At 35.9% G+C, this 72,089-nt stretch overlaps 1 protein-coding gene across 3 annotated transcripts; it reads right to left on the bottom strand.

Annotated features, from left to right (window-relative positions):
* Window positions 1-25,155: 25,155 nt before the first annotated feature.
* On the bottom strand, window positions 25,156-45,155 carry LOC131149896 (seed biotin-containing protein SBP65-like). 3 transcript variants are annotated; one of them, XM_058100687.1, is made up of 2 exons: window positions 44,588-45,155; window positions 25,156-25,672 (listed from the first exon to the last, which is right to left on the bottom strand). In XM_058100687.1, the coding sequence occupies exons 1-2, from the start codon at window positions 45,015-45,017 to the stop codon at window positions 25,545-25,547; spliced, it is 558 nt and encodes a 185-aa protein (XP_057956670.1). In that variant the 5' UTR covers window positions 45,018-45,155; the 3' UTR covers window positions 25,156-25,544. The 3 variants fall into 3 exon arrangements, with proteins under 3 accessions (XP_057956670.1, XP_057956672.1, XP_057956671.1); XM_058100689.1 differs by having other exon boundaries at window positions 25,156-25,699; window positions 44,588-45,119; XM_058100688.1 differs by lacking the exon at window positions 25,156-25,672 and adding an exon at window positions 41,849-42,163 and having other exon boundaries at window positions 44,588-45,117.
* Window positions 45,156-72,089: the final 26,934 nt, after the last annotated feature.

Here is a 72,089-nt window from a genome sequence, read left to right as displayed (position 1 = left end):
GATTCAATGCCAGAATAATGAAAGAAACAAATGATGAGTCGCTCTAATATATGATTTTAGACCCTCATTTACCTAATCTTATCCTCATTTTGTTATGTATTTACCCAGAGTTATCATTGTTCAGAGCTATGCAAGATTTGTTTGTCTTTTTAGGAAAAACAGGACAAAATCATGGAGTTAAGCATTATAAGAAGCCAAGGAGAATTTGGAGGACTCAAAGCTCGAATTCTGACAGTTAGCTAAGCTCCAAAAGCTTCAAAGCCTAAATGGCCAAGAAGATGATGTTCGACCATGTGGTGCGACCAGAAAATCACAGGGGCGACTTGGTCTTCTACTACAAACTCCAAGGTTCAGACTGAGATCGAATTTCTATAAGTGTTGACCGTATTGGTCATGCACGGTTTTGATAATGACAAATACTCATGTATTTAATGAATATCCAGTTCATGTGCAGGTCCATATTAGAAAATACATTGATGGCACGTGAAAGCTTAAAGCTTGAAGACCAATTCAAGTTTTTCAGTTGTAATATATTTTTTCAGTAGAGAAATTGGTCTGTAATAGTAATTAGGGCTTATGGCTTGTAATAATTGCATGCATCACCTACACGGTTTAATAGGTAAGCTCGAAATGAAAATGACCGTAGAATGACCTTAGGGTTTACCTTCAATCGACCGACACCAGACTTTTTTGGTGTCTTAATTTTTGGACATAAATGACCCTAGGACACACACATTTGCACATATGTTTGTTAGGCACTTGAATAGGGTTTGTATGTTTCAAGACGAGATCGAAATGCACACTTGGTGCACTTTCGGTTGACCGGCCAACACAATTCATTTTGGCTTGGTCGACCGAACCGGTCTTGGGGCAATAGTTGACCAAGGTCCTGGTCGACCGAACTAGGTAGTTAAAAAAGCCACAGTCGACCGAAACCTCCCTGGGTCAACATTTTGACCATCTGGTCGACCGAGTCACTTTTGTACTCCAACTACCTGGTCGATCGAGGGTCCTCGGGAAAAATCCCAGCGGTTTGGTCGACCGAACCAGCCAGTTCAAATTTGCCTGGTCAACCGAACCTTGGAGATTTGAAAAATCGCCTTCTCTTGGTTGACCGAGCCTTTAGTTCAAAATCCCCGTGGTCGACCGAACCATATGAGACCTAGTCGACCGAACCTCTCGGGTTGCACCTAATTTTTTACCACAGTTAATATTTTTAAACAGGGTTAAAATGTTTTAAACGTCATTAAACTTTTCTAACAATCCCTAATAGGTGCCCAACGGTAAAAAATTTTGGTATGTCTATATATACTCTTTCATTTGGGAGAATTAAACATCGATTAGCTAAAAAAGAAAATCAAATTCTCTCTCAAGCAAAATATTTCTCATTGCTCATACTTTTCCAAATATACTCTAGCTTACATTCCAAAACTCATTAAATCATCTGTAAGTGTTCTTGAGTGTTTAGATAGGAAGGTTTGCTCTCTCTTTGTTGTGAGACTGATCCATTTTTATTGAGAGCCAAACCAAAAGGATTCTTAGGGGACTTTGCTAACAAGTTCATCCTAAGAAGACTTTACTAGATCTTCTGAGATTGCATATTCGTTGCAACATCTTGAGAAGCTCGTATTTGCTTTTGGTTGCGAAATATTTTCAAAATCATTTACAAATATCTATTTCTCTTTATTTTGAAAACCATTTGAGGAGATATTTGTTTTTGAGGTGAAACATCTTTGCTACAATATTTATTCACTCACATATTTTTTTCTGAAAACAAAGATCATATATATTTTGCAAGTCCAAACATATACATATTTATGTGATTGAGATATTCTGCTGATCGATACTTTTGAGGCTTGCTTGATATTCTATGTGAGCACGTTTGATTGAATATTTTGAAATACACAGATTGTCTTTGACACTCTCACGTACGCACTACATTGATAGAAAATATCTTTGAGAGTTGAACCATTTAGACCACATTGAGGTTACATTTTAAATCATCTGTGGTGTTTGTGATTGTGCGCATTTAGGGTACAAATCTGCTTTATGTGAAAGCACCCTTATATTGTACCTTTCGATTGTATATTTATGAGATTCCAAGCGTGCCCTGAGGGGGCGGTAATCCAGCCCGGTAAGGATTGGTGTAAAGGTTAAGGTTAGCCTTGTGCTAATTGACTTGGTTTGTATAGGTGCCACTCCACCCGTTTAAGTGAGCAAGTTATTATGATAATCCTTGTGCTGGTTAGCCAAGATGGAGACATAGGCAGTTGGCCGAACCTCGATAACATATCTGCATGTCGCCCTCTCTTTATTGCTTTCTGGTGCTTGTATGATTAATTAAACTGCTTTACTTAATTTATGATATATTTGTATTACTTGCACTAGATTGACCATAGGTTTGTGAACATACAACTATTAGGCGGAATACCTAGGAGATAAATTTTAAAAATACCAATTCACCCCCCCCTCTTGGGATCACAGTAAATCTAACAATTGGTATCAGAGTCACATAGTATAGACTAGTTCTTATTTTGCAAAAAGATCACATATGGCTCATAGCTCTGTGACCCCTTTCCCTGAAGGACGATCTTCCACACGACCTCCTATTTTCAGTGGTGTTAATTACACATTCTGGAAACAGAGGATGCGCATCTACCTTCAGAATACTGATTGGAAGGTGTGGAGGATTGATTTACTATGTCCCTATGAAAATTGAGGGTGCAGCTAGGGTTCCTAAAACTGAGGATGAATATGATGACGATGATATGAAAGCTGTTAGTCTTAATGTCACTGCCATGAATATTTTATACTATAGTCTTGATGTAAATGAATTTAACAGGATTATGGCATGTTCTACTGCAAAAGAAATATCGGATAAGTTAGAGGTCACATATGAGGGTACTAGAGATGTGAAAGACAGTAGGATAAATAAGTTGACCAGTGAGTATGAGGCCTTTGGGATGAATGTAGATGAGTCCATTCAGAGCATGTACACTAGATTCACACACATTATAAACTCACTGCATGCATTAGGAAAGACCTATCCCACATATGAGATGATCAGGAAGATCCTTAGAGGCTTACCTCCTGTTTGGGAAGCCAAGGCTTTGGCCATTGCTGAGGGTACAGACCTTAAGGCCATGAGCTTAGATGAACTGATAGGTTCCTTGATCACTTATGAATTGTCCATAAATGAAAGACTTAATGAGCATAACAGGACTAAGAAAGTGACTGTACTAAAAGCATCTAATAACACATCTAGTGAGTATAGTGAATCTGACACTGATGATGAAATGGTCATGCTAACCACAAAGTTTAGCAGATTTTTTAGGAAGAATAGGAAGCCATTTAGGAAGTACAGAGACTCCACTAATGAGAAGGGATAGTCTAGCAAAAGAAAGGAAAAATCAAATGCTCTTATGTGCTACAACTGCAACAAGGTAGGGCACATCAAACCTGACTGCCCACTGCTAAAAAAGGAGGCTAAGAAAAAGAAGAAAGCCATGAAGGCTGGGACTTCATAAGATCAATTTAGTAGCAGTGACTCAGATTCAGATCATAGTGACACGGAGGTCGCTAATCTGTGCTTGATGGCACACGAGGATGAGGTATTGTCTTCTTGTTCATCATCTTCATATTATTCATCTGATGATTGTGATTCTGACAGCATGCCTACATTTAGAGAATTACAATTTGAATATATTCGTGTTTCAAAATTGCTAGGCAAAATGACCAAAGAGAATAATGATTTGAAAAACAAATGTGAAAATTGGTCAAAATTATTTAATATGGCAAAAACCTCTCATGCCTCTATTTTAAAAGAAAAGGATTCTACTATTGTTGAGCTTGAGAGGAAATTGGAGGATAGCTCCAAAATTATTTTTAAATTCACCAAGGGCAAAGAAAATTTTGAAAAATTACTTGGTGCCCAAAGAAACTCCTTAAGTAAAGAGGGTCTTGGTTTTAATGGTTTTGAAAATGTTAAAAGACCTAATCTTTACCTAGGACATTTTACTCGTGAGTCAAAATCTCAAATTCCTCCTAAAGAACTTAAGTGTAGATTGAAATGTTTTAAATGTAAATAGATTGGTCACATTCAATTTGATTGTCCACTTAGAAATAAGCATGCTAGAATTAGGAAGGTATGGGTAGTTAAGGGAGATCCTGCTACTAACCCCCGTGGACCCAACAAAATTTGGGGACCAGCATCAGTCACTTAGCTTATTTTGCAGGTATGCCTAAGATCGTCCTCCTCCAAGGACTGGTGGTACTTAGATAGTGGGTGCTCACGACACATGATTGGTGATAAGGGCAAATTCACATCAACTGTTCCCAAGGATGGAGGCTACATAACATTTGAGGACAATGCCAAAGGACGCATCATCGGGGTAGGTAAGGTTGGTAAGGATTCCTCTCTTACTATTGATAATGTCTTACTGGTTGATGGACTGAAGCATAATCTACCTAGCATAAGTCAGTTATGTGACATAATATATAAAGTATCTTTTGAAAATGACAAATGCATAGTAAAAAATAAAACATTTCACAAAGTGCTTTTTACTGCTAATAGACATGAAAATGTTTATACTACCTCTCTTGATAATTTAGCTTCACAGCAAGTAACATGTTTTTCTGCTATAAATGAAGCTAGTTGGTTATGGCATAGGCATTTAGGACATGCTAGCATGGATTTACTGTCTAAACTTGTTAAAAAAGAGTTAGTTAAAGGCTTGCCTAAGATGTTTTTTGTAAAGGATAAAATATGTGATGCATGTCAAATGGGTAAGCAAACAAAATCTAGTTTTAAGAAAAAGAAATTCATATATACTACTAGACCCTTGGCATTGCTTCACTTAGATCTATTTGGGCCTAATTCTGTGCAAAGTCTTAGTGGTAAATCTTATGCTTTTGTAATTGTGGATGACTTTTCTAGATTCACATGGGTGTTGTTTCTTGCACATAAAACTGAATCATGTGAACAATTCACCAAACTTTGCAGGAGAATTCAGAATGAAAAAGGATATAAAATCACTCACATAAGAAGTGATAGAGGCACAGAATTCAAAAATGAAAGCATAGAAAAATATTGTGACTTAGAGGGCATATCGCATAACTTCTTTGCACCTAGGACACCTCAACAAAATGGTGTAGTACAAAGAAAGAATAGGTCACTGCAAGAAATGGGTAGAACTATGTTGAATGAGCATAACTTACCTAAATATTTTTGGGCTGAAGCTATTAATACTGCATGCTATGTTATGAATAGGGTGTTGATTAGACCATCAATTAATAAAGCCCCTTATGAATTATGGTACAACCATAAAACTAATATTTCCTATTTTCATGTGTTTGGTTGTAAATGCTTTGTGCTTAGAGATAATGAGCATTTAGGAAAATTTGACTCTAAATCTGATGAAGGCATCTTCCTAGGATATGCATTAAATAGCAAAGCATATAGGGTTTTCAATAAAAGAACTTTAACTGTTATTGAATCTATTCATGTTGTGTTTGATGAGTCTAATCCATTTTCTAATAAAAATTATGAAGATGATATTGATATTAGAAAATGCTTAAAGAAAATGTCAATTGAAAACAATGCAAGTGAAAATCAAGAAGCAACTAAAAAATCACTTGAAGATAATGAAAATGGAAATCAGGAGTTGCCTAGAGATTGGAAATACATTAGAAGTCATCCTATAGATCAAATCATAGGCGAACCATCCCGTGGAGTAGCCACAAGATCCTCCTTGAGAAATATAGTAAATCACTCTACTTTTTTGTCCCAAGAAGAACCTAAAAATATTAAAGAAGCCATAGAAGATGAGTCTTGGGTAATGTCCATGCAAGAAGAACTTAATCAATTTGAAAGAATCAAAGTGTGGACCTTAGTTCCTAGGCCTAATGAGCACACCATAGTGGAACTAAATGGATATATAGAAATAATAAAGATGAGAATGGGGTAGTAACTAGGAATAAAGTTAGATTAGTTGCCCAAGGGTATAACCAACAAGAAGGGATTGACTTTGATGAAACATATGCTCCTATTAGAAGCCATTCGTATGTTACTTGCCTTTGCCGCTTTTAAAAATTTTAAATTGTTTCAAATGGATGTTAAAAGCGCTTTTCTAAATGGCTACATAAATGAAGAGGTGTACGTAGAACAACCACCTGGTTTTGAAAATCATAAATATCCCGATCATGTTTACCGGTTATCTAAAGCCTTGTATGGATTGAAACAAGCTCCTAGAGTTTGATATGAGAGGCTTAGTGGTTTTCTACTAGAAAATGGGTTTACCCGTGGCAAAATTGACACTACACTCTTCATCAAATCCAAAAATGATGATATGCTCCTTGTTCAAATTTATGTGGACGATATTATTTTTGGAGCAACTAATGATGAGTTGTGCAATGAGTTTGCCAAATGCATGCAAAGTGAATTTGAAATGAGCATGATGGGTGAACTCAGTTTCTTCTTAGGGCTACAAATTAAGCAAGCTAATCATGGAACTTTCATATGCCAATCTAAATACATTAGGGACTTGCTAAAGAAATTTAATATGGAAGATTGTAAAATTCTTGGTGCACCTCTGAACTCTTCCATTAAGCTTGATAAAGATTAGCAAGGAATCACTGTTGACGTAAAATTATATCGTGGCATGATTGGGAGTCTCCTATATCTCACTGCTAGTAGGCCCGATATTATGTTTAGTGTATGTATGTGTGCTAGGTTTCAGGCTGCTCCTAAGGAATCTCATCTAAAAGCTGTTAAACGAATCCTTAGGTATCTAGTTGGGACTATTGAATTAGGATTGTGGTAGCTTAAGCATACTACGTTTGAGATTGTTAGTTACATTGATGCTGACTCTGTCGGTAGTAAGGTTGATAGGAAAAGCACTAGCGGCACTCGTCATTACTTAGGACAATCTCTTGTTTCTTGGTTCTCCAAGAAACAAAACTCAGTTGCCTTATCCACAGCCGAAACTGAATATATTGCGGCTGGAAGTTGTTGTGCCCAAACTCTTTATATAAAACAACAACTTGTGGATTTTAGATTGCACTATGAAACAATACCGATTAAATTTGATAATACTAGTGCAATCAACATCTCTAAAAATCCTATCTCACATTCACGAACTAAACATATTGAGATTAGACATCATTTTCTTCGTGATCATGTGCAAAAAGGAGATGTGGCTCTTGAGTTTGTATGCACTAATGAATAGTGGGCCGATATATTCACTAAACCACTACCCGAGGATAGATTCATACAAATTAGACATGAGTTAGGCTTAATGCATAGTAGAGAAGCGTCCTAAACTTAAAAGTCTCATAACTTGCATAAATCTAGGGGGAGCCCTTTCATGGAAACTTTCCAAGTCTTAGCAACTAGTTCTATTATTGACTTATCCTCTTGCTTTAGATTTTGTGAAAGTTGATTATTGACTATGTGCACAGTTCATATTTCTATTGCATGCTTATATTGCTTCCCATTTGTGATACACAATTTGTCCAATTCATGTTCATATTGATATTTTATTTGCTATAATTGAACCATATTGCATTGTTTGAGTAGTTGTGGATAAATTTTTAGGAAATTTCAACTCAAACAGGTTACGTTTATACGGGATATCTTTTGAAAAGTTCAATTTACAAATAGCACTCTACCGAAATTTTTCAAAAATCTTTCCAAAATTCATCATGCATAAATGTAATAATCACTAATTGCCTAGGATTTTAATTCAAATGGCCCTTTTTTCTGTTGCCGAAAAGGGGAGATGGAAAGGGGTAAAAATAATGGGTTTATTTTAAAAATACATTGGATGCATATTGTGAGGGGGAGCCTTCTTGGGCTTAACCCTATATTTTGCCAATCGTATTTGTCATCATCAAAAAGGGGGAGAATGTTGGCCGTATTGGCCACGCCCAATTTTGATAATGACAAATACTCATGTATTTAATGAATATCTAGTTCATGTGCAAGTCCATATTAGAAAATACATTGATGGCATGTGAAAGTTTAAAGCTTGAAGACCAATTCAAGTTTTTCAGTTGTAATATATTTTTTCAGTAAAGAAATTGGTCTGTAATAGTAATTAGGGCTTATGGATTGTAATAATTGCATGCATCACCTACACGGTTTAATAGGTAAGCCCCAAAATGAAAATGACCGTAGAATGACCTTAGGGTTTAGCTTCGGTCGACCGACACCAGACTTTTTTTGTGTCATAATTTTTGGACATAAATGACTCTAGGACACACACATTTGCACATATGTTTGTTAGGCACTTGAATAGAGTTTGTATGTTTCAATACGGGACCGAAATGCACACTTGGTGCACTTTCGATTGACCGGCCAACACAATTCATTTTGGCCTGGTCAACCGAACCGGTCCTGGGTCAACAATTGACCAAGGTCCTGGTCGATCGAACTAGGTAGTTCAAAAAGCCCTAGTCGATCGAAACCTCCCTGGGTCAACATTTTGACCATTTGGTCAACCGAGTCACTTTTGTACTCCAACTTCCTGGTCGACCGAGGGTCCTCAGAGAAAATCCCAGCGGTCTGGTCGACCGAATCAGCCATTTCAAATTGGTCCGATCGACCGAACCTCAGAGATTTGAAAAATCACCTTCTCCTGGTTGACCGAGCCTTTAGTTCAAAATCCCATTGGTCGACCGAACCATGTGAGACCTGGTCGATCGGACCTCTCGGGTTGCACCTAATTTTTTACCGCAGTTAATATTTTTAAACAGGGTTAAAGTGTTTTAAACGTCATTAACCTTTTCTAACAATCCCTAATAGGTCCCCAACGGTCAAAAATTCTGGTTTGTCTATATATACTCTTTCATTTAAGAGAATTAAGCATTGATTAGCAAAAACAGAAAATCAAATTCTCTCTCAAGAAAAATATTTCTCATTGCTCATACTCTTCCAAATACACTCTAGCTTACATTCCAAAACTCATTAAATCATCTGTAAGTGTTCTTGAGTGTTTAGATAGGAAGGTTTGCTCTCTCTTTGTTGTGAAACTAATCCATTTTTATTGAGAGTCAAACCAAAAGGATTCTTAGGGGACTTTGCTAATAAGTTCATCCTAAGAAGACTTTACTAGATCTTTTGAGATTGCATATTCATTGCAACATCTTGAGAAGCTCGTATTTGCTTTTGGTTGCGAAATATTTTCAAAATCATTTATAAATATCTATTGCTCTTTATTTTGAAAACCATTTGAGGAGATATTTGTATTTGAGGTGAAACATCTTTGTTGCAATATTTATTCACTCATATATTTTTTGCTGAAAACAAAGATCATATAAATTTTGCAAGTCCAAGAATATACATATTTATATGATTGAGATATTCTGCTGATCGATACTCTTGAGGCTTGCTTGATATTCTGTGTGAGCATGTTTGCTTGAATATTTTGAAATATACAGATTGTTGTTGACGCTCTCACGTAGGCACTACACTGATAGAAAATATCTTTGAGAGTTGAACCATTTAGACCACACTGAGCTTACATTTTTAATCATCTGTGGTGTTTGTGATTGTTTGCATTTAGGGTACAAATCTGCTTTATGTGAAAGCACCATTATATTGTACCTTTCGATTGTATATCTAAGAGATTCTAGGCATGGCCGGAGGGGGCGATAATCGAGGGATTGGTGTAAAGGTTGAGGTCAGCCCTATGCTAATTAACCTGGTTTGTATAGGTGCCGCTCCACCCATTTAAGTGAGCAAGTTATTGTGATAATCCTTGTGCTGGTTAGCCAAGGCGGGGACGTAGGCAGTTGGCCGAACCTCGATAACATATCTGCGTGTTACCCTCTCTTTATTACTTTCTGGTGCTTGTATGATTAATTAAACTGTTTTACTTAATTTAATATATTACTTGCACTTGATTGACCATAGGTTTGTGAACATATTGTCTGTTAGGAGGAATACCTAGGAGATAAATTTTAAAAATACCAATTCACCCCCCCCTCTTAGGATCACGGTAAATCTAATAGTAAGGTTTGACCAAGTGCTCGACCAAGTGACCCATTGGGGCGATCCCGTCGAGATGCTGAGACAGAACTGAAAGTCAAAAATACCTAGAGTCTCGATGAAGAGTTCGATCAAGAAACCTTTAGGGGCGACTATGTCGAGATACTGAGATTTCTTGAAGACTGAGACACTGTAAGTCTCGACCGTCAACTTGACCATCAAGACCCTAAGGCGCGATGAAGTCGAAGGCATTGGAGATTTGAATCCCTGAGTTCCTATGAGTCTCAACCAGGGCGCGCACAAAAATAATAAAGGAGCGACTTGGTCGATAGCAACGATCTATCGCTCGAGATCTTCTGCAAACCTTCCTAAATTGTAAAACAAACTTTGTAAACCCTAGAGCCTATAAATATTTGCTACGAACATGAACTCTGGGTTCCTCTTTGAACTTTCTTAGGTTAATGACAAACTTAAGATGTCATTGAGAGTCAAAATAGATTAGGAGTAGCATAGTTTTCAATTCCTGTTTCGGTGTGTGCATGAAGTGTTCGTCGGCTTGTGACAACCAGCAGTGTTCGTGTGATATCTGTGTATATTACACGGTCACTCTATTTGTAATTCCCAAAATTAGTGACATACGTTCTGAATAATAAAGGGATGATCTTTTTACTTTTTCTTTCATTTACATGCTTTCGTTTACTGCTTTTGTAACAACCTGAAATTTCATATTTTTTTTACCACAAAATAATATACTCTGATACTTCTGATAATATCTGCCATAACATCTCAGGCCCCATGTGAGCACTGAGGAAACCTGTTTATATTACTTACCTATGTAGCGGAAAAACATAAAACTGCCATTCATATAAACAATACAAGAATTCTAGTAACTAATGTTCTCTATATGCGAGCCAGATCCGCTCGCCTAACTGGATCACCTAAAAAATATTAAATCACTAGGATGACTTGAAAAATATTAAATCACTGGGATGAGGCAACGCTTAGTAAGAGGAAATATGCTATTACGAGTGTGTGGCAACTGAATTTCATAAATACTATACTGACAATATCTGAAACTATATAAACTGATAAAACTATATACTATATAACTTGCATCTATCATAGTTTAAGGTATAACTGTAATATTTGAGTTTTCTACTTTTTCATACTTCTAGTATCATACTATATCTGCCAATATTCAGCAAATCTGTATTCATATACATATCTAAGATGTTTTCCCTGGAAAACTGTACGTCATGATTTAACCCCCCATGATTGGGTTGTGCGGCCTGTAGGTGGGACTTAAACCTGGTTGGCATATCAGGTAAGTCAACTATACTCTATCAACCCTTAGCCCGGCCAAACTGCAACCTCTCCTAGGCACGAAACTGGTAACTACCTCGTCACACCGGCCATCTCAACCCAGTCTTCTAGGGATTCTGCAATCCCTCCAGGCAAGGTTGACGGAAACCTTCCACACACTATCTAAGATGTGTGGTTGCACTCTGATCTTGAAATAGCAACAATACCATGCTCTAATAACTGAATATTTACTGAACTGATTCATTAGGGTCTAATACTATATAGTACTGATATACATAATTATCTTACTATTTCATCATGATTCCAAACTATCGATAACATTGAAAGCTAATTCTAAATATACTGTAATACATGTACTTTGTAAACTGTAATACCATAGTGTTATGGAAAATAACCATAGCACCGAAAACTGATCTAAAAATGTTGTATCATCTAAGTTGTATAAACTATAATTACATAGTGTTATGGTTTTAGAATTTTGGAAAATCATGGTAATCTACTTATGCTGTAAAATATATATCTGTATAAACACTGTAATTCGTACTCTGACAAAATCTGATGAAACATATCTTTGAATAATAATATAAATCATATCAATATGAAAATTGTGTTATTTTTGTACTAATCTGTTAGTCTCGTACCACATATTTCTATTTAGGTACTGTAAACATTATAATCTGGAAATTGTATATTTTATATACTGTTCTAATACTAACTTATGCCACACAACTACATAAATAAATATCTCATGTACTGCTACTATATTTTCTGATATACAAATAATTTCTAAACTGTATACTAATATGGGAATCATATAATTTATTAGTAAATACTCTAACGTTTCCTAGCATAGCATATTTCTCTTACTTAATTGGCTGGGAGGCTCGCTTCCAATTCTATTCTCATGCTCACGACGTACTAACCCCAAAATCCTGCAATAATACAGTTATACAAATGCCTCAGTAAATCACTGAATTTTCCCAGAAAATTGTCTCACTCATACTTCCTAAATTATAATATAACTAAGCTCCTATAAAAATATCTGCTAGGGGTCCTCAACCCATGTCTGCAAGGTCCCAAGACACCCTATCCCTCAAAATATAATACCCTAGTTTTACTTCATAAAACACCAGTATATTCCTATACATTACAAAATCTAAACTTAGATAAGCTTGATAATACTGAAAATACCCAAATATTCAACTTACCCTGATTTTGGGATGGTGCCCAAGTTGGCCTAACCAACGATCTACTCTAACAAACTTGAAGAGAATCTTCCCAGGAGTAGCATGACAGCTTCCAATCGTTGAACCAATAAAAAATAGAGTCAGAATCATAGAGAGAAGGGGAGAGGGGCGGTTTTAGAGAGAGAAGGGGTTTGCTGCACAAATTTTTGGCTGAAAAACCCGAATTAGGCATATTTATAAACATGGATTCGTCGACGAGACACGTCACCTCGTCGACGAGTCCATGAATGGAGTTTGGTTCCAAACTTGAATCCCTCATCAACGAACTTCATGCTCTGCTAAACCCCCTCTCGGTAAATTCTCATCGACGAGACATGTGTCCACGTTGACGAGCACAAAAAGGATGCTCGTCGACGAGAACCTTGCGTTTGTCAACGAGACCCTATGAGTCCCTTTTTAAAAATTTTCTTTTCTTCCCTTTTTCTTTTACTATTAATTACTATAATTTTTTGGGTCTCTACATTCTCCCCTTATAAAATTTCATCCTCGAAATTTGTTGTCTGTATTGAACACCATTCATTGAGGAAATAGGCTACTTATTTTATTAATTACCGTCACTTATGGCGGAGGAATACCGTGGTTACATAAGCAGTTTTGGGAGATTACAAATACCCTTATAAAAGAAAACTTTCTCCCAAAACCAAAACACTACCTATCCTATAATCTAACATACAACTATACATTCATTTTTCTGTACTGATCAAAATAAAACTTTCATTATTTGTATAACAACATACTGGCTAATACTGTATTCCACTAAATAGGTGTGGGTATTTCTGTCTAATTTCCTCCTCAAGCTCCCATGAAATTTCCTCTGTGGCATGATTCTTCCACAGGAATTTCACTAACTGAATTTTCTTGGTATGCAATTCCTATTCTTTCCTATCTAAAATCTGCACTAGTGCTTCCTCATATGCTAATGAATCTCTAAGCTCCGTCTTTGCATAACTGATCACATAGGATGTGTCTGAGACATATTTCCTCAACATGGAACCATGATATACGTCGTGTTTTCTAGATAAAGTTGGTGGTAAAGCTAGCCTGTAAGCAACTGACCTCACTCTTTCAAGTATCTCAAATGGGCCAATGTACCTAGGGCTAAACTTTCTTTTCTTCCCAAATGTCATAACTCCCCTCAATGGAGCTACTTAAAAAATACCCAATCTCCCATGTCAAACTCTAACTCCCGGCAATGAGAATCAACATAGCTTTTCTACCGACTCTGAGCTATACCGATTCTGTCTTTAATAAGTCAGACCTTATCGTATGCCTGCTGCACCAACTCTATTCCCAATACTCGCCTTTCTCCCACTTCATCCCAGTATAATGGAGAACGACACCTCCTACCATATAAAGCCTCGTACGGTGCTATCCCAATGTTGGCCTGATAGCTGTTATTGTACACAAACTCGACCAGTGGTAAATACTGGGTCCAACCACCCCCAAAATCCAGCACACATGCATGTAGCATATCCTCAAGTATTCGTATTGTCCTCTCTATCTGCCCATCTATCTGAGGATGAAAAGTGGTGCTAAATACTAACTATGACCCTATAGCCTCTTGAAAGTTCCTCCAAAACTGTGAAGTAAATCAGGGGTCTCGGTCTGAGACTATAGATACTGGCACACCATTAGAGTGCAATATCTCTTGAATGTATAATTCTGTCAGTCTGTCTATAGAATAGTTGAATTTGATGGAAATGAAGTGAGTAGTCTTCATTAATTGATCCACGACCACCTAAATAGCATTTTGTCCTTGTTGCGCTCGCGATAGCTCTGTTACAAAATCCATAGAGACGTGATCCCATTTTCACTCAGGAATGTAGAGTGGCTGCAATTGCCCCATGGGCCTCTGGTGCTCAGCCTTTATCTGCTGGCACATCAAGCACTGCTTTACAAATTTAGCAATTTCCTTCTTTATGCCGCTCCATCAAAAGGATTCCCATAGATCCCGATACATTTTAGTACTACCTGGATGTACAATGTATAGAGATCTGTGAGTCTCCTCCAAGATAACTCTCCTGATCTAAGCATCTGTAGGAACACATAATCTAGTACGAAACCGTAAAGCTCCATCATCTGATATACTAAACTCCTTTTCCTGCCCGTTTTGCACTTTTTCTATCAACTCTACTTGTTTTGGATCAGTTTTCTGAGCAGCTTTAATCCTTTCTTGCAATGTAGGCTATAACACTAGGTTGACAATGAATGCTTAGTGATCACCCTTTATTAGCTCCATGCCTAACCTCTCCAAATCCATCTGGATAGGGTGCTAAATCTCCACTGCTGATACTGTTGCTCCTACTATTTTCCTACTTAGTACATCAGCCACCACATTTGCTTTCCCTAGATGGTTGCTGATAGTACAATCATAGTCTTTAATAAGTTCCAACCATCTTCTATGCCGCATATTCAAATCTTTCTGGGTGAATAAATACTTTAAGCTTTTATGATCAGTGAAAATCTCACATTTCCCACCATAAAGATAGTACCTACAGATCTTCAGTGCATGGACCATTGTAGCTAACTTTAGATCATGCACAGGGTAATTCTTTTCATATTCTTTAAGCTATCTAGATGAATAAGCAACGACTCTTCCATGCTGCATTAACACACATCCAAGTCCCTTCAAAGATGCATCACTGTATATCACAAATCCTTCTTCCCCTAATGGAATAAACAATACCGATGCCGAGACCAACCACCGCTTTAACCCCTTAAAGCTCTGTTCACATTCATTGGTCTAATCAAATTTCATGTTCTTTCTCATCAGTCGTGTCAGTGGACCTGATAATCTGGAGAAGTCATCCACAAAACACTAGTAGTACCCTGCCAGACCTAGGAAGCTTCTGACCTCTTAAACATCCACTTGGCCTTACCTAGCTCACCACTGCCTCAATTTTACTTGGGTCAATTGATATACCACCCCTGGAGATCACATGCCCGAGGAAAGTATCCTACCTCAACCAGAATTCACATTTCTTCAATTTCGCATAAAGCTTCTTTTCTCTTAATACCTGCAATACCAGCCTCAAATGTTGCTCGTGCTTTTCAAAATTCCTTAAGTAGACCAAGATATCATCTATAAAAACCACAATGAACTGGTCCATGTATTGATGGAACACCCGATTCATAAGATTCATAAATACTATTGGTCCATTAGTCAACCCGAATGGAATTACCAAGAACTCGTAGTGGAGTTTTGTTGTTTTGGACATGTAGAAGCTTGCCTCCACCGTATACTAGGCCCCTGTTATTTTTAGGTGACCATTCCTTGCTACCTTCAATGCCTTGATTATTTTTCAAATCAGAGTACTTCAGCTCATGTTTGGAAATATGACATTGGAGATGAACGTGTTCAATTCGTGATGCGCAACAGAGACTGAATCCAACCATGAAGGGTATCGACCCTTCAATTTGCACTCATAACATCTTTCTAGAAGGAGACGCTAGACCAATTTGTGATGCGCAACAGAGACTGAATAAAGCCATGAAGGAGGTGGTAAAGAAAGAAGTGCTGAAATTATTAGCTATTGACATCATCTATTTGATCTCCGACGGCAAGTGGGTAAGCCTGACACAGGTAGTTCTAAAAAAATTATGTTTGACTGTCATTGAAAATGCTAATGGAGAGTTGATCCCATTTAGGAAAGTAACAGGTTGGAGAATGTGCATTGATTATATTAAATTGAATTCAATTAGTCGAAAAGATCACTTCCCATTACCATTCCTAGATCAAATACTCGAAAATGTAGTTGGTGATGCCTTTTACTATTTTTTGGATGGATTTTTTTGGTTATTATCAAATTGCTGTAGCACCTAAGGATCAAGAGAAGACTACCTTCACTTTTCCCTTTGGTACTTTCGCCTTTCGCAGAATGTCATTCGGTTTATGCAATGCACCTCTTACTTTCTAGCGCTGCATGATGAGTATTTTATTTGATATATTAGATGATATGTGTGAACTTTTCATGGATTTCTTTTCTATGTTTGGTAAGTCCTTTGATATCTGTCTGAAAAATTTGACTGCTATTATGAAAAGACGTGAAGAAAAGAATTTTCTTTTGAATTGGTAAAAATGTCAATTTATGGTAAGTAGTGGTTTAGTACTTGTTCGTTTGGTTTTTGAGCGTGGTATAGAGGTTGACAGGGTCAAAGTAGAGCTGATTTCCCAGTTAAATATCCCTAAGACATTAGGGATATCCGTTCTTTCCTTGGTCATGCCGGCTTCTATAGGCGTTTCTTTCAGGTCTTTAGTAGCATTGCTAAATCACTATGTACTTTATTGCAAAATGAAACTGAATTTTTGTGGACTGATGAATGACAATAGGCTTTTGAAACACCGAACAAACATTTGACTATTGCACCCATTATGCAACCTCCTAGGTGGCACCTGCCATTTGAAATCATGACTAATGCTAGTGACTTCACTTTTGGTGCCGTTTTAGGTCAAGGGTCGATAAAAAGCCATTTGTCATCTATTATGCGAGTCGTACTTTAAATGATGCTCAGAAAAATTATACAACCACTGAAAAATAATTGTTGGCTATTGTGTTTGCTTTAGAAAAATTTCATTCTTATGTCATTGGGTCACCCGTCATTACTTTTGCTGATCACTCTACTTTGAAATATTTGTTGGCAAAGAAGGATGCTAAACCTAGGTTGATTCATATGGATTCTACTTCTTCAAGAATTTGACATCACCATTCGAAATAAAAAAAAAAGAAGTAGAAAATGTTGTAGCTGACAATTTCTCTCGTCTCTAGCTACCTAATGTGTATGTATCTCTTTCTTCTTTAAATGATGATTTTCCCGATGAGCGTCTTTTTGCAGTGTCATGCACTTCGTGGTTTGCTGATATTATGAACTACCTTGTCATCGACTGAATGCCAGAACATTGGTTAACCCAGGATAAGCGTAAGTTCCTTGCGGAGGTACGATATTATTATTTTGACAACCCATATATGTTTAAATACTGCTGTTGGAATTGGTGTATTCCTAAGAGAGGGGGTGAATTGAGATTTTAAAACTTTTCCTACGTTATGTTCAAATCAACAAGCAATATAGCTCAACCTAGAGTCTATCTAAACAAACCAATTACCCAACAAGAAATTAACTAAGCAAATAATCAAAGCAAATACAACAGGCTCAGTTTATCCCAATCATTCACAATATTTAAATCGTGCACACATTAATAATTAATTAAATATAAGCATATATGTGCGGGAAATTAAAATGCAAGAATTTAAAAGAAGACACAAGATATGTTATTAGGATTTGACCAATCCTGCTTATGTCTCAGCCTTAAGCTAACAAGCAAGAGTATTCCACTATGCTTGCTCACTTGCGGGTGGAGCAGCACCTAATACAACACCTAACAGGATGGTGCACCTAGTTCTCTTAACTGGGTCTGAACCAGTCCAGGACTATTCACAGGGCTAGTGTCCCTCTTTCGACAACCCATCGGAAATACAACAGATAATCAGTAATTTTTATACAAACATATGCTTCTAATACAAGCTGATGTGTAAAATATAAAGCTCAAACTCACACATGATATGAAATAATTGCTCAAGTGAGTATGTGATTTTCTCAAAATACCTTATGCAATCTTTAAGCTAGATGTATATAATACAACACTTCAAAAATTCAAACCCTAATAAAATTGATTTTCTCCCAAAAATATCTTTCAAATAAAGTACAGGAGAACCTAGGGTTTTGGCTCAAAAAATATTTTTGCAAGCACAAGCATGTGAACCTTTGAATCTTGCAATGGATGTGCAAGATTTACAAGCAACGAAAATATTTCTCCACCAAAAATATTTATCAAAGAATAATGTGGGAGGAACTTGAAGAACACTCTCAAAATATGATATCAATATGAATAAGATATGAGAGTTAAAAGATATTAGATTTGTAAAACAAATGCCTAAAAGAATGCTTAAAATAAATCTCTCTTGAAAGATTCTCAATGTAATAAGTATAGGAGAGTATAAAGGAATGAAAAATCAAAAATATTTTAGGAGGGTTTTCAATCTAATCTTATGTTTAAACTTGAGTAATGAGGGGGTATATATAGAGTTGGGAGGATTTTTGTTCGTTAAGGACATTTTAGGGATTTTAGAAAATTTTTAATTAATTTTTACTCCTAATTACTGCGGTTAATTTTTGGTAACCTAAAAGTTTCATGCGCTTGACCCTTGGTTTTGGCTGCCCGAGCAGATACATGAAGAAAATTGTATTTTTCACGTTTGGGTAGCCAAGGACAGGTTTGGGTGGCTAAACTAGGCAATTTTCCAACCTACTTGAGGTTCGGTCACCTGATCAGAAGTTTGGTTTGCCGAACTTTAATATTCGATCGCCCTAGGTGAATTTGAACATGAAATTTAAGCGTCCGACGAGGGTGGAAAAGTTAGTATTATAAGTTCGGTCGACTGTTCATTCCAGTTTAGTCACTTGAAGTCAGGTTAACAATTTGGCTGTCCCTACGTTTAGTCGACCGCGCTGTTTTCAACGCCAATGGTTCGATCACCCGAAACCCTAACACTTTAAACACCGAAGTCATATATTTTGCCCCTGAATGCATAGATGGTATTGGGGATTATCCTAAATGCTTGTTCAAGGACCTAGTGTCTTTCTAAGGTGGTTTTGAGCTTATGGATCCTACATTCATGATATGCATAAGTAATTACAAACTTTGACTTAATAAATATTACAGACCCGAATAAAAATGAATATAAAATACAAGTGTTAAAAATTTTGGGTTTTCATTTCCCTTCAAGTCTTTATACAACACCATATGACTTTTCCAATACATACGAGACTGATCCTACACACAAACTCAGCAAACATTAAATACCAAGGTATTTGTCATAATCAAAACGGGATATGACCTATAAGGTAAAAAATCTCCCTCTTTTTGATGATGACAAATACAATATGCAAAGTGGGTATAGCCATGAAAAGCTCCTCCTGAGAATATGCATAAAGGAAATTTAAAGTACAAGCATTTACCCAATTACCTAGTTTTGCCTACTTCTCCCCCTTTTAGCAACAGCGAAAAGGGTGGCCGAGATAGAAAAGATTGGAGCAAATAAGCAAGTAATGGATAAAGACCATTCAAATACAAAATATAGTTTTGGAAATATTTTTTAAAAAATTCGGCAACCAAAATAGAAAAGATTGGAGCAAATAAGCAAGTAATGGATAAAGACCATTCAAATACAAAATATAGTTTTGGAAAGATTTTAAAAAAAATTTCGACAACATGTCCTTTGAAAATGAAGTATTTACCAAAAAGAATATCTATATTTCAATGACCTAACTGAGTTCAACATATAATATACCATAATTTACATCACTTATCACAAACAATCTAGTATGGATCAATAAGCGTTACTTTCAGAATCCAAAAAGATAATATAATCATGCAACGTATAATGAAGATAATCTCACAAAGTATGAAGTATAATAATGATTGATGTGAGAGAATGTTTAAGTTTTCAGAGCTGTATTTTTCTAGGTTAAGTGACTCCTCCTCAGTTTATGCATTCTATCTAATCTTGAAATTTTGAGCTTCATGACTATTAGGATAAAAATTTTAAAACAAGTCACGAATATTTTGAAGCTTATAAAGTAGCAACAAGATAAAAAATTTTCCATTTAAGCTCATATCTTACAAAATAGACTTTAAGAGGAATCTCCATTTGGAAATAATCAACAAGCATTGGGAATTATGTTTGCCAAACAAAATTTTGGGTGAGTCTGAGGAGATAGAATTTTAAAAACAAAAGCTCGCCATTTCAATTTGAAAACCAGACTTGGTTTCAAATAGGAGCATATGAAACATACAAGCCACAGAATTTTGGATTCAAGTTCTGCAAGGTGTTTACAATATACCAAAACAATCCAGAATGAATATAGTCAATAAGCACATAATGTGATGTTCTAGGAATGCAAACACATCTTTGGACTCAAAAGCAACACAATGAAGCAAGTACGTCCATAGAGTATAATTTTTATAAAACAGAATATGTGTGCAATTTGAGATGCGTTTTAGAAAAATTTGAGAAGCATTTCATCTAATAATATAGCCTTTTCCCATAGAAATCTACTTTCAAAATCTGGTTATATCATACAATTCTTAAAGATTTTGCATCATTCAGATGCCATTTAAATACAATGCTTTAAATTGCATAACCAGTAATGAATTCAAAAACATACACAAGTTTCATATGTTACTTGTTAGTTCGAGCAATGTGTATAAGCATGCAAACAATTGAATTCAAGTCAAGTTCAATTTGCGTATGCATCAACTTTTAGCACATGGATTGATTATTTTGGGAAATATCTGACGAAATTCCGACAACATGCCATATGTAAACAGAACATTTCCCATATATGTATCAAGAAGATTCAAGCAAATAGTATAATATTCAATTTAAGCATGCAAGATGCAGGAGGCATCAACAATCAGATAGAATATTCTGAAAGATTTAAAAATGCATGTCATAATGAGATAGATCAAAATAACCTCCATGAAAAGAAAGTAACCATCATCTATATGTAGGTGTGGTGGGTGAAAATGCAGTGCAAAGGCAAAAATAAAAAAAAAAATCATTATTATAGACCCAACAAGTATATGACCAAAAAGTAAAATAAGAGAGGCAACTGATGCTATGTGTATCCTCTAGATCTCACCATCTGCAGGTCCTTCCTCATCATTGCTCACATCCATATGCTCCTCACCTTCATCATTTTCATTTAGATACCTTAGGCGTTCATTGAGGATGTGAAAATTTGCCTCTACGACTGATTCAAACTCCGTAAACTAAGTGTGAAGCTCAGTGTGCTACGCATGGGATGTGGTAGCAAGCTCCCTCATCTCGCTCTACATCGATGCCTTAAATTCATTAAAGGAAGCAGTGAGACTAGTAATGACAACCATGATTTTTGCATTTGAGGGCATGTGAGGCTAATCCTGAGGAGCTTCTAGTGGATCTCCTAATCTCTCTGGAATGGTTGACAACCACATGTTGCCTGTCAATTCATATCGCATCAACTTCATGGTTGTTGAGGAGAAAAAATTTGAGCCCTTCATCTTTTTACACACACCATATGGGGTATATTCCCAAGAGGGGGGTGAATTGGAATTTTAAAACTTTTCCTAGGTTATGTTCAAATCAACGAGCAGTATAGCTCAACCTAGAGCTTGTCTAAACAAATACCAATTACCCAAAAAGAAATTAATTGAGCAAATAATCAAAGCAAATACAACAGGCTCAGTTTATCCCAATCATTCACAATATTTAAATCATTCACACATTTATAATTAATTAAATATAAGTATATATGTGCAGGAAATTAAAGTGTAGGAATTTAAGAACAGACACAAGATATGTTATCGGGTTCGGCCAATCCTGGCTACGTCCCCACCTCAAGCTAACAAGCAAGAGGATTCCACTATGATTGCTCACTTGCAAGTTGAACGACACCTAATACAACACCTTATATGATGGTGCACCTAGTTCTCTTAACCGGGTCTGAACCAGTTCGGAACTATTCACAAGGCTAGTCACTCTCTTTCGAAAGCTCGTCGGGAATACAACAGATAATCAATAATTTTTATACAAAAAAATGCTTCTAATACAAGCTGATGTGTACAATATGAAGCTGAAATATACTCACACATGATATGAAATATAATCTCAAGTGAATATGTGATTTTCTCAAAATACCTTATGCAATCTTTGAGTTAGATGTATATAATACAACACTTTGAAAATTCAAACCCTAATAAAAATGATTTTCTCCCAAATATATTTTTCAAATAAAGTACAGGAGAACCTAGGTTTTTGGTTCAAAGAATATTTTTTCAAGCACAAGCATGTGAGCCTTTGAATCTTGCAATGGATGTGCAAGATTCACAAGCAATGAAAATATTTATCCACCAAAAATATTTTTCAAAGAATAATGTGGCAGGAACTTGAAGAACACTCTCAAAATATGATATGAATATGAATAAGATATGAGAGTTAAAAGATATTTGTTTTGTAAAAAAAATGCCCAAAAGAATGCTTAAAATAAAACTCTCTTGAAAGATTCTCAATGTAACAAGTATAGGAGAGTATAAAGGAATGAAAAAATCAAAAAAAAAATTTAGGAGGATTTTCAATCTAATCTTATGTTTGAATTTGAGTAATGAGGAGGTATATATAGAGTTGGGAGGATTTTTTACCATTTGAAAAATATTAGGGATTTTAGAAAATGTTTAATTAAGTTTTAACCCTAATTACCATTGTTAATTTTTGGCAACCCGAGAATTTCAAGCGCCTGACCGTTGGGTTCGGCCACTCAAACAGACACATGAGGAAAAGTGTATTTTTCATGTTCGGGTGCTCGAGGATAGGTTCGGGTGGCTAAACTAGGTGATTTTCCAACCTGCTTAAGGTTCGCTCGCCTGATCAGAAGTTTGGTCTGTCGAACTTCAACATTCGGTCGCCCTAAGTGAATTTGAACGTGAAATTCGGGTACGCGGGGCTGGTGGAAAAGTCAGCATTATAAGTTCCGTCGACTTAGAAAACTCAGTTCATTTCAATTCGGCTGCCAGAAGCCAAGTCAACAATTTGATTTTCCCTACGTTCGGTTAACCAAGGTGTTTTCAACACCAATGGTTTGATCGCCCGAAACCCTAACACTTTAAAGACCTAAGTCATATGTTTTACCCTTGAATGCATAGATGGTAGTGGGGATTATCCTAAGTGCTTGTGCAAGGACCTAGCGTTTTTCTAAGGTCGCTTTGAGCTTATAGATCCTACATGCATGATATGCATAAGTTATTATAGACTTCAGCATAATAAAAATATTACAGACCCGAATAAAAATGAATATAAAATACAAGTGTTAAGCATTTCGGGTCTTCATTTCCCTTCAAATCTTTATACGACACAATATGATTTTGCCAATACATGCAAGACTTCTCCCGCACACAAACTCGGCAAACATTAAATACCAAAGTATTTGGTATAATCAAAATAGGATATGACCTATAAGGTCAACAATCTCCTCATTTTTTATGATGACAAATACATCATGCAAAAGTAGGTATAGCCATAAAAGGCTCCCCCTGAGAATATGCATAAAGGAAATTTAAAGCACAAGCATTTGCCCAATTACTCAGTTTTGCCTACTTATCCCCCTTTTGGCAACAGCAACAAGGGGCCAAAATAGAAAAGATTGGAGCGGATAGGCCAGTAATGGATAAAGACCATTCAAATACAAAATATAGTTTTGGGAATATTTAAAAAAAAATTTGGCAGCATTCCCTTTGAAAATGAAGCATTTCCCAAAAAGAATATCTGTATTTCAATGACCTGACTGAGTTCAACATATAATATACCATAATTTACATCACTCATCACAAACAATCTAGTATGAATCAATAAGCATTACTTTCAGAATCCAAAAAGATAATATAATCATGCAACACTTAATGAAGATAATCTCACAAAGTACGAAGTATAGAAATGATTGATGTGAGAGAATGTTTAAGTTTTCAGAGTCGTATTTTTCTAAGTTAAGTGACTCTCCCTTAGTTTATACATTCTATCTAATTTTGAAATTTTAAGCTTCATGACTAATAGGATAAAAATTTGAAGAGAAGTCACGAATATTTTGAAGCTTATAAAGCAGCGACAAGAGATCAAAATTTTCATTTAAGATCATGTCTTGCAAAACAAACTTTAAGAGGAATCCCCATTTGGAAATAATTAACAAGCATTGGGAATTATGTTTGGCAAACAAAATTTTGGGTGAACCTGATGAGATAGAATTTTAAAAACAGAAGCTCCCCCTTTCAATTTGAGAACTAGGCTTGTTTTAAATTGGAGCATATGAAACATACAAGCCACAGAATTTTAGAGTCAGGTTCTACAAGATGTTTATAATGTACCACAACAATCCACAATGAATATAGTCAATAAGAACATAATGTGATGTTCTAGGAATGCAAACACATCTTTGGACTCAAAAGTAACACAATGAAGCAAGTATGTCCATAGAGTTTAATTTTTATAAAACAGAAGATGTGTGCAATTTTAGATGCGTTTTAGAAAAAATTAAGCAACATTTCATCTAATAATATAACATTTTCCCATAGAAACTTGCTTGCAAAATCTAGTTATATCATACAATTTCTTAAAGATTTTGCATCATTTCGATGCCATTTAAGTCCAATGCTTTAAATTGCATAACCAAAAATGAATTCAAAAGCATACCAAAGCTTCAGATATTACTTGTTAATTCGAGCAATGTGTATAAGCATGCAAACAATTGAATTCAAGTCAAGTTTCAATATGCGTATGCATCAACTTTTAGCACATGAATTGATTATTTTGGGAAATAGCTGATGACATTCCGGCAACATACTGTCTGTAAACAGCACATTTTCCATAAAGCTTGTATCAAGTAGATTCAAACAAGCGATATAATATTCAGTTTGAGCATGAAAGAACCTATAATTTGCTACCAGTGAGCAATACACATCAACTGCATCCGCATGCAAGAGGCATCGACAATCAGATAGAATATTCAGAAAGATTTAAAAATGCATGTCAAAATGAGATAGATCAAAATAACCACCACGAAAAGGAAGTAACCATCATATGTATGTAAGTGTGGTGGGTGAAAATGCAGTGTAGAAGCAAAAATAAAAACAGTATCATTATTACAGACCCAACAAGTATATGAGCAAAAAGGAAAATAAGAGAGGCAGCTGATGCTATGTGTCTCCTCTAGATCTCACCATCTGCAGGTCCTTCCTCATCATCACTCACATCCATATGCTCCTCGTCTTCATCATTCTCATTTAGTTACCTTAGGCGTTTATGGAGGATGTAAAAATTTGTCATGACGACCGATTCAAACTTCGTAAATTGAGTGTGAAGCTTAGTGTGCCACGCATGGGATGTGGTAGCAAGCTCCAATATCTAGCTTTGCATCGACGCCTTAAATTCATTAAAGGAAGCAGTGAGACTAGTAATGGCAGCCATGATTTCTGCATTTGAGGGCATGTAAGGCTGATCCTGAGGAGCTTCTGGTGGATCTCCTAATCTCTCTGGAATGGTTGGCAATCACATGTTGCCTGTCAATTCATATCCTATCAACTTCAAGGTCGTTGAGGAGAAAACATTTGAGCCCTTCATCTTTTTAAGCACAACATAAGGGGTGTATTCCCAAGAGGGGGAGGGGTGAATTGGAATTTTAAAAATTTTCCTATGTTATGTTCAAATCAACAAGCAGTATAGGTCAATCTAGAGTCTGTCTAAAAAAATACCAATTACACAACAAGAAATTAACTGAGCAAATAATCAAAGAAAATATAGCAAGTTCAGTTTATTCCAATCATTCACAATATTTCAATCATGCCCACATTTATAATTAATTAAATATAAGCATACATGTGCAAGAAATTAAAGTGTGTAGGAATTTAAGAACAAACACAAGATATGTTATCGAGGTTCAGCCAATCCTGCCTACGTCCTCGTCTCAAGCTAACAAGCAAGAGGATTCCACTATGATTGCTCACTTGTGGGTGGAGCGACACTTAATACAACACCTTACAGGATGGTGCACCTAGTTCTCTTAACCTGGTCTGAACCAGTCTGGGACAATTCACAAGGCTAGTCTCCCTCTTCTGACAACCCATCGGGAATACAACACATAATCAATCATTTTTGTACAAACAAATGCTTCTAACACAAGTTGATGTGTACAATATGAAGCTTAAATAAACTCATACATGGTATGAAATATAAGCTTAAGTGAGTGTGATTTTCTCAAGATACCTGATGCAATCTATGAGTTAGATGTATATAATGCAGCAGTTCAAAAATTCAAACCCTACTAAAAATGATTTTTTCCCAAAAATATTTTTCAAATAAAGTATAAGAGAACCTAGGGTTTTGGCTCAAAAAATTTTTTTGCAAGCATAAACACGTGAGCCTTTGAATCTTGCAATGGATGTACAAGAATCACAAGCAATGAAAATATTTCTCCACCAAAAATATTTAGTAAAGAATAATGTGGGAGGAACTTGAAGAACACTCTCAAAATATGATATGAATATGATTAAGATATGAGAGTTAAAAGATATTTGTTTTGTAAAACAAATGTTCAAAAGAATGCTTAAAATAAATCTCTCTTGAAAGATTCTCAATGTAATAAGTATAGGAGAGTATAAAGGAATTAAAAAATCAAAAATATTTTCATAGGATTTTCAATCTAATCTCATGTTTAAATTTTAGTAATGAGGGGGTATATATAGAGTTGGAAGGATTTTTGACCGTTAGGGATATATTAGGGATTTTAAAAAATGTTTAATTAAGTTTTAACCCTAATTACTGCGGTTAATTTTTGGCAACCCAAGAGTTTTGGGCGCCTGACCCTTGGGTTCAGCCGCCAAATAGACACATGAAGAAAAGTGTATTTTTCACGTTTGGATGCCCAAGGATAGGTTCAAGTGGCTGGACTAGGCGATTTTCCAACCTGCTCAAGGTTTGGTCACCTGATCAAAAGTTCGGTCTGTCAAACTTCAACATTCGACTGCCCTAGGTGAATTTGAACGTGAAATTTGGGCACCCGGGGCAAGTGGAAAAGTTAGTATTATAAGTTCGGTCGACCGAGAACACTCAGTTCATTCCGGTTCGGTTGCCCAAAGTCAGGTCAACAATTTGACTTTCCCTACGTTTGGTCAACTGAGGCGTTTTCAACGCCAATGGTTTGGTCGCCTGAAACCCTAACACTTTAAAGACCTAAGTCATATGTTTTACCCTTGAATGCATAGATGGTAGTGAGGATTATCCTAAGTGCTTATGCAAGGACCTAGGGTCTTTTTAAGGTCGTTTTGAGCTTATAGATCCTACATGCATGATATGCATCAATTACTACAGACTTTGACTTAATAAATATTATAGACCCAAATAAAAGTGAATATAAAATGCAAGTGTTAAACATTTTGGGTCTTCATTTCCCTTCAAGTCTCCATACGACGCCATATGATTTTGCCAATACATGCAAGACTGATCCTGCACACAAACTCGGCAAACATTAAATATCAAGATATTTTTCATAATCAAAACGGGATATGACCTATAAAATCAACAATTGCTCTAATCAGTTGGCTCGTAGATGTGCGCCTGATGATGAATCCACTTCTGTGATGCATTTTTGTCATAGTGGAGAGTGTGGAGGCCACTTTGTTGTAATGAAAACTATTTCAAAAATTTTGCAAAGTGGACTCTACTAGCTTATTATGTTCAAAGATGTTGAGAATTTTTGTAAAACTTGTGAGGCCTCTAAGAAACTTAGGAAAATCACAGTAAAGAATGAAATGCCTATGTCTCCTATTTTGACTCTTGAAATCTTTGACTGTTGGGGAATTGACTTTATAGGACCTTTACCAAACTCTTTTGGAAATTCTTATATTCTAGTTGCTCAGGATCATGCACCAAAATGGGTGGAAGCTATGCCTTGTAGGACAAATGACCACATGGTTGTCATTCGATTTTTTAAGGAGTTATTTGCACATTTTGGCATGCCCAAAGCGATCATTAGTGATGACGGGTTGCACTTTTGTAAGAAACCATTTAAAAAACTAATACAAAAATATGGAGTTACCCATAAGCTCTCTGCTCCATACCACCCTCAAACTAATGGTCAAGCTGAGCTAGTCAAGAGAGAGATCAAGATCATACTTGAGAAAACGATTCGTCCTAATCGAAAAGACTGGTCAAAAAAGTTGGTTGATGCACTCTGGGCCTACCGAACTGCTTTCAAGACAAATTTAGGGATGTCTCCCTACAGGTTAGTTTATGGAAGACATGTCATTTACCTATTGAGATTCACTTGATGATGCCAAAGGTTTGAGAAAGTTGCAAGTATGTGAGCATGAAGAATCCAAGAGGGAAGCCTATGACAATGCTCGCTTAGCGAAGAAACGAATGAGGCTGCTGCATGACAAGAAAATCAAGGATAAACACCTTTTCCAGAATCAGCAAGTTCTTCTCTACGTCTTTAGATTACATATGTTCCTTGGGAAGTTGAAGTCTCGATGGGGTGGCACGTACATCATTAAACACGTTCATCCTCATGACACAATAGACATTGAGGATCCAAAGAATGGTAACGACTTCACAGTCAATGGACAGTGGTTCAAGCCTTTCATGACTCCCTTCGATCCAAATGAAGAGGTCTTGCTTCTGCAAGACCTTAGGGGAGTTTTCTAACCTTTCTCCCCTATTACTTTTCTTTTCCTTTTTGCTTTATTTTTTTCTTTATTTGCATTTTTCTTTCTTTCTTTTTATTTTTTTGCTGCCTTAGTTGGCAGTGATTCTCTCTATTTTTTTCATTAGCTTGTTTCCCTCGTGCATAGTTTTTTTCCTCTATGCTTTCACATTGAGGACAATGTTCCACTTTTGTTTGGTGGGGAGGGTGAGAATTTGCATATGACACTGTGCGCTTCCACTTGTTGAGTTAAAGAAAAAAGAGAAAAAAAAAAAAGATTATTGAAGATGGGTGATTATAACATGATTAAGACTAACTTATACCCTTCACGTACTTGCATATAACCTAAGAGTTACACACTCGAGTTATTTATGTGTAGTTTCTTTTTATATGACTTTGTAACTCTATATAGGTTAACTGGTAGTTTATTCGTGTTAATCTAGGTATATAAACTCTTGTATTTACATGGTATCTCATGAGACTGAATATACACATTCACGTGATTCGTTGCACTTAGGATTCCTTGTGAGCATTGAGAGAACACCCGTGGCGACTATGACACATTATGAGCTATTATTGACCTATTTATCATTCCTTTGAGTGTTAACATCAAATCAGAGTCCATGAAACTCAGTTCTCTTTTCTTCTAGACAATTCTTTGTACACTAGTCTCTGTTTTTGACTTACTAGCCTAAAGGTGACATCTAGTGGGGATATAGAAATCTAAGTCTTGTAGCCTACTCAAGATGCGAAGACCGAGTCACCCCTAGAAATAGACTTAGTTCATAAACTACTGTTCGAACTCAATTCATATGGGTGGTAATGAAGACAATAAAAGAAGTGTAATGATTGTCCTAATTGACCATGAAAAGAAAGAAATTGAAAAATGAGCAGAAGAAAAAAAAAAAAGAAATAGAAATGCACTAGAATGGGGTGAAAGATAAATACCTACTCCACACAACTATAATAAAAAGTCAGGGACACGACATATGTTCTCCACATATGAAGATTCTTCAATCGCCTAATGTCTTTAATGTATTCACGCCTGATTTGTGAATAAGTTGATCTAGGGTGGTCTTGGTTGGATATGGCGAGTAGGTGAGAAGATGCTAGGGTGAAGGACTCGACACCTCACAAATAGGTTGAATCCTTTTTAGGCTAGCTCACTCCATACATTTAGCATTTGTTCCTTGCAATATGTGGGATGTTTGATCATGACACTCCTCCTCACAAATAATGAGTGAACGCATCTTTTTTGAGTGTTTTTTAGGGTATACTAGTTAGGCCGAGTCAAAACGACCATTCTGTAGGTGTCCACTGGTATCTTGGGTGTAACAAGTCATACACATTACATATGCTTTGAGATTTCGCCTATTTATACTTAAATTTATATGACTACATTAACTCTAAATTGTAATTTTAACCTCATGTGAGTATCATCTTCTTAATGGCTATATAATGATAAAACTTGCATGAATGACTTGCTTTGGAGTTGCATGAATTGTGTATGAATGAACTTGTGTGTAATCTGGTTATATTCCTATATGTGAAATGGTATGATTGTGTAGCATATGCATTCATTTAATGTTTGTTGGAATTGTTATCTGTGGGTATTGCGTTGGATTTTATTCACGTTATTTGGAGACTAGCAAAACGTTAGTTGGGGGGTGTGATTACGCGTCAAAAAATGTGTAGTTAGGCGTTTAAATTCATGTATTATAGACTACAATTTTAATTAAATGCCTATTATATCCCATATTTTAAAATTGAGCTTATTTATGATATTTGGGTTGTTATTCGATAATTTACGGATTTTTGGTATTTTGTATTTGTAAGAAAATTTTTGGAAATTAAAAATTGAAATTAAAAATGTGACCGTGAGCCATGCACGTGAGTCGTGTGTGTGTGTGTGTGAATGAGCTCGTGAAGAAGTTGTGTGCATTAAGCCGACCATGTGAGGAGGGAATGCATGCATATGGGCTTGTGAAGGGTTGGTCATGAAAGACTCATCGGCTTCATCAAAGAAGCTATGCGCATGGGCTTGAAAGGAAACCATGTAAACAATAAAAAGAAGCCCATGTTGAACTGGCTCGTCCACGTGTTGTGTGCATGCTCGGCTAGGTTGGGTGTGCACTGGAATAGAAAAGAAAAAAAAAAAAGAGGCTAGGCTTGATTTGACCTAGCCATGCAAGCACTGGAGCAAGCCCGTGCGTTGTAGAGACCCAAGCAGCAACCTTAAAAGCTACACACAACAACTTAAAAGAAAAATAAAAAAGAAAAGAAAAGAGAATTTAAGGTTGTTTTGGGGGGGGGTCGGTTTTGGAGATCGGTGGAGTGCGTCAACCTTTTTCATTGTCTCGTCTCTTTGTCTTTCTCATCTCAGCTCTGTCTCTATCTCCCTCATCCCTCTCGGATCCGAGTGCTACTTCAACTGTTGATGCCTGCTACTTTAACTATAGTGACCCAGAGAATTAAAGTATTTAAATAATGGAAGAAGAAAGGAGAAATGAATTAAAGAAGGTAATTAAACAAAGCCTCGTCGACGAACACAGGAGATTTGTCAACGAGAGCACATGAGAGGTTCGTCGACGGGGATGTGTCTCGTCGATGAGAAGATACTGATAGGGGTTTTAGTGATTTTGAATTTTGTCAATAAGGGGTGAGAGTTCGTCGATGAATTGCCTTCTTGACCTCATTGATGAAGTGACATGGCTTGTCGACAAAGGCTAGTGTATAAATAGCCATAAACTTGATTTTTCAACAGATTTTCACCCAAAATACCCTCCCCCCTCTCTCCTTTCGGTTTCCCCTCCTTCTCTCTAGGATTTCGGGCTGATCTTTTGCCGATTCGACGATTCTAAGCCACCACGACACTCCCCGGAAAGTTCTCTGCATATCTACTAGAGTAGATTGTTGGTGGGGCTAGTTTGAATTCCATCCCAAATTTAGGGTAAGGGTTTTTATTTAGTATTTGACTTTCTTGCAGTTGTAGAAAATGTAGTAGTTGAAGAAATACTGAATTTTTGTTATGAGAGATGTTGATTTTAGGGTGTTAAATGGGGAACCCTGTAGGTGTAGGACTGATATATTTTAGGGACTTTTTAGGAAATCAGGTAAGGGGATAAACTAAACTAATAGTTTTATGAAAATATATGTATAATCTTACAGCATTTGATTTCAGGAATATATACATATATGCATTATGTTCGGGAAATACTGCTGCAAATGAAGATATGTTTTAAATATGTGTAATACCCATTCTATGTGGCATGAGTAGAATTTATTATGAATTACTGTTTTCTAAGAAAATGTTAAATGATATACCGGCATACGGGTCGAGGATGTTCTTACATGTTATGCCGGCGTATAGGTTGAGCCTTTTACATGATATGCCGGCGTACGGGCCGAGCCATTTATATGATATGTCGGCGTATGAGTCGAGCCTCTTATTTGATATATGATACGGCGTATAGGCCGTGATTGATAAAATAAGAAATGCTGATGTAAAAGCCGATGATTTTCATGTTGTATATATGAAATGTGATATGATGATATTGAAATGACAATTAATATTATGGAATAGCAATGTATCACAATTTGAAATATGTTATATGTTATCAGAACCTGGTTGGCTTGATTTAAGCTTACACGAGCACGGTACCATAACTATGTGTTCATGATCATCATGATATTTTGTTATCGCTATCATATGGGGCAGCATTAGGATGGATAGTTGATGTGGTTTATTGAAGTGTTGGTGCCCCTGGTGTACGGACCAGGTCTAGCAGACCCATCGTACTTACAGACATTTACTTTGGCTTGGTAGTGGTCGGCCAACCATTGTTAGGTCCCGTTTTCGGGCCATACAGTCCAGTCATGTGGGGGTAAGACATGACACCAGCCAACTAACCTTCTAGGGTTGTTTTTGTATTATTATCATATGAGACGAATTATGTTTATGGAAATCTAGTATGTTCTGCTATGCTATGATGATATATGTTTTCCTAGATATGATATAGACAATTTTACTAAATATGCTTATGTATGGTTTTATGTATAACACGGAAATACTCATGTTGTCACACACTGGTATTAGTTTATTTCACTTACTGAGAGATGTCTAACCCCAAATTATATGAACATTTCAGGAGCCCCAGATAGGAGAACAGATAAAGTTCAGCAGAGATAATTACAGCTGATCTACCCTATCTGAAGGGTAAGTATTTGCTAGGGTCAGACAGATTTTGGGTGGAGACCCTAGGGTTATTTTGGGTACTTTTGAGATGCGTGTATCTATGTGATGGTTGTAGTAAACTCTTGTATTGTATTGTATGGTACTTTGAGATGTATATGATTTTATGTTTCTCGCTGCTTAGGCTTCCGTGTTGCATTTCTAATGTATCCCTGTTACCCACCGGTTCAAGTTAATTATGATCTATTAGGTTTTATTATCATGGGGAAAAAAAGGTAAAATAAGTAGGTCGTTACATTAACTACTACTACGGCCAGCCTTCTCCCACACTAGAGAACCCGAGCACTCTTGTTTCTCTTCTTCTTTCACCCTCTCTTCCTTTCTTTTATCTCTCTTATATCTCCTCTTATCTATCTATCTATCTCTCTCTCTCTCTCTCTCTCTCTCTCTCGGATTCTTTTAACTATTTTATTTATTTTTCTTCTTTTTTAATGTCACTTTAAATATTCTTGGAACTTTGTCATTTATTATTTTAATGACATTTTGATTATCTTGTTGGAGTTTTTTTTAGTTCATGGTTTAGTTATTTTTATTTAAAACTTTGCTTGAGTTTAATTCTTGTTAAGGTTAGTTTAAAATTTTAGTTTGAATTTATTCATGTTATCAAGTTCAGTTTTTTTATTGTTGGAGTTGAATCCTATTTGAGTTATTTACTGTTAAATCTAGTTTATTTATGTAGTTGAGTTTTATTTATTGGTTGGTTTAGTTTATTTTTATTTACTTGAGATATTGTAAGGTTTATTTATTTCAATATTCTAGTGTGGAGTTGGGTCTTTGTTCTTATGTTAAGGTTGATTTTAATTTAGTTTGTCTTTGTTTAATTAGTGAGTTGATTTGGTAATTTTTACGCGTGTTAAATATTTAGTTAGGATTTACGTTGATTTAAATTCTGTCACAAAAATCTCAAAAATCCACGAAACTGAATCTGAACTGTGTTCAGTAAAATTTTCTTATTTTATTTTATTTTGGAATTACGCAAAATAATTCTTTGGACTAATTATTACACGATTGAACTCTTATACTTGGGATAACTTCCGAACTACTCATTTTTAGAGTGAGTTAGCCATAATTGAAAGGCCAGTGCAATGTCGTTGGATGTATCTTATTGAGAGGTAAATTATTAAGTCCTTCTACAATGTTCACATGTTTTCATGTTTTTTTTTTTTTTTATACAAGTCACTAATACTATGTAAAATGCATAGATTCTTGTCCACTTTGAAGGGGCATAAGTGCAATAAGGCACGACTGGAAGGTTAAATTATTGAGGCATACATTGACAGTGATTGTCTTGCATTTTACTTAATGTATCTACATGATATTGACATAAGGTTCACTCGTGAGGAGCGAAATGTATATGTTCATGCTATTAATGCCAAAGATGAACCGACAAGCTCTATATTTTGAGGAAATGTTCGGTCATTTGATGCAAAAGTTTATGATTTCATTGATATGGATGACCTACGAAAGGCCCATTTCTACGTCCTCAATAATTGTGATGAAACTGTTCCATATATCGAGTACATGATTTGAAACTCCTTACTTTGCATTGTATTTACATATGTACTATTATTGCATATAGTGAACATAAAGCTAAACTTCTGACCCAAAATGAAAGGAATATTAACAAAAGATATAAGAAGGAATTTTTCAATTAGTTTGGGAGCCGTGTAAGTAACAAATTTTATGTGAGTTTGAAGTAATGTGTATTTTCAATATTAATGGTTTGTGAAATCTAAACTCTTTTTTAATTAATAGATGAAAGTCATGTATTATAATAAAAAACCAATGACAAGTAAAGATTTGTACGTGTTGGCATGTGGTCTTGATCAACGAATTAAACGCTACAACGGTTGCATTGTCAACGAGTTACAATTTCATATAAAGTCTCTCGAACTGCATAGAAGAACCCAGAATTGTGGGGTTGCAGTACTAGGCGCAGAAGAAGATAAGGAAATTGACTACTTTGGTGTATTGGATGACATTATAAAGTTTCACTATGGAGCCAACAGACTCATCTACATGTTTAAGTATACCTAGTGGGACATTAGCAATAAAAAAATTGGGATAAATATGGATGCCTACTTTACCAGTGTCAATTTTAGCAAAACATGGTATCAAAATGACCCTTATGTGCTACTGATGCAGGAAAAACAAGTGTTCTACCTTAAGAACACAAAATTGAAGGGTGAATGACATGTGACCGAAAAAATTCATCCCCAAAATTTGTATGCTATTATAGAAGTTGCAGATGCAGAGAAGAGTGTTAGTGAGGATGCTTTCTAGGATGATGAGCCATCCATCAGTGCAGCAACACAATCTACTATCAACGTTGTTGAGGAAGGACCCAATCCTATACCATTGAGTATGATAGGTGCAATGGCAGAACTCATACGAACTGCTGACATTGGAATTGAACTTGATGAAGACATTAACTTCATCAACAATGAGGAGACTAATCGGGTAGATGAAACTTTAGCTGAGTACTATAGTGAAGAGGAAGACATATTAGAAAGTGAGGATGATACTGATATTGAGGACGTATAGGGGGTAAGCATGTTATGTTGTCATATTGTATGTGACATGTGTAAATAATTGAAAATATATTTACTATGCATCCATTTAATATCCAATCTTGTTATATTTTCTTGTGTATTATTTTGCACACATGGCACTAGGAGGTCATCATCGCTGAGTTACATCCAGGCTCTCGACTATATCGTCCCCCAAGGATGATTTGACGTCCTCGAGACCGGTAGAGGACGTCAGTCCTCATGTGGCACCGTCTGAGCCATTGGGACCCCTGCTCGAGGATGTTGATTCATTAGCTGGGCATCACACCCAGGGTGAGTTGCCCACCATGATAAGCAGTGTTTGTAAGGTTACAAGTATTTGATTTAGAATAATATATTTATGGTCATATACATTCATGATAACGGTATTATTCTTAATTAACTCTTCTTGCAGCATCGATGTTGTCTGGGACACAGACGTCGAGGTCAGGTCGTGGTGCAGCAAAGAACACGGTCCTCAAAAAACACCTGGAGAGAAATAGGGGGCATCGGATCCGAATCGATATTCATCTAGGATTCATAGCCCCTCTAAACGATTGGTGCACGAGTTGGACACGGGAGATTGACATTATATGTCGACAATATGCTTCAGTCACCTACTGCAAATGGCTAGATGTGACAGAGGCGTAGCTCTTGGTTCTCTACGAGCGCATCTTGGTAAGTAACTCTAAACCACTTCTTTCACTTTTAATATACTACACAATTAAATGTCTAACATTCTATATGTATTTTATATGCAGGTAAAGTGTGTTATGGACATTTTCAGTGCCGACCATGTCGAAAAGGAAGTGAACACTCAACCAAGTGCTCGGTTCAAGATTTTTTGCACTCAAATGCGCAAGAACTTTAGGGCGATGGGAGATCAGGTAGAGGCTCACCCATTTGATACGATCTCCCTGGATGATTGGGAGGTGGTGTGTTGCCATTTCCGCGACCCAATCTATTAGGTGATGTGTTTGTACTGTTATAACTGCTTTGTCGTATTGATGTCGCTAATTAATGAAGTCCCTTTTTTTTTTCTTTTTCATAATCTATTTGTAAGAAAAACGTTGAGAACCACAACAAACTAGAGACGACACATTGCGGTGGATCGAAGATGTTCGTCAGGCATTGAAAGGTCATTTCTATATTTATATGTCTAATCATTATCAAACAAGTGTTATTTATGTTTATACCAAACCTAATTAATATTAATTATATTTTACACCATAATGTAGCATGATCCCGAGACTGACGACCTAGAGCCGACGCCGGATCTTTATTAGAGAACACATCAGAGGCCGTCGTGGGAGTGGTGCCTGGGTGTGGAGAGGAAACATGTACATCAAATATATTATTTAGTTCATTATTTTATTCAAAACGTCAAATTATTTTTATTTCTTCATTTTTTACATTTTCATGACTAAAAATAGGCGAGGATGGTCGAGCTAAAGAATGCACCTATTTCAGAGGGGAGTGAGCTAGTTTTAGATGATGACATCTGTAGGCAGGTGCTTGGGGAACACACAGGGGGCTGGTTGAATGGTCTTGGCAGTGGATACATCGGCATCTACTTCGACTACGGCATCTCGTGCCAAGCTTGACCAAGTGCGTAGGGAAGCCGAATCTCAAAGGGAGGATATGGTTCTCTGGGTGCGGATGATGGAAATGGAGAACTAGCAACTTAGAGAAGAGGTGTCCACTTGGCAAGCAAAGGTGTCCATTGTCCAAGCGGAGAGGAGATGGAAGTCATGAATTGGCAAGCGCAGATAGAACAAATGTTATGCCAATCTCGTCCAGATGAAGCGGGTGTCTCCTCCTCTCATTAGATCATGTATACTCAGTACATGGTAGGAAAATTTGTGTTGGGAGTTTTGAAATTGAGTTTTTCTAAATTACACAATGTAATTATGCAATTATATTTTCATATTTTATTATATGTATTGTGTATGCAATGAATTGATAGAAGCTTTTTCACCACTTAGAAACAAAGTTAGAATAGAAAAAAACTACTCAGTAAACCTAGTTCATTTTAAGCACTCAAGTGTCCAAATTGGGGGAACAAGTTCCAAATCGAGCGTGGTCAGTTTCGACATGTCCGTCACATTGAACTGGACGTGCCTACACCGACGGCCCCCAAAAACTCCTCCTCGAAAGCTTTTTCCTCACTTAGAAGCAAAGTTAGAATAAAAACAAACAATTTAGTAAACTTAGTTCATTTTAAGCACTCATTCGTCCAAATTGGGCATACGAGGTTGAAGCCAAGCGAGGTTAGTCCATACACGTCCATCACATTGAACTGGACGTGCTGGATCTGACGGTCCCCAAAAACTCCATGCCAATTGAAAATTATAGGCTTAGAGGTGAACTTAGTACACTTACTTGAATTTAACCACCCATGTGTCCAATTTGGGCATTTGAGGTCCAAGCTGAGTTCAGTTAGTCTTGACATGTACGTCGCATCGAACTGGACATGCCAGATCTAACAGTCCCCATAAACTCCATGCCAATTGAGAATTATACACTTAGAGGCGAACTTAGTATACTTAGTTCATTTTTAAGCACTCAAGCATCCAAATCAGGCATACGAGGTCCAAACCGATGTGGTCAGTCTCGACACATCCGTCACATCGAACTGGATGTGCCTACACTGACGGTGCCCAAAAACTTCTCCCCAAAACCTTTTTCCACACTTAGAAGCAAAGTTAGAATAGAAAAAAACTACTTAGTAAACTTAGTTCATTTCAAGCACTTAGGTGTCCAAATTGGGTATACGAGGTCCAAACTAAGCATGGTCAGTCCCGACATGTCCGTCACATCGAACTGGACATGTTGGATCTAACGGTCCCCAAACACTCCATGCCAATTGAAAATTATATGTCTAAAGGCCAACTCAGTACACTTAGTTGAATTTAACCATCCATGTGTCCAATTCGGGCATTCAAGGTCCAAACTGAGTTCGGTCAGTCTCGACACATCCGTCACATCAAACTAGACGTGCCGAATTTGACGGATCCCATAAATTCCATGCCAATTGAAAATTTTATGCTTAAAGGCGAACTTAGTACACTTAGTTCATTTTTAAGCACTCAGGTGTCCAAATCAGGCATACGAGGTCCAAACTGAGCGTGGTTAGTCCTGACCCATCAGCCACATTGAACTGGATGTGCCTACACTTACGGTCCACCCAAACTCCTCCCCGAAAGCTTTTTCCCCACTTAGAAGTAAAGTTAGAATAGAAGCAAACTACTTAGTAAAATTAGTTCATTTTAAGCACTCAGGTGTCCAAATCGGGCATTCGAGGTCCAAAATGAGCGTGGTCAGTCCCGACACATCGATCATATCGAACTAGACGTGCCTACACTAACGGTCCTAAAAAAATCCTCCCTCAAAGCTTCTTCTTCACTTAGAAGTAAAGTTAGAATAGAATAAAACTACTTAGTAAACTTAGTTCATTTTAAGCACTCAGGTGTGCAAATCAAGCATATGAGGTCCAAATCGAGTGTGGTGAGTCTCGACATGTCTGTCACATCGAATTGGACATGCCAGATCTGACGGTTTCCAAAAACTCCATGCCAATTGAAAATTATACGTTTAGAGGTAAACTTAGTACACTTAGTTGAATTTAATCATCTATGTGTCCAATTTGGGCATTCGAGGTCCAAACTAAGTTCGATCAGTTCTGACACGTCCGTTAGATCGAACTGGACATGCTAGATCTGACGATCCCCACAAACTCCTCCTCAAGAGTTTTTTCCACACTTAGAAGTAAAGTTAGAATAGAAACAAACTACTTAGTAAACTTGGTTCATTTTAAGCACTCAGGTGTCCCAATCGGGCATACGAGGTCCAAATCGATCTTGGTCAGTCCCGACACGTCCTTCACATCACACTGGACATTCTGGATTTGATGGTCCCCAAAAACTCCATGGCAATTGAAAAGTATACGCTTAGAGGCAAACTTAGTACACTTAATTGAATTTAACCACCCATGTCTCCAATTTGGGCATTCGAGGTCTAAACAAAATTCAAGTCAGTCTCGACACGTCCGTCACATCGAATTGGACGTGCCTGATCTGATGGTCCCCAAAAACTCCTCCCTGAGAACTTTTTTTCCTAATAAAAAATAAAGTTATAATACAAACAAACTACTTAGTAAACTTAGGTTACAATTTGGTCATATGAGGTCTGAACCGAGTGGACTGACTTTCGATTGATCAAATTTAGTTATTTTACAATTGTATCATTTTTTTTCCACTATGTCTGATTGTTTGATCATTTTGCTATCAAATCATATTTAATTATAGTATATACATATTATTCAAATATTGTATACTAATTTATTGTATAATTATGATTTTGTAGGGTTTGCGACTATTAGATCACTACGACGATGACATGCACTACAGTTGGGTCAATGCACTATAGTTTTAATTTTTACTTCTCTTGTATTCTGGACTTTCTAAACAGAATTACTTTTTATCTTTTAATTTAATTTGTACTTGTATATATGTATTTGAATTTTAAATAATTTTTATTTAAATTTTGAATAATTTATGAATTACAGGTTGTTTGTATTCTAAAATGTAATTACAGGTTTTTATAAGAATTAAAAAAAAATTATTTCAAAGTACTAGTGACGATTTACAAAATAGTTACTAATAATAGCAGGATGAACTTTTAGTGACAGTTTATTAATTATCACTAAAAGTCTAAAACCGTCATTATAGAATCACCATTTTCGGCATTCAAAATCGTCACTAAAGGCACTATATTATTAATGATTTTATAATCGTTACTAATAGTATATTAGTAGTGACAGTTCTAGTAACCGTCACTAAAAGCGTAACATTAGTGACGGTTAATTAAGTGTCACTAATAGTCTCGTATTAGTGACGGTTATTAAATCTGTCACTAATACTTACGTTTTAGTGAGGAATTTGATCCGATCATATGTATGATTTATAGTGACAATTTTTTTCCGTCACTAATACTCCACTATTAGTGACGGTTTGAATATTTTGTCACTAATAAGTATTAGCAGCTGTAGATATGGTGACAAAGTTGGAACCGTCACTAATACTGACAAAACCGTGATTAATACTATTAGTTACAGTTTTTTGATTATTTAAACCGTCACTAATAACTTTTTTTCTTGCAGTCTATAAAAAGGTTTTCTTAACTTTAGGGTTCTTAAGATCAATCTATGGTCATATAAGAGTTTCACTAAAAAATCATATAAGTATGTATGCACAAATGAACCTTAATCACTATTACAACTTAAAAATCAAAGTCTTCAAGTTCTGCTCCCTTGATGTTCATGAAATATGCCATGAAATATGATCTTCTAGATACTTTTCAAGACTTCCATATTACAACATTATTTGTGCTATTAGAAAGGTAAATCTGTTCATTTACTTAGCACACAAATGAGATGTTATGTTTTGTCATAATCAAAATAAGGATCGTACTTAAACAGTTAACAAACATATTGAGTAGGGACTAATTCTTCTTGAATGCAATTCAAATCTACTTCTAAATCTACTAATGTAATAATCTTTATAATGTACTAATTATTGATAACTATTTATATAAAAAATATTTTTAAAGTGCATTTATTATTAGTAGCCATTTTATAAAGATATATTATTTACAAACATTAACTTTTAAAATATTATTTACAAATGCTTCCTGCTTTATTGAAGTTTCATACTTTTCTTCATGTTCGGTTTTTATTCATTGTTTAAAAACATTTTCTCTTCTTAATATTTCTAATTTTGTTTCATTACTTTTTTAGGGTGAAGTTCTCGTATTTGTTTTTTCTCATTCTATTTCATACTATAATCATGAACAATTGTTGCTCTAAGGGTCAAGTTTTATAAAAAAAAAAAAAAATTTAAGTGTTTGTTTTAAACTATATTATTCTAAATACTTTACTTCTTCTTGACGAACTATTTCTTTTAAATATTCCAAATATTCTCTTTTTATTTCTGGTTCGATTTTGTCTATTATTTTTTTCCCCACCAAAACTATTTTGTCTTTTATAATGAAACTTGTTTTGATATTAAGTATATCAGACCTAAGTAAATACATAATTGCCTAAATCACCTTCTTTTTGGATTCAATTGAGAAATTTTTTAGGATTTTATAAATATTGACAAAATATGCGCAATTATGATCAATAGTACGAAAAAATACAGAAATAAAGTAACAAAAACACACGAATTTAACATTATTCGGCAATATGCCTACATCCACATAAGCGAGTGGTGGCTGAATTTTACTATTTTAAAATAGGGTTACATCATATGTATTTATACTAACCCTAACCGTACAGAGGTATTAGGAAAATTTCTTAAATACCTCTGTATCAAACTACGGGATTGCCCCCACACCCCCAATCTATTAATCATCTCAGCTAATAAAATAATAAATTACAAGCTCAAAAGGCAGATGTCGTCGTTCCGCTCGGCTCCACTTCCGACATCTGCTTTCTCTATACACGTGTTCCACTAGTCGCATACTACAATAATAAATTCATCCATCTTTTTCACTTCAAAATTCAATTGTTAATTCCTCATCCAAATTTAACAATAAATTGACTAATTGATCCTTCAATTTTGTTTTTTTCTTTTACTAACATCTCATTCTTGGATTCTTTGCTTGCTTTGTTTTACGTTAAAACTTTTACAATTTCTATTATGACATTTTTTCTGTATTTCTCTTTATGATATTTTTTATTAATTTTTTTGAATTGAAGATCTATTATCTTTTTGTATCCATGTTGAGAACTTAGTTTCCATTTAACTTTAACATGCGCATGGGACTAATCTTTCCTGGTTGATAAAATTATTCAACTCGCCGTATTGTTCCACCATACATTGACCCTGTTGCATCACTAGTTCTTGTTTGGTTGATTCTAGTCTTGCACTAGCCTAAACTACAAAACATGCCACAACTCATTTTCCTTGCACTCTCTCTCAAAATTAAACCTACAACCTCCAACACGAACATTTAATTCCCACATGAATGATCCATGTCTATTACTTTAATATTTTTCTTGAACTCTATTTAAATCTTCTATATTTGCATACTCTTAATTATCATTTCCTTCCAAATGTTCTTTCCATGTTACTTTGATTAGAACCAAGTTGAATATCTGATAATCCTTTTTTGAATAAAATTGATGAATCACACTTATGATTAACCATGGAAATTATTCGTTAATATTTAACCAATCAAGATTTGAGATTAATCCCTGGAGGTTAATCCTGATTTTAAATTCCATCCTAGATGTATAAGTCTCAAGATCACTCACTTGGCCTTCACTGATGACTTGATACTCTTTTTTAAAGGGGATGTTGCATCGGTTAAAGCCCTTATGGACTGTCTGGAGGGATTCTCAAATTGTTCTGGATTGATAGCTAACTGTATGAAATCTAACCTATTTCATGCAAGGTTAAAAGAATACGACCTTGAGTGCTTCAAACAGGCTACAGGCTTCAATGTTGGATCTTTCCCTTCTCAATACCTTGGGATCCCTTTGGTTACATCCAGACTGAACTCAAGTCATTACTCCCCTCTGATAAATAGGATTGCTAATTTGTTCAAGGGTTGGCCTGGCTTCACTTTATCCTATGCAGGGAAACTTGAGTTAATTAAGTCTGTCATTCAGGGTGTCGAATGCTTTTGGTTATCAATTTTCCCAATCCCTAATAAAGTTTTGGAGCATGTTGTTAAATTATGCAGGGCCTTTCTTTGGGCTGGGAGGAAGAAGCCTTTGGTTGGTTGGAAGGAAGTGTGTCTGCCAAAATCAGAAGGTGGATTGGGGGTGATGGATCTAAAAGCCTGGAATCTTTTCTTGCTCACAAAAACCCTTTGGAATATTCACTCTAAAAAAGACTCTCTCTAGTCCAAATGGGTTAATCAAATCGACTTGAAAGGTTCAAGTATTTGGGAGGCCGAGATAAAACATGACGACTCCCCACTATACAAAAAGTTCATTGGAATTAAGAATCAGATTATGTTAAGATGTGTCAACCACCTGGATGTAGTGCTTCAGCTTTTTGAGGAATTAGACCTTTACCACACTAGCTCTTCCATTTGTTATAACTTCTAGAGAGCTAAAGGAACTATGGTACCTTGGTCCAAGGAGGTATGGAAGAGTGGAAGTAACCCTAAACATGCTTTCACTCTTTGGCTGAGAATTAAAAGGAAACTACCTACATGTGATAGACTCATTGGTTTTGAAGGAGACCTGTATTGTACCTTTTGCTACCAGGAATATGAATCAATTGATCATATATTTTTTAATTGCAGATTCTCCTCTTAGGTTTGGAATACAATTAGAAGCTGGCTGGGGCTCAACAGGGCTATGACAACACTAAGAGCTGTAGTGAAATGGCTACGAAAGGAGGTCAGGGGCATTGGGATACATTTGGTAGGCAAGAGAGTTAGCCTGACCTCTACTGTTTATCTCATATGGAATGCCAGGAATAGAAAAAGATTTGAAGGAAAATCCATATAGCCAAAGGAGCTGATAGTGACCATCCAGAAACATATATACACAGTGGTTTATGACAGATTTGGGCTACACACAGTTGGAGGAGTATAATCTCAATTTGGATCTTATTGTATGAGTTTTGGATTGTTATAATTGGCCAAAAGGCCCCTAGATTGCCCATGTTCTCTTGTGTTTTTGTGTGTTGACTTATTGCTAGCAATTTTGATGGGGCTTATAAATTCCCCCAACACCCGGCTATGCCCAGAGTTTCATGTAAATACTCATTTTGATCAATACATTTACCCTTATGATCAAAAAAAAGATTTGAGATTTTTTATTTCTTTTTTACAGACTTGTAATTTTTTACTTTTTATTTTCTAACACCAAAAAAAAAAAGTGAATTTGAAGTACTGCTAGAAATTTTCTTCCGAAACAAAACATTACCTGCGTAGCCAGCAGCAGACTTGGCAGTTTCGACGGCAGCAACTTTCGCCACCGCAGCTTTGTCCCCAACATGATGAGTGGCGGCCTCCGCCTTCGTCGCCACCACCTCCGTAGCCTCCCCCGCCTTCTGCCGAGCATACTCCTTCACTTTCTCTGCCGCGCGCGCGAGGCTCTCTTTTTTCTTGGTGGCGCCGTAGCGTTCTTCGGCTGCCCTGATGGCCTCAATAGATCTCTGCTGCGCCTTCGCTCTGTACTCGGAGATCTCTTCCAGGGAAGGCATTTCTGATTCTCTCCCCCGAAGCGATTTTTCGTCGCCAGAGATCTCAACGTCCCTTACTTTATCGGCGAGAGACTCGAACTGGGTACCTGCGAGCTCCGCTGGACTGTGAACTTCTCTGTCATCGCTCCCATGGGTTTGCTCTGAAGCCATTTTGCCCCTGGAAACAGTTGTGGCTTCGGTTTTTTTTTTTTCGCTCTGAAGGCGTTCGTGTTTTTGCGCGAGAGAGATTGAGAAGACGTAGACAGGAGGTTCAAGGAAGAGGAAGCGGGCGGTGGGAGGTGATGAAGATGAGAGGAGGACCGTTAGGGAGCAGACACGTGGACAAGTATTGGGTGCTTTGCTGAGACGTGTTAGGAGTTGTCGAAGGCGGGGAAGTGACTCGGTTGAATTAAGTCATGTATTCGTCACTAATATTCTAACCCATAGATTCATATTCGTTACAAAAGCCCTGTTTTTAGTGATGAACTAAAAGTCACAATATTACTAAATAGTGACAAATTTAGAAGGGTCACTACTAAGTGTTAGACAATTTAATTTTTATTTTTATTTTAAAAATAAGATGTTTTTGTGAAAATTCTGTAATTAAGTTTTGAAATAAATTAAGTACATAAATTATGAAACTCATTTTGCTTTTAAATATATAATTTTCAATTAGAGAGGAGTTTTAAGGTATTGTTAGCTTCGACATGTTCAGTGCTAGAATTGACTCAACTCAATTTGGACCTTATATGCCTGATTTGGACATTCGAGTACAAAAACGAACTAAATACCTAGACTACGAACTCATTTTGCTTTTTAGTGTCTAATTTTTAAGTCAAGAAGATTTTTTTTGGTACCGTCAATTCTGGCACGTCCACTCCAATGTCACGAATATGTTAGAATTGATCTGAATCAATTTGGACCTTCTATGCCAATTTGGAAACTTGAGTTTCGAAATGAATTAAGTAATTTTAACTATTAAGGTTAATTTAGTTTTACGTGTCTAATTTTCAACTGGAGAGGAGTTATTTATTTATTTTTTATTATTATATATCGTTAACTTTGGCACGTCCACTTCAATGTCATAGACGTGTTGGAACTAACCCCGCTTAATTTGGATCTCGTATGCCCGATTTGGACACTTGAGTTTCAAAATGAACGAAGTACCTAAATTATTAAATTCATTTTACTTTTAAGTGTCTAATTTTCAACTATAGAGGAGTTTCGGTACTGTTAGCTCTGGCATCACCACTTTAATGTCAGGGATGTGTTGAAAATAAACCCACTCAATTTGAAACTTATATACCCAATTTGGACACTTGAGTTCTGAAATGAACTGAGTACCTAAACTATGAAATTCATTTTACTTCTAAGTATCTAATTTTTAATTGAAGATGAGTTTTTGAATACCGTAAGCTTCGACAGATCTATTCAATGTTACGAATATGTTGGAACTGATCCCACTCAATTTGGATATCGTATGTTTGATTTGGACATTTAAGTTCCGAAATCAACTAAGTAACTTTAACTATTAAGGTTAAGTTAGTTCTAAATGCCTAATTTTCAACTGGAGAAGTGTTTTTTCATTACTTTCAGCTCCAGCACATCCAATTCAATGTCACGGATGTGTTGCAATTGACCTCACTCAATGACCTTGTATACCTGATTTGGACACTTGAATTTCGAAATGAACTAAGTACTTAAATAATGAAACTCATTTTGCTTATAAGTGTCTAATTTTCAACTGGAGAGGAGTTTTTTAGTACCGTCAGCTCTGACACATTCACTTCAATGGCACAAACATGTTGGAATTGGCCCAACTAAATTTGGAGCTTAGACACTTAATTAAAAAAATGAAGTAAGTACCTAAACTATGAAACTCACTTTACTTTTAGGTGTATAATTTTCAACTTGAAAAGACTTTTTTGGTATCGTAAGCTCCAGTATGTCCAATCCAATGTCACGGACGTGTTGAAACTGATCCCACTCAATTTAGACCTTATATGCTCGATTTCGACACTTGAGCTTTAAAATCAACTAAGAAATTTTAACTATTAAGATTAAGTTAGTACGTGTCTAATTTTTGACTGGAGAGGAGCTTTTGGGTACTATTAGCTCTAGCACGTCCACTTCAATGTCATAGATGTGTTGGAACTACCCTACTCAATTTGGACATTATATGCTCAATTTGGACACTTGAGTTCTAAAATGAACTAAGTACCAAAACTATGATACTTATATTGTTACTAAGTGTCTAATTTTCAACTAGAGAAGGGTTTTTGGATACCGTTAGTTCCGGCACGTCCATTTCAATGTCATTGACATGTTGGAATTAACCCCACTCAATTTGGACCTCTTATTCCTGATTTGAACGCTTGAGTTTCGAAATGAACTAAGTACCTAAATTATGAGACTCATTTTTCTTTTAAGTGTATAACTTTCAACTCGAGAAGAGTTTTTGGGTACTATCAGCTCAAGAATGTCTACTTCAATGTCATGGATGTGTTAAAACTAGTCTCGCTCAATTTGGACTTCGTGTATATGATTTGAACACTTGAGTTCCGAAATCAACTAAATAGTTTTAATGAATACGGTTAATTTAGTTCTACGTATATAATTTTCAATTGGAGAGGATTTTTTTAGTACCATTAGCTTTGGCACACCCATATTAATGTCATGGAAGTGTTAGAACTGACCCATTCAATTTGGACCTTCTATGCCTGATTTGGACACTTGAGTTCTAAAATGAACAAAGTACCAAAACTACAAAACTCATTTTGTAACACCTTGAACCCTTAAATTCGAGTCTTGTGCATTACACTTGATCATATCCTGACAAATCATAATCCCTAACATACGCAGCGGAAAACATAATCATAATCTCCATATAACATAACACCAGAGTTTACTAATTCTAACTATAATCCATATTAAATCATCCATCACCTACATTTCCATAAATCTACATAACTCCTAAAACAATTTAGTATTTTCACAATCATTCCTTACTCAATAGCTTTAAAACATAAAGACATAAAACATAAATATTTACATTCCTCAAAATTAATATAGAAATATACCATTTTCTTTTTTCTATTTCCCAATAATGCTATAAAAACCTCGAACTCTCAAAGCTCGATCTCGAAGAAATCCTGAAAAAAGATAAATTCATATTTAGGTGAGACACATCTTAGTAAGGGAAGAAACAATATATTAAAACAGTATGTGACCAACATGAGTTTATAATCAACATAATATTTAACATTTAAAAATTGTTAACATGATTTTTGAAATCATTCTCTGATCCTATTCAAACACGTGCAAATGTTTAACCCACAAGATTACCCGAAGATAGGGGTGATTACCCGCCCATACAAGTAGCACCCCTCTGCTCTGATATTTAGGCAACCCAAAGGTCACAGTTAAAGCATACCAAGGCACTCACCTTATTCAGTAAGCTCTCAAGTGATAAATTGATCTCGTACTCACACAGTTCATACAAAAGTTTATCGGTGAAGGCCCTAAGGATAAGGAAATCTACCCGCCCATACAAATAGGTTTCTTCTGTCCTAGTATGTTATGCGACTACTGCCACATCTGTAGCTACTAGTGCACTCGCCTTACTTAGCAAGCCCTTAGGCGAAAGGTTCGCCTCACCCAATCGTAACATGTTCTACATACATACATACTTCTAATATCATAATACATCATTCTTTCTATCATTATTCAACCATACACATCTGTTCATATTCATAGCTTACATTGCATTGAATTTCACTTTAAGTGACTCTTTCCCATTTTACATTGTTCACATTTCACATTTCATTTCCATTTCATTCATTTCCCTTTTCATTTCATTTCATTTCATACCCAACATCTTTCAGTTATTTTACCCAACATTTTTTAGCTGTTATACATTTATGCAACCACTTTCAGCTGTTTAACCCAACATATTTCAGCTGTTACACATTTGCCCAACCACTTTCAGCTGTTACACATTTACCCAGCCACTTTCAGCTGTTACACATTTACCCAGCCACTTTCAACTGTTACACATTTACCCAACCACTTTCAGTTACATATTTACCAACCACTTTTAGCTGTTTTACCTAGCATATTTTAGCTGTTACACATTTACTCAGCCACTTTTAGTTGTTTTACCTAGCATATTTCAGCTATTTACCCAGCATATTTTAGCTGTTACACATTTACCTAGCCACTTTTAGCTATTTTACCCAACATATTTCAACTGTTTACCTAACATATTTCAGTTGTTTACATGGTTGCATAACACACATAAGCAACATAGTCCATGTCATGTTTTATTCACAGTGCATTACTTACTTAACCTGCATCTCATACATTTAACATATATTTCCACACAACATTCTATTTACTCATGCCACACAATTTAGCAATAAAATTCATACACTGCCTGTAAAATAAGTGAACCTACATTTAATGTTTATATACTAAAAATACCTTTTATTTCTTACATAAATACTTTGAAAATATTTTTCCAATTTCATCAGTTCATTTCCACATATACATGTCTAATAAACAACCCTAAACTTGAAAAAAAAAATAATTTAAACATTTGACATTTTACCCATACCGAAACATATACACGTATATATAACACAATTTATTTTTTCATTAAATTCATAAAAATTATGATTTAATACATATTTTTTCCCTTACCTGGTTTCTTGAACTACGCCAACAGGGACTTTAAAAAGTACATGCGGCGCTCACTCGGACCCTGAATCAAAAATCCTAATTTCATTAAATTAATTCAGAATAAAATATTTATTTAATACTTCCTAGGCCCTTAAATACCCAATAAATAATTATCCCCTTAAATTTAGCCAAATTTTCTATATCTCACTCTCGCTTTGGAGTAGGGCCTAGAAAACCCCAATTGAAAGTTTACCTACACCAAAATAATGACAACCGTGATTAGGACCACGTGGTGGTACTCGATCGTCGATTTAGCCGCATATTTAAAGCGAAATTGAGAAAATGGGGAAAAGTTACCTCTCCCTATGAGTAGAGTCTAAGCCGTTTCCATGACGAATTTGCTCTAGTAGAAATGTTAACAGCGGAACCAGGAATCCAACGACACTTTCCGTTTCCCGATTTGCCGCAAATCCACAAAGAAATTGAAGAGAGAGAGGAGAGAGATGGCAGAGAGTGTGATTGGCGTAGGAAAATTCAGAGAAGTGGGGGGGGGGTGGTTGGCCTTTCACTGAGATAAATCTTCAATCTGGATGCTAGAAGCATCGAGATTTGATATACATATATAATAAAATATATTATATTATATTTATAATATTATAAAATTATACCTTATTATATAAACATATATATATATATAAATATATAAATATCATATACTTAATTTAATTAATTCAATTAAATAACGATTAATTAATTTATTAATTCAATTAAATAATAATTAATTAATTAATAATCTAATTTTATTTTATTTCATTTTTTTTACTATTCTTTTTATCTGTTCATTTATTATTTTATTTATTATTATTTTTTCCTAATTATTTCAATCATTTTAATTTTTTCGAGTCATTACACATTTTTCCTCTAAGCGTCTAATATTCAATTGGAGAGGACATTTTTGATATCGTCAGCTCCACACCACAAACAATGAGGTATTAGTGACGGTTTAAAATCGTCACTAATAATCACAAAACCGTCACTAATAATATTAGTGACTGTTTGATCAGTATTAGTGATGGTTTGAAATTAGTCACCAAATCTGCCGTTAAAAATATTTATTAGTGACGAATTTTAAAATCGTCACTAATAATAGACTATTAGTGACGGAATAAATCCATCACTAAAATCTTAAGACCGTCACTATAAATTCTACATTTTCTCAACTCAAAATTGTTACTAAAGCCCAAGTATTAGTGACAGTGACCATTAGTGACAGTTCTTAAAACATCACTAATAATAGACTATTAGTGTTGGTTTTAAAACCGTCACTAATAGTTTAAAATAGTGGACTATTAGTGACGATTTTTCAATCCGTCACTAATACTTCGAAATAATTGATTTTTTTTTATAAATTCCTATAAAAACTTGTAATTACATTTTAGTATACATATAAATTAAACTAGAATTACTAAAACAATTATAAATTATTCAAAATTAAAATACAAATTATTCAAAATTCAAATGCATACAAATACAAATTCAAATTCAAATTAAAAAATAAAAAATAATTTTTGTTCAGATAACATGGAATACAGAAAAAGTCAAAAGTGGTGCACATCCAACTCGACTATAGTGCCTGACATCGTCATAGTGTTGTCACAACCGCAAACCCTATAAAATAATAATTATACAAGAAATTAGTGTACAATGTTTGAACATATATGTGTATACTATAATTAAAAATGATTTGATAGCAAAATGATCGGACATTCGGACATAGTGTAAAAGAATAATATGATTGTAAATAACTAAGTTTGATCAGTTCAAATTCACCCCACTCGGTTTGGACCTTATATGCTTGAATTGTAAGCTAAGTGCTTAAAATGAACTAAGTTTATTAAGTTTTTTTTGTATTCTAACTTTGCTTCTAAGTTGGAAAAAGCTCTCGGGGAGGAGTTTTGGGCATTGTTAGCTCTTGCATACCTAGGTCAATGTGACGGACGTGTTGAGACTAAATGCATTTAGTTTGGACTTCGTATGCTCGAATTGGACACCTGGGTGCTTAAAATGAACTAATTTACTATGTTTGTATTTTAACTTTGGCTCTAAATGGGGAAAAAGATCTCGGGGTGGAGTATTTGGGCACCATCAGATTCGGCACGTCCAGTTCAATGTGACGGACGTGTCGGCACTGACCACACTCGGTTTGGAACTCATATGCCCGACTTAGACACCTGAGTGCTTAAAATGAACTAAGTTTAGTAAGTTTGTTTGTATTCTAACTTTGTTTCAAAGTGAGGAAAAAGATTTGAGGGAGGAGTTTTTGGGCACTGTCAAATTTGGCATGTCAAGTTCAATGTGACAGACACGTCAGGACCAATCCAACTTAGTTTGGACCTTGTATGCCCAAATTGGACACTTGGGGTGCTTAAAATGAACTAAGTTTACTATGTTTGTATTCTAACTTTGGTTCTAAGTGGGGAAAAAAGCTCTCGAGGAGCAGTGTTTGGGCATCGTCAAATCCGACATGTTGAGCTCAATATCACAGACATGTTAGGACTGACCACACCCGATTTGGACCTCATATGCCCAACTTGGACATTTGAGTGCTTAAAATGAACAAAGTTTATTAAGTTATTTGTATTCTAACTTTGCTTCTAAGTAAGGAAAAATCTCTCGGGGAGGAGTTTTTGGGCATCGTCAGATCCAGCACGTCCAGTTCGATATGATGGACGTGTCGGGACTAACCCAACTCAGTTTGAGCCTCGTATCCCAGTTTTGGACTTGTTTTGTATGTCATACCATTCAAACTTACGAACCAACAACTCATTTTACGTAGGTTTAGTTACCATTGGTCATTTTACTTACTAGTATGGTGATGGTAGTTTGTTTGTGGCAAAAACAAGCGTATTTTACGTTTTGGGCACCTTGAACTCCATTTTTTACTTGTTTTGTAGGTCATGTAGTTCAAATATGGGAACTATTGCCTCAATTGATGCAAGTTTAGTTCCAATGGGTATTTTTTCTTATAAGTATGGTGGCGGTAGTTAGTTTGTGTAAAAAATATGCATATTTCATGTTTTCGGCACCTTAAACCCCATTTTTGAATTTTTTTCAGGTCTTGTGATTTAAACTTGGGAACTGTTGGCTCATTTGATGTAGGACTAGTTCCCACGAGTCATTTTACTTATGATCACGGTGGCGTTAGTTGGGTTGCAGCAAAAACATCCACATTCTGTTGACTTTTTGAGTATGATCCCTATTTTGATGCTGACAAAGCACTTATATCTTATGGGTGTATTTAGCATGCCAACATGTTATAATTCAGCACACACACAAGGTAAAGGGGAAATGGAAGCAATGAAGAACTTAAAGGTAATTCTATTCAGCACACACAAAACCATCACTAATACTATTAGTGACAGTTTGAAATTAGTCGTCATATCTACTATTAAAAATATTTATTAGTGATGAATTTTAAAACCGTCACTAATAATAGACTATTAGTGATGGAATAAAACCGTCACTAAAATCCTAAGACCGTCATTATAAATTCTACATTTTCTCAGCTCAAAATCGTCACTAAAGCCCAAGTATTAGTGAAAGTTCTGAAACCATCACTAATAATAGACTATTAGTGACGGTTCTTGTTGACCTTATAGGTCATATCCCTGTTTTGATTATGACAAATACTCAGATATTTAATGTCTTCCGAGTTGATGTGCAGGTTTATCTTGGCAGTATCATATGATGGCACTCGGAGACTCTTGGAGGAAAATGAAGGCCTTAAAGACCCTAGTTATAATTTAATTGTTGTATTTCTTTGATGTAAAGGGTTTGTAATAGTTAATTAGGGCCTTTGGTTTGTAATAAACTCACACACATCACATACATGATAATACGTAAGCTCAAACCAATCATAATGTAAAAATGACCTTAGAATTACCCTTCGGTTGACCGACATCGGACTTTTTTGGTGTCTTTAAAATTGGACCCCAAGTGGCCTTAGGACACTCACCTTTTCTTTTGCATGTATTAGGCACTTGAACAAGGTTCGTATGTTTCGAAATAGGACCGAAATGCACACTTGGTGCACTTTCGGTCGATCGGCCAACACAGTTCATTTTGGCCTGGTCGACCGAACCAGACCTGGGTCAACTGTTGACCAAGGTCCTGGTCGACCGAAACCCCCTAGGGTCAAATGTTTGACCATCTAGTCGACCGAGGCAAAATGAACTCCAACTACCTGGTCGACCGAGGGTCCTCGGGAGATGCCCTAACAGTCTGGTCGACCGAACCATTTAGTTCAAAATCTCATGGTCGACCAAACAGCGCTGATTGAAAAAAATTGCCTATTTCGGTCGACTGACCATATAGTTCATTCTTCTCTTGGTCAACCAAACCTCAGAATAATTGCCCTTGACACATATATCTGGTCGACCGAGTCCCTAGTTCATTTTTGGCTTGGTCGACCGAACCATATGAGATCTGGTTGACCAAAACTGTTCTGGTCTACTAGACCTCTCGAGTTGCCCTGCATTTTTACTGTGATTAACTTATTTTTATCAGGGTTAAAATATTTAAAACATCATTAAACTTTTCTAATATTCTCGACTATATCCCTAACGGTTATATTTTAGGGATTTTCTATTTATGCCCCTTGATTTGGGAAGATTAGCAACTTGATTAGCCTACTTGATTAAAAATTCTCTCTCAAGTTCAAATATCCATAATACTCAGATCTAAGCCCCATTCATTCATACTTACCTGCTACTATTGTCTAAACCCTCTGTAAGTCGATTGAGTGTTTGTTTGGAAAGGTTTGCCTTCCTTATTCTATTTGATTGACATGATTTTATTGAGAGCCAAACCTAAGGATTTTTAGGGGACTTTGTTGATAAGTTCATCCGAAGAAGACTTTGATAGATCTTTTAAGCTTGCACCTTCATTGCAATATCTTGAGAAGATTGTATTTATTTTTTGTTGCAAAATATTTTTAAAATACTTGCAAATATCTAGTGTGTTTTATCTTGATAAATCTTGGAAAAGATATTTGTTTGTTTGAGAAAAATCTTTATTGCTATATTCATTGATTTATATCTCTAGTTGAATACAAGAGATTAATCTCATTTAGCAAACCAAATCTACATATTACTTGAGCTTCATATACATATATGTATTGAGAAAACTTGTTGATTGAAATATATAAAGTGTGGCTAATATCTTTGCTTGAGCATTTAGATTGAATATCTAGTGATACAAAGATCATATAGGTTGTCACTCTCGCGTACACATTACACATATAGAAAATACTTTTGAGAGTTGAACCATCTAGACCACATTGAACTTACATATTTAATCATACTGTGGTGTTTGTGATTGCGCGTATTTGGGTACTCATATGCTTTACTTGAAAGCATATTCATTGTACCGTTTGATTGTATTTTAAATATTGTTGTATTTCAAGGCATGGGCCTGAAGAGGGAGACTAGCCCTGGAATAGTCCCGGATTGGCTTAGACCCGGTTAGGAAAGTTAGGTGTGTCATCCTGTTTAGGCGTATAGGTTGAGGTCAGCCCCATTAATTGATCTGGTTAAGGTTGAAGTCAGCCCTGTGTTAATTTGATCTGGTTGTAATCGGTGTCGCTCCACTCTTAAGTGAGCTATTAGTTGAATCCTCTAGCTTACGAGCTAGAGGCGGGGACGTAGGCACAGTTGGCCGAACCCCGATAACATATCGTGTGCCTTGTTTATATTTCTGCACTTTATATTTACCGCATATGTATGTTATGATATGAATGATGTGCATGATTTAAATTCCGCATATCTCATTTATCGACACATCTGGAATTGTGTAAAAAGATCCTAAGTTACCAAATCATATTGACTTCTGCCTTAACCTAAGAGAAAAGTTTAAATTTCCAATTCACCCCCCCTCTTGGGAATACACCAATTCTAACAGTTCTCAAAATCGTCACTAGTACTTTAAAATAGTGGGCTATTAGTGATGGTTTTTTAAACCGTCACTAATCCTTCGAAATAATTAATTTTTTTAAAAAAATTCTGATAAGAACCTGTAATTACATTTTAGCATACATAAAAATTACCCCAGAACTGCCAAAACATTCATAAATTATTCAAAATTAAAATACAAATTATTCAAAATTCAAATATAAACAAATATAAATTCAAGTTAAAAAATAAAAAATAATTCTGTTCAGATAACGTGGAATATAGGAAAAGTCAAAAGTTGCACGCATCCAACCCGACTGGAGTGCCTAGCATTGTCATAGTGTTGTCACAACTGTAAACCCTACAAATTAATAATTATACAAGAAATTAGTATACAATGTTTGAACATATATGTATATACTATAATTAAAAATGATTTGAAATAAAAATGATCAAACATTTGTACATAGTGTAAAATATAATAATACAATTGTAAATAACTAAGTTTGATCAATTGGAATTCGCCCCACTCGGTTCTAACCTCATATGCCCAAATTATAAGCTAAGTGCTTAAAATAAACTAAGTTCATTAAGTTTGTTTGTATTCTAACTTTGCTTCTAAGTGGAAAAAAGCTCACGAGGAGGAGTTTTGGGCATCGTTAGCTGTGGCATGTCCAGCTCAATGTGACAGATGTGTTGAGACTAACCGTATTTAGTTTGGACCTCGTATGCCCAAATTAGACACTTGGGTGCTTAAAATAAACTATGTTTACTATGTTTGTATTCTAACTTTGGTTCTAAAAGGGGAAAAATCTCTTAGGGAGGAGTGTTTGGGAACTGTCAGATCCGACACGTCCATTTCGATGTGATGGACATGTCGGGATTGACCACACTAGGCTTGGACCTCATATGCCCATTGTAGAAACCCCAATTTTACGAGTTCGAGACATTGCGACACCCATTTTGGACACTTGAGAGCTTAAAATGAACTAAATTTACTAAGTTTGTTTGTGTTCTAACTTTGTTTCAAAGTGGGGAAAAAGATTTCAAGGAGGAGTTTTTGACCACTGTCAAATCTGGCATGTCAAGTTCAATGTGACAGATATGTAAGGACTGACCCAACTTATTTTGGACCTCGTATGCCTGAATTGGACACCTAGGTGCTTAAAATGAACTAAGTTTACTATGTTTGTATTCTAACTTTGGTTCTAAGTGGGGAAAAAGCTCTTAGGGAGGAGTGTTTAGGCACCATCAGATCCGGCATGTTGAGCTCAATATCACAGACGTGTTGGGGCTGACCACACTTGGTTTGAACCTCATATGCCCAACTTGGACACTTAAGTGCTTAAAATGAACAAAGTTTATTAAGTTTGTTTGTATTCTAACTTTACTTTTAAGTGGGGAAAAAGCTCTTGGGGGGGGGGGAATTTTTGGGCCTTGTTAGACCCGACACATCTAGTTTGATATGAATGACATATTGGGACTAACCCAACTACGGTTAGACCTCATATGCTCATTTTGGACTTGCTTTTTAGGTCATACCTTTCAAACTTGGAACCGACAGCTCATTTTACGTAGGTTTAGTTACCATTGGTCATTTACTTACTAGTATGGTGGTGGTCCTTGGTTTGTGGCAAAAACAAGCGTATTTTATGTTTTAGGCACCTTGAACTCCATTTTTGACTTGTTTTGTAGGTCATATGGTTCAAAACTATTGACTTTTTGTGTCTGATCCCTATTTTGATGCTAACAAAGCACTTATATCTTATGGGTGTATTTAGCATATAAAAAAGTTATAATTCAGCACACATATAAGGTAAAGGGGAAATGGAAGCCTTGAAGGACTTAAAGCGCATTTTGTATATCGTATTCCATGAAGATCGAAGAGCAATGAAGAGAAGACATGTATTTTATTTGAAATTGTAATTGTATTTAAGTTTTGGTCTGTAATAATGCATATCATGCATGATGTAATCGAAAGCTCAAACACAGGACCATAGAATGACCTTAGGGAATCTAAATTTGCATGGAAAACCCTCTTCAAAATTCATACACATAGGGTTGATTAGTTCCAAGGTCAAAATAGGGCTAAAACTTAGGTTTTGATTGACCTCGATCAACTGGCCCTTCAATGTTTTAATATGCTTAGTCGATCGAATCTTTACATTTGGCATGTTTAGAAAACCTTAGCTGACTAGCCATTTTATACTTGAGAAAACCCAGCCGACCGACCTTAGTACTCAGCCAATTTGCATAGCCTAGATGACGACCTCTTTATAACAAAAATGCCCTAGTCGGCCAGCTCATCTAGCCCGGCAGACCGTTTCTCGATCTTTTGAAAAACGCCAAGGGGTAGCCAACCGAAGCTATACCCAGCCGACCAACCCTCACAAAAAAAATTGAAAATGACAAAGGCCAGTCGACCAGTGCCTTCATTAGTAGATCGTACCTCTAGGGTTAGCCGAGTTATTAGCACAAAGTTGTTCATTAAATTTAAATTAAATAAATTTAAAAATGACCAGTGTGTCCCTAACAGTTATATTTTTTTGAGAGCCCAATATATAGCCCACTCATAAGCTTAATTAGAGCTTTTGATTAGCCAAAAATTCTCTTAGATATTTTGGGCCTTTTATTTCAAAATCAAAGCTCCATTCCATTCTTTCATTGCAAATATATTTTTGGATTGCATAAAATTTAGTTTTTCTCCTACACTTTCTTTTGAAAATATTCTTTGGAGAAAACATCTTTTGAGCATAGATTCTTGAAGGAGCTTTTATTGCATATATTTGATTTCACTCATCCTTTCAAAAATAAGAGCATATTTACACTCTTCTACTCCTTTCTTATTTTTACAAAATCTTCTTGGGTTGATTTTTAAAAGGCTTAAACACATATTTACACTCAAATATATGGTGCTTGAAAAGTCTTGTTGCATTTGACCTTTCATATATAAATCTTTTTACTACAAAAATACTTTCGTGCAAAAACCCTAGCTTCTCCTATTTTCATTTTGAAAATCCTTTTTGAGAAAATATTTGGGTTACTAAAGACTGCCTTGAGCATATATTTATCATATATATCTTTGCTTGAAAGGTCTTTTAATCTTGAGAAAAGTATTTTCACACTCTCTCATTTTCAATGGGAAAATTATTTTTGAGAGAAAAATATATCTACTTTACTGAGCTTAACTTCATATCATTTGACAGTGCATATAGAGCTTCAATTTGTACATCTCTGCTTACTTTGAGAAGCATTCATTTTGTACGAAAAATCTCATGTTTGAGAATTGGTTTGGTTCAACCCAGTTAATTGAGCTAGGAGAGCACCATCTTGTAAGGTGTAATTCATTTAACTTCGCTTGTAAGTGAGCTGGGGAGAATTCGCCCCATAAGGACAATCGGTTTGGATTTCCTTATAAATAAGTTAGGGAGACTCTGCCCTGTAAGGAGAAATAGTTTGGCTTCATTTGTAAGTGAGTTAAGGAGACTCCGCCCAGTAAGGAGATTTGAAAACGGCGTCACTCCGCACAACTAAGTGAGTATAGTAGTGGAATCCTTAGGTGGTTGGCCCAAGGCAGGGACGTAGGTAGGATTAGCCGAACCTCGATAACAAATCTTCTCTCTCTCTCTCTCTCTCTCTCTCTCTCTCTTGTTTATCTTTCTTCACTTTAATTTCCATACGTGTAGGCTTGTTCTTTTATTATTATAAGTATTTTGCATACGCACATTTAATTTAAATGGGATATGTTCCATGAGTATGTTTGTAGTCAATGTATAATCATTTTACATACACGCTTATATTATCAATGGGATATGATTTCCCTATACTCTTTACTTTTTGCACATGTATGCCAATATTTGAATTGTTGTGAATGTTGTATCTTTTTTAAATATTCGCATACTTGATTATTTGACGGATTTGAGATTGTTTAGAAACACTCTAGGTTGTGCTATACTGGTTGTGGTTTTAAAATTGAACACACTTAACTTAGGATGATTTTTTAAATACCCAATTCACCCCCTTCTCTTGGGAATACACCATTCTTGTCATATTCATGTTTTGGGCACCTTGAACCTTGATTTTGACTTGTTTTGCAAGTTATATGGTTCAAACTTAGAAACCGTCTGACCATTTGATGCAAGTTTAGTTCCCATGGGTCATTTTACTTATGATTGTGGTACTAGTAGTTGGTTTGTCAACGGAACAAGCATAAACCATGTTTTGGATACCTTGAACCCCATTTTTTATTCGTTTTGTAGGCTATACATTTCAAACTTAGGAACCATCGGCTAATTCAACATAGATTTAGCTCCCACTTGTCATTTTACTTATGAGCATGGTGGTGGTAATTGGTTTGTGACAAAAACATGTATATTCCATGTTTTGGGCACCTTGAGCCTAGATATTGATTTTTTTTTGTATGTTATATATAGTACAAGCATGAGAACCGTTGGCTCATTTGATGCAGGACTACTTCCTACGAGTCATTTTACTTACGAGCACAGTGGTAGTAGTTGGTTTGTGACAGAAACAAACATATTCCACGTTTTGGGCACCTTGAACCCCTTTTTGGTCTTGTTTTGTAGGTCATACTACTGTTCAAATTTGGGAACCGTTAGCTCATTTGACGTTGGTTTAGTTATCACAAGTAATTTTACTTAAAATTATGGTGGTAGTAGTTGGTTTGTGACAAAAAAAAGTGTATTTTACGTTTTGGGCACCTTGAACCCATTTTTGACTTGTTTTGTAGGTCATATGGTTCAAATTTTGGAACCGTTGTATCGTTTGATGCATGTTTAGTTCCTATGGGTCTTCTTTCTTATGAGTACGATGGTGGAAGTTAGTTTGTGTAAAAAATATGCATGTTTCACATTTTGGGCACCTCGAACCCTATTTTTGACTTGTTTTTATGTTCTATGGTTTAAACTTGGGATGTCGCGCCTTGAAAATTTTGCTGCATTTTTTTTTTCTTCCACATAACATTAATAATACTCTTATACCATAAAACATAATGAAAGTCAACTTGAACCCAAAGGTACCGGGGATTCACCTGTTTATACATACATGTCAACTAAGCAGTAGAAATCATAATATACTTAACTTATACACAATACCCGAGTTTTACTGTTTCCTTATATTTACATATACATCCCAAAAAAGACTATAAATTAGAGAGTCATACCCGTAAAATCCATCCTGCACTCAACCCAACTACTTACCCTTCAACCAGGGTTGCACTATCAACCTTTATCTCAGAGCTCGCTCCGCTTGTCTGTCTGGGTTTCCTGAAATGTTTATATTACTGGGGTGAGACACCTCTCAGTAAGGGAGATAGACTAATATCAGTGTGTGCCAACATGAGAATTATCATGTTATAAACATGTACTGCAAGTAATATAACTATAATATATTAAGCTGTAACTTTTAACTCATGGAAATATGTACTTTTAAACAAAAGCATATTATATCATAATAAATTTTCGTAACGTGTAAATCATTTGTTATATCTGTATATCATTGAGATTTTCCCCTAGATGGAAAACTATATATCATGAATTAACCCCGTATGATCAAGTTGTGTGACTCGAGGGCTGGACTTAACTCTAATTGGCCTAACAGGCTAAGTCAAACATGACATAACCACATACGATTGCCCATGCATCCTGGTCACCCCATCCTACTCTCTGAAACACTTCTTGGGTCGGCACACAGTGGGTATCCTACTCTCTGCAACACATCAAGGCTAATCGGCCTCGGTCCCAACACTTTCTAAATAGTGTGGTTGCACTATCGGCTATCACCAACCTGGTCCGCCTATCCTACTCTCCGCAACACTTCTCAGGTCAACACACAGTAGTTACACTGACAGCTAACACCAACCTAGTTCGCCCATCCTACTCTCCGTAACACTTCTCGGGTCGGCACCTAGGGGGTTACGCTATTTGATCTAACTAGCTACCTAGGGTACCGTGCTCATAACTTACTTAGTTCATCAGGGATTATGATATCATATAGTACATTTCACATAACATATAATGTAACATATCTCATTTCATATTTTGGCATAAAATCTATCACATCATAATTTCTGAATAAACTGATATATATATATATATACAAATCTATTCATGGCATCTGGACCAGCTGAATAATCACGGTCTGCACCAGTTGAATAATAATAATATACTATAAATATAATTTTATGTATTGCTTATAATTTTTCCTCAAAACTGTTGTCAAATCATGCTTGTTCTGTAAAATCATAAAATATTCTGACATACCATTATTTACAGTAAAATTTATACTCATGCCACATATAAGTGAGTACTACTCTGTAATAAATTATCTGGCCTAGGAAAACATATTTTGCTGACAAAAATAATATTAAATTTGTTTTCAAAGTTTCCTCAATTTAACATCAGTATTCCCAAAAACTATACTAAATCATATATATAAATTTTTAAATCAAATACTGTATATTCAAGAATTAATTTCCTGAAAATACTTAACTTAATTTATCCCCTTACCTGTTTCTTGAAAAGCCCATTAAAAAACCCTAAATCACGCCTGTGGCGCTCAGAACTCCAAACCCTGAGATTGCATTATTCCCAGTTCAATCAACTCAACCCTAGTATATTTATCGTCTAATTCATTTCCTAGGTCTACATATTCCAAATAATCAATTAAAACCTAAAATAACTCACTTACCTTGATTTTGGAGTGGTGTCCAAGGACTCTAAATCAACAATTCGCTCTGGTCAACTTGCAGGGAATCACCCCTAGATCATCATGGTGGTTCCTAATCATCAAAACGAGCTAAAATGGAGCTGGACTCAAAGAGAGAAGGGGGAGGAGCCGAACCTAGAGAGAGAGAGAGAGAGAAGAGAGAAGAGTTTCTCACTGAAAAATATGATTTTTAACATATATATAGACTGTTGGCCACGTGTCTTCGTTGACGAGACACACGCACTTGTCGATACGTCACAGAGGGGAGTTCGTTGATGAAGAATAGGTTCATCGACGATCCACAAAAAGGCGTTTGTCGACAAAGATAATGGATTCATCAACAAACCCTTAATGGCCTGAAAAATCTCTGCTCTCGATATCTTCTCGTTGACTAGACCAAGAAGGACATTCGTTGATGAAGACCATGAGTTTGTCGATGAATCCCTGCTGATGCCCCTTTTTATAATTTCTTTTTCCTTCATCTCTTTATCTTTCTTTTCCTTTATTATTTTCATATCCTAAATTTTTTTGGGTCTCTACATCCTCCCCTACTTATAAAAATTTCGTCCTCAAAATTTGCTATTTATCCCTTGCACCAATCCTTAAGGTAAAACGCTGAAATTTTTTTAATTGTCCTCATTTATGATGGAGGAATACCGTGGTTACATTTATGGTTTTTTGAGATTACAATAATAAAACAAAAATTTCCCAAAACCATAAAAACTGAAAACTATAACGTTCAACTGATTAACCTGCACAAAAGTCTACTTGATTTCTTGCTTGAACATTTCCTTCCTATGCTGAATCCCACTAAAAAAATGTAGGTACTTCTGATGCGTTTTCTTCTCTAATTCCCATGAAACTTCCTCAACTACATGATTTTTATAGAGCACTTTCACTAGTGGGATTTCTTGGTACGTAATTTTTGCTCTTTATAATCTTAAGACATGAACTGGTAATTCTTGGTAAGATAAGGCCTCCCCAATCTTCAATGTTTCATAACTTTATTATATGAGATCGATCTGGGATGCATTTCTTCAATATGGACACATGAAATACATCATGGATTCTGGACAAAGCTGGGGGTAATGCTAACTTATAGGTAATTACACGTCAAAGTTGCGTAATTAGGTGTTTGCATTAAATATTATAATTTTAATTAAATGCTTGATTATGTTCAATATTTTAACATTGAGCTCAATTTATAATTAGCCATGCACATAATAGTATGCACACATTTGTTTGAAGCCATGTGCACCGAATGAAGAGCTGCCATGCATGCGTGGACGTGAGATGAAAATGGATTCCGGGCGTGCATGCGTGAGGATGAGGGGCATGCATGCATGAAGAGACTGAGCCATGCACGTGAAGGGCTTGGCCAAATACACACATACAAAAAAAAAAAAAAAAAAGCTAGAAGCAGCTGAATAAAGAATGAAATCAAAAGGAGGCCATGGGCTGGACGGACTTGCTAAAGTTGGAACGTGAGCTGCCATGGTGCTAGGATTAGAAGACTTGGAGAGGCCTAGCGTTACATGAGCCATGCAAAAACCATGAGGAACTTGATCTGGGCCAAGTGGTGCCAATTAACGTGACAACGTGAAGAGGAACCATGCGAAGAAGGCGTGTATGCGCTGGGTTCCTTACGGCTAGCTGCGCGGGGATATATTTATATAGCTTTTGTAGGATTTTTTGGAGGAGAGTTTTTTTAGGTTTTTTTTTTTTGCATAGCTTTAACAGGGGTCTTCTTTTCTCCTTCCTGGAGAGGAGCAGTCGATGAGGGGTAGTAGGAACTCTTCAATCTCTCACGACTTGTCTTCTCTCATCTCTCTCTCTCTCTCTCTCTCTCTCTCTCTCTCTCTCTCTCTCTCTCTCTCTCTCTCTCGTTAATTTGCTTTATTTTTATTTTTATTTTTCTTTTGAAGTATTGTTAAAGTTTAATTTTTTTTTTAGCGGCAACAAGTTTTAATTTGTTTTTTTTTTGGCTTTAATTAATTATTGTTGCCTTAAGTTTGTGTGGGACGATTTAATTTAGCTTCTCTTCATCTTATTTAAATCCCTTGTTTTAGGATTCAAACAACTTCTTTGGACATTCTATTAATAAAGTTCGCATTTTTATTCAGTATTTTTGCGAGAGTTTAATTTTGCTTGATCTCAACATTAAATTTGGTATTTTTATTTAGTTGAATTTTATTATTTTTCGTAGTTGGTTTTTATTCAGTTGAATGATTGCAGGTTTTATTTCTTTCGTTATCCTGGTATCAAGTTTGACATTTATTTAGTTATTCCATGTGTGTTTAATTTTTAGTTAGAGTTTAATTTGTTCACAAAAATCTCAAAAATCCAAGAAATCGAATCTAAACCGTGTTTAGTAAAATTTTATTTTCTTAATTTCTTTTGGGATTACACAAAATTTAGAATTAGACTGCATTCCCTGAGGAGACAATTTGGCCCTTGGGCTAATTATTACACGATTGAACTACCATACTTAGGATAGCTGCCGATCCACTCATTTTTAGAGTGAGTCAAGTTTTTGCTGCCATTGCTGAGGAATGCCAGATTTAGTTTGAAAAAAGAAAAGAAAAAGGAAAAAACAACATCAAGAAAGTATGGTTGCACCTACACCACACAATATTATGAATTTTTTGCAGTCTACATGCATCACTGCACCATCTTACGCTGCTTTACCTAATAATGCACTTAATTGCATGATTCAGCATGGGAGGACGTCATTAATACCTCAGTTCTATGGGACGAAATACGAGTGTCCTTATCAGTATCTAATGGAGCTTGAGTTGATTTGCAACTTATTTCCTTAGTGCTATAACTGATAAATGTACTAAAATTTGTTTATTTACTTCTTCTTTGAAGGATAGAACAAATATGTGGTTTAATTCTTTGATGCCTCATTCTATCTCTAATTAGGTTGATATGGAATGCGAATTTTTGCATAAATTTCTTTCTCACAAAGAACTCAATTTTTGCAGGAACAAATCGATCAATTCCAAAGAGCTGGCGAGAAATTTCATGAAAGTTGGGAGTGATTTAAAGATCTGGTTAATATGTGTCCCTACCATGGATTTGAATCATGGCAGCTAGTCGACTATTTCTACATTGCGTTGACTCTTGACTCAAAACCATTCGTCCATACTATGTGTTCAGGAAATTTTTTTTGACAAGGAGCCTGATGAGGTATTGATTTTTCTGGATCATTTAACTGAAAATGTTCAGCAGTGGAATACTAAGATTGACAGAAGACCAATTGCAGCTCAACCCTTGAGAGCAATACATGGTGGAGAGTGGTATGAATTGAAAGATGATTTTGATGTTGAGGTATATCTGGCTGAACTTTCCAAAAGATTGGATGTTATGGAGATGAAAAAGGAGAATAGTATAGAACAACTTTGGAATCAACCTTCCCAGTCCTATGCACCCCCTTATCAGCCATCATATCATCAAGTTGCCTTTCAGCTTCAGTATCAGCCACAATAGATCTCTCAAAGCTATACACCTTCTGGATTTCAATCTAATGCAGCACCTGCTCCGCTGGAGAAGTCTCTTGAGGATGTTCTTCAGCAGTTCATGGAGATTCAAGTCACAACTAACAATTAGTACACTCAAGCCATAAATGAATTGTGGGACACCATTAATGAGATGAGCATGCAATTGAATATCTTATAAAAAGGGAATTTTCGGTAGAATTTCAGCCTAATCCTCAAAAATACCACTAGCAATATCAACAAATATATAATGTTTCTCTTGAGACAGCAGAGACCATTATTACTTAGAGAAGTGGAAAAGAAGTTTCCTAACCTGAGATACTCATCGACAGACAAACAGTTGTTCCGTCACTTGAAGTTACAATTCAAATAGATGAAGTCAAAGAAAAATCAAAGGAAGCGAGCCTATAAGTGAAGAAGTCTGTTAATGAGGAGGTCAAGACTAATAAGGAGTACCAACCTATGATACCTTATCCTTAGAGATTGAAAACTATGGAACTATCACTACGTACTAGAGTAAATGTCAAGGAGTGCTGTGCTGAAGCAAATCTTCGCAGTGGTAAGGTGATTGGTACACCCGATAAGGAAGTTGAGTAGAATGGTGAGAGTTTAAATTTCAAGGAACTAAGTTAAAATTTTAATGTTGATGCTTCTGAAGAACCAAAGGTAACTGCTTTGACAACTTTGCCTCAAAGACCGGTTCTTAAAGAAGTGAAATTCCTAGAAAACATACTAAATAAAGATCCTTTCTTGTTAAAATAAGGAAGACAGTCTACACATGTTTCTTCTGGTACCTTAGAACGTATTGATTTATTTGAGGCTAACTTTTGTGCAGGTAATAAGAATGATTCATTGTGGCAACTCAAATTTGGAGACTCGCCGGTTTAATTTATAAACCTGCATCTACCAAATGAAATTCCTCTAGAGCCTCTACCAGACAAACTACGATGTTTTTCTTTTCTTTCTTTTCATTTTGTTTTACCTTGTTTTATTTTTAGTTAATTTTTAGGTACATTTTTCCTTAGTTTCAGTTTATTTTTTCCTTTACTTCTCCACCCAAGTACACTCTACTTCCCTCATTATCATCTCTTCCATCTCCCCTATGCTTTCACATTGAGGACAATGTTTCACTTTAGTTTTTTTGGGGAGGCGCGGGGGGGGGGGGGGGGTAGGATGAGAAAATACATTGAAAAAAAAAATTTGAAGATGGATGATTAGGCCATGATTAACATTGACTTATACCCTTACATACTTGCATATACCTAAGAGTTACACACTTAAGTTGTATAGTGGGTTATTTATGTGTAGTTTATCTTTATATGGCTAATCTAGGAATTGTAACTCTATATAGGTTGACTAGTAGTTCATTCGTATTAATCTGGTTATATAAACTTTTGTATTTGCATTGTATCTCAATAAGCTGAAAATACACGTTCACGTGACTTGTAGCACTAAGGGTTCCTTGTGAGCGCTGAGAGAGCGCCCGTGGCGACTTTGACGCCTTGTGAGGTACTATTGAGCCATTTATTGTTCCTTTGAGTTTTGACGTCAACTCAGAGTTCATGAAAGTAGACTTTCCCTTTTTTTTTTTTTTTCTGGATATTCTTTGTACACTAGTCTCGGTTTTTGACTTGCTAACCTAAAGGTGACATTTAGTGTGGAAATAGAAACTTAGGTCTTATAACCCACTCAAGATATGAAGGCTGAGCTACCCCTAGAAATAGACTTATTTCATGAACTCCTATTTGAGCTTAATTCACACGGGTGGTATGAAGAAAACAAAAGAAGTGTAATGATTGTCCTAACTGACCATGAGAAGACAGAAATTGAAAAATGAGTAGAAGAAAAAAAAAAAAGAAATATAAATGCACAAGAATGAAGTGAAAGATTAATATCTTCTCCACACAACTACCACAAAAGGTTAGGGACACGACACATGTTCTCCATATATAAAGACTCTTTAACCGCTTAATGCCTCATAAATATTCACGCCTAGTTTGTGAATAAGTTGATTTAGGGTGGTTTTGGTTGGATATGGCGAGTAGGTGAGAAAATGTTAGGGTAAAGGATTCGACACCTCACAAATAGGCTGGATCCTTTTCAGACTAGTCCACTTCATACATTTAGCGTTGTTCCTTATAATATGTGAGATGTTTGATCACGACACTCCTCATATATGATGAGTGAACCCATCCTTTTTGAGTATTTTTTAGGGTATACCAGTTAGGTCGAGTCAAAATGACTGTTCAGTAGGTGTCCACTGGTATCCTGGTTGTAACGAGTCATACACATTACGCATTCCTTGAGATTTTCCTATTTATACTCGAATTTATACGGTTACATTAACTCTGAATTGTATTGCTGGTTGAATCTATGTGAGTATACTGTTCTCAATGGCTATAAAATGATGAAACTTGCATGAGTGACTTGTTTCGGAGTTGCATGAATTATGTATGAATGAGCTTGTATATAATCTGGTTATATTCCAGTATGTGAAATGGTATTGTTGCATTGCATGTGCATTCATCTAATATTCATTGAAATTGGTATTTATGGGTATCGCTCTAGATTACATTCATGTTATTTGTTAGAGACTAGAAAAACGTTAATTGAGGGGGTGTGATTATGCGTCAAAGTTACGTAATTAGGCATTTAAATTTATGCATTAAAGATTATAATTTTAAGTAAATGTTTGATTATATTCAATATTTTAACATCAAGTTCTATTTGTTAAAGCTGAAATTAAAGTGTACGTGAGTCATGCACGTGACTGTAGGCACGCATTTGTTTGAAATCGTGTGCACCGAATGAAGACCTGCCATGCGTGCGTGGATGTGAGATGAAAATGGATGCTGGCCGTGCATGCATGAGCATGAGGGGCGTGCATGCATGAGCATAAGGGGTGTGCATACGTAAAGAGACTGAGCTATGCATATGAAGGGCTTGGTTGAGTACACACATACAAAAAAAAAAGAAAAAGCTGGGAAGCAGCCGAATAAAGAATGAAAACAAGAAGAGGCCGTGGGCTAGACGAACATGCTAAAGCTGAAACGTGAGCTACCATGCTACTGGGATTAGAAGACTTGGAGAGGCCCAGCGTTACATGGGCTATGCAAAAACCAGGAGGAACGTGAGCTAGGCTGAGTGGCGCCAATTGACGTGACCACGTGAAGAGGAACCATGCGAAGAAGCCGTGTATGCGCTGAGTTCCATAAGGCTAGCCGCATGGGGATATATTTATATAGCTTTTGTAGGGTTTTTTGGACTAGAGTTTTGTTAGGTTTTTTTTTTTGGATAGCTTTAGCAGGGTTCTTCTTTTCTCTTTCTTGGAGAGGAGCAGCCAAAGATGGGCAGCAGGAACTCTTTAATCACTCACGGCTTATCTTCTCTCATCTATTCTCTCTCTCTCTCTCTCTCTCTCTCTCTCTCTCTCTCTCTCTCTCTCTCTCTCTCATTACTTTGCTTTATTTCTATTTTTATTTTTCTCTTGAAGGATTGTTAAAGTTTATAATTTTTTTAGTAGCAGCAAGTTTTAAATTGTTTTTTTTTTTCTACTTTAATTAATTATTGTTGCTTTAAGTTTGTTTGGGACTATTTAATTTAGCTTCTCTTCATCTAATTTAATTCCTTTATTTTAGGATTCAAACAACTTCTTTAGACATTCTATTAATAAAGTTCTTAGTTTTAATTAGTATTTTTGCGATAGTTTAATTTTGCTTGATCTCAACATTAAATCTGGTATTTTTATTTAGTTGAATTTTATTCTTTTGCGTAGTTGGTTTTTATTTAGTTGAATGATTGTAGGATCTATTTCTTTCGTTATCCTAGTATCGAGTTTGACATTTATTTAGTTATTCCATGTGTGTTTTATTTTTACTTAGAGTTTAATTTCGTCACAAAAATCTCAAAATCTAAGAAACCAAATCTGAACCGTGTTCAGTAAAATTTTATTTTCTTAATTTCTTTTGGGATTACACAAAATTTGGAATTAGACTGCATTCCCTAACGAGACAATCTGACCCTTTGGCTAATTATTACACGACTGAACTCCAATACTTGGGATAGCTTTCGAGTTACTCATTTTTAGAGTTAGTCAGTAGGCAACTGGGCCAAATCTTTCCAATATTTCAACCTAAGGTACCTAGGACTAAGCTTACCCTTCTTCCAAAGTCTCATTACTCTTTTCATCGGCGCAATCTCTAAGAACACATTATCACCTGCTTCAAATTCCAGCACGCGTCGATGGATATTTGCATAGCTTTTTTATTGACTCTGAGCAATCTTAATTCTCTCTTGGATACGCTTGATTTTCTCATAAGCTCGCTGTACCATCTTTGACTCCAATATTTGCTTTTCTCCAATTTCATCCTAATATAATAGAGATCAAAACCTTCGTCCATACAATGCCTTGTATAGGGCCATCCCAATACTAGCTTGGTAACTGTTGTTGTAAGCAAACTCCACCAATGGCAAGTATTGAATCCAGCTGCCTCCAAAATCTAGCACACAGGCACATAGCATGTCCTCCAATATTTGAATAGTCTTCTCATATTATCCATCGGTCTGAGGATGAAAGGTCATGTTAAAAGCTAACTGGGATCCTAAAGCTTTCTATAAACTTTTCCAGAACTATGATGTAAAACATAGATCCCGATAAGAAACAAAAGACATAGGCACTCCATGCAGTCTAATTATTTCATGTACATACATCTCTACCAATCTACCCATAGAGTCATTTACTCTAATGGGAAGAAAATGGGCAGCCTTCGTTAGTCTATGGACGACCACCCAAATGGCATTCTATCCCTGCTGCGTCGATGGTAACCCCTGTTGACCTTATTGGTCATGCCCAGTTTTGATTATGACAAATACTCATTGTATCTAATGAGTGTTTGAGTTTTTGTGCAGGCACTAAGAGTGATAAGATCAAGATGTGCACAATAAAAGAAAAGCTTGAAGATCAATTTTTAATTCAGCATTGTAATATATTTATATTGGTCTGTAATAGTAAGTAGGCATTTGGTTTGTAATAAGCTCACACACATCACATGCATGACTTACTATGTAGCTTAAACAAAAAATGACTGAGAATAGACTTTAGAAAGACCTTAGGTCGACCGACACCGGACTTTTTCGGTGTCTTCAAATTAGACCCCAAGTGACCCTATGACACACACATTTACACATTTGTTTGTTAGGTACTTGAATAGGGCTTGTATGTTTCGAAACGGGACCGAAATGCACACATGGTGCACTTTCGGTCGACCAGTCAAGTTAGTTCAAAAGGCCCTAGTCGACCGAAACCTCCTAGGTCAAAAGTTTGATCACCTGGTCGACCGAACCAGAATAGTTCAAAAAGCCCTGGTCGGTTGAAACCCTTTTTTGTCAACTTTTTGATCACTTGGTCGACCGAACCAGGTAGTTCAAAAGGCCCTGGTTGATCGAAACCTCCCCGGGTCAAAATTTGACCATCTGGTTAACCGACCCTTTTTTGTACACCAACTTCCTGGTCGACTGAAGGGTCCTTGGGAGAATTCCCAACGGTCTGGTCGATCGAACCAGGTAGTTCAAAATACCCTGGTCGACCGAAACTCGGAAAATTGGGAAATCGCCCTCTCCAGGTCGACCGTACCCTTAGTTCAATATTTCCCTAGTCGACCGAACCATTTGAAACTTGGTCGACCGAAACATTTCTGGTCGACCGGACCTCTCGGGTTGCCCTGATTTACCACAGTTAATAATTTTTAAACAGGGTTAAAATGTTCTAAATATCATTAAACTTTCTCAATAATACCCAATAGGTCCCCAACGGTCATATTTCCTTCCATGGCTATATATATGTGATCATTTGCAAAGATTAGAAAGAGATTAGCAGATTGGATTAGGGTGAAATTCTCTGAAAAATAAAAACCCTATACTACTCATTTTCTTACTCAAAACACTCAAGCTTACCTTCTATTATCGCTTACATCATTTGTAAGTGGATTGAGTTTGTGTTTGGGAAGCTTTGCTCTCCGTATTTTATTTCTTTGACATAATTTTATTTGAGGGCAAAATCTAAGGATTCTTAGGGGACTTTGTTGATAAGTCTACCCTAAGAAGACTTTGTAGGATCTTCCAAACTTGCACCTTCATTGCAATATCCTGAGAAGATCTTATAGTATTTTGTTTGCAAAATCTTTTCAAAATCATTTTCAAATAATTTAGTGTGCTTTATATTGATAAATATATTTGAAGATATATTTGTTTATGAGATAGTGGTCTTTGTTGCAATATTCTTTCACTCATATATTATTTGCTGAACACAAAGATTACGCATCTTTTGCAAACCGAGCTCATATTTCATTTGATACTCACATGCTTGAAATATCCCGCTGATTAAAATACTT

Source organism: Malania oleifera, chromosome 2 (assembly GCF_029873635.1).
Source record: "Malania oleifera isolate guangnan ecotype guangnan chromosome 2, ASM2987363v1, whole genome shotgun sequence".
Taxonomy (NCBI): Eukaryota; Viridiplantae; Streptophyta; class Magnoliopsida; order Santalales; family Ximeniaceae; genus Malania; species Malania oleifera.
Note: the sequence above shows the minus strand (reverse complement) of the source record. Positions and strands in the feature narration are given on the sequence as shown.

Bases quoted from the DNA above. Each gene is read 5' to 3' on its own strand.
- LOC131149896 (XM_058100687.1), bottom strand. From the start codon at position 45,017: ATGGCTTCAGAGCAAACCCATGGGAGCGATGACAGAGAAGTTCACAGT. The intron at 25,673-44,587 runs GTAATGTTTTGT...CAACCATTCCAG, and splicing joins GTCTGCTGCTGGCTACGCAG to AGAGATTAGGAGATCCACCA.